Here is a 53,972-nt window from a genome sequence, read left to right as displayed (position 1 = left end):
ATACATATACTGAATTATTACATCTTATTGATAAATAATACAAAATAAATAATATATTAACAATACAAATATATATATATATATATATATGTATATATATATATATATATATATATATATATATATATATATATATATATATATATATATATATATATATATATATATATATATATATATATATATTTTGTTTTGTTTTGTTTTTCTCTTCTTTTCTGTAAACTTTGAAACAGGATAATGCTATGAAGCCAATGAATGAAAGCGGTTCAAGGTGCTTTAGAGTGGCTGAAAAACATAGTACAAGATAAGATAAGACAGGATAATGGAAAAACATATATAATGCAAAGATCTTTGAGAGAAGAAAAATGCACACCTATAAAAAATTAAAAGCTTAAAAGTAGGCTGACATGATTTTAAGTATTAAATTAACAATAAGATTATAAATGATTGAAATAAATAAAATTTAAAGATAAATAATCTAACTAAAGAAAGAAGAGAGTTAAAAAATAAATGATTCATTAAAATATTAAATTAAAATAACACTAGAGTAAATCTACAAAACTATTAAAAACCATACACAAAAGCCTGACAAGATAGGTGGCATAGGACTTTATGGCAAGGCAACAGTAGAGGAGGCTTCTAGAATTCTTAAGAAAATAGCGTCTGAGTTTGAGTCGACCAGAGTTTTAAAGGCATCAGAAAAACACATTCAGTTCTGGTAAATCATGTAAAGCTACTTCAAAGCTGTCAGAGGGACAGTTTCAAGCAGGAAAATGAGCACAATACGACTCTTCTTTGAAGTCTGAGATTCATTCCTCCAAGGGGACCATCAAGTCTATTGTATAGAATTACACTGTATAGCATCAAATTGGTATCATATCTTTTATTATAGTGTATAATGGTAGCACATCATGCTCTAATGATAAAATCTGGCAGATGGAATCTAACAGGGTTAGCTTCAGACACTAAGATAATGATAATATAAGAACAGTTGATAAGAATAATATTGAACAGGTTCGTGGCAGCAGGTGGTCCCCAACAAAATCCACAGGAGCTGAAAAGTCAAAGGAAGTTAGTCAGATGTATTAATGAGACACGAAAGCAGAAAGGAAAAGAGGAGCTTGTCCTTCGGCACTCAGCCTATGGCAACAGCAAAACATGAAGAAGAGAGAAGAAACAGATTTGTTTCAACAAATAGGAGGACAAGTAGGAAAAGAAACTCTCAGCAGTTGTTTTCCCTTTAATTTGCCTTGAAGGTTTAACCGTCTTTGTTCCACTCTGCAGGACGGTATTGAACATTTTGAGCTATGTGGTGTTCAACTGAGTGAGCTTTCCAAAGACTTTCTGTTTTCTGTTGCTGCACCATTACATCTAATAGAAATATTCTTGTCCGCGCAGTTTCTTGTTTTGTGGATCATTTCACCCACATCTCCCCCAAACTCAGTCACATTTTGAATCTTTGGACGGTTTCTGTGGGTTTTAACGACGTTGAGAGAAATAACGTGGCTTTCGTAATGACTTCTGGTGCGTTGTGGAACATTACAAGCAGATTACGAGGCAATAACAAGTGTATAAACTTTCATTCAATGTAATCACAGGAAAAAAAAATATTATCAGGGCGAGGCTGAGGAAATCTGAGGAGGGTCTCTATAGATGTCATCTGATGTCCAATAAAAGTGTGAATAGACTTTAACTGCATAGACTGGGTAGCCGTCTTGTGCTGTGCTCTGGTTGATATGTCTCTGTGTTCATTTAAATAACACTTTTATGCCACCACATTATAATTTACCACCAGTGATCACACATATTTGGAGATTTTGGCAGTCTCTTACTAGTGTTTGGGGATTTGTATTCTCTACTTGTGTTTTAGAGTTTGAAATTGGATCCTCACTCGTGTTTGAGCTATGTCAGCAGTAATGTGGGTCCAGTTAAGTCCAGTTGTCGTGGTTAAAAGGGGGTAAGGCTTTCGATTTACCTGTCGATCTATGTTCCAGCCTTCACCTGTGTCCAGGAGCTATGGGTAGTGACAGGAAGACTGTGATCCCAGATACAAGTGGCCGAAACCATTTTCTCCTCAGCCTCAGAGATAGGGTCAAGAGCCAGTTGAGGTGGTTCAGGCAGTTCATTAGGATGTCATTTGGACGCCTCCCTTTTAGAGGTTTTCAGGGCCTGTGCACCCCGAGCACTCTGGAGTGGTTATATATCCAATCTGTCATGGGAACCCCAAGAGGAGCAGGAAAGTTTCTGGGATGTCTGGGTCGACTTTCTCAGGCTGCTGCTACCATGACCAACCTGAGATGTTTTCAGATAACAAAAAACAAAGAGACTCTGCTTCGAGCCAAAATTCTGATTATCACATTCCTCTGTTTGTGATGTTTCCCCAAGTGTCTGAATCTCGGCATCACAAACACATATCAATCAAAGGAAAAGGAGACTTGTCAGATGTAGATGCTGTAAATCTGCCTCTGTTCAAACACTGATTTTTTCTCCATTTTCAGAGGCTGAAGTCATTATGTTTTTAAAAAACCTCTCCTCAAGAAAACCATTTCTTTCAGCCTTACTGGCAATGAGAACAAGGCTCCTCCACTGAAATAAAATCTAATTTAGCAGACACAGTCGCTGTTTTACAAGGTAAATTGAAAGCAGTGTTGACCAGCATGATGTAGAAGTAGACAAAAATTCATCCTGAATGAGATTTTCTTTCTCCCTCCTGCCTTATATCATCTTACAAACCTCGCTACAGCTGAATTGTCACTGAAGTATCGCAAGGGAAAACTATCAAGATGGGAAGGAGAGAACAGAAGAGACAGCCAAGTTCCCTGAGGAGGGGAAGCTGTATAATATTATGAATGAAAAATTAACTCAATAAAACAACAATAAAACAGACCCAAAGCACCAGGAGGATGTGTTTGTCTCACCAGAATAAAAGCATGCTAAAGTTCTCTCTCTTTTTAAAGCCAGAAGGTTATGAGACTAATTGTCTTCCTCGCTTCCAAGGCTTCTCTTTTCTTCCCTTTTCTTCCCTTTTTCTCCTCCACTCTCTGGTCTCTCAGCCTCCCTCGTTTGTCCTGCTCTCCAGGGAGCTGTGGTTTCTGAAAGGTTTCTCAGTGTCCTTAATCCCTCCATCTCTTTGTGTCCAGGCAAAAAATATATCCGCATGAAACTCAAGAGGCCGGCAGGAGACGTGTGAGAAAAAGAAGGGCTTCAATCCAACAATTTGTGGGAATTAAAACCAAGGGGCGATGCCACTCTTTCTACGAGATAAAAACTAATTAGGCTTTAGCATAAAGCTTGAAATAAGTGGTTAGAAAATTGGAGTCACCCAGGTTCAAAGAAAAGAGGAATGGTTTAGGTTCACTCATTTTAATAACAAGGATTTATCCCAATTAACGGAGTGGATGACGCCTTTAATATAAAGTCTCAGTTACAAATATTTCAGAGCCCACTCAAGAGACAGACAATATACTGAATACACAAACCTTTATAAGTCTGGGTTTCATGGTATGTATGGATTTGAGAAAGACTAGAAAATGATTTCAAAACAGAGACCCTTATATATACTCCTATATATATATATATATATATATATATATATATATATATATATATATATATATATATATATATATATATTGGTTAGAAAATTAGTATGAATTTAGTTTTTCATACACATTTGGACCAGTATTTCAGAGAGCTTGTTAACATCTTAACTTAAGGGCACAGTAGGCAGTTGCCCAGGGCCTGCCTGCCCCTACAAATTTAGGGGTCCCCACAGGAAGACTATAAAGGTTTTTATTTATAAATTTGTTTTTTTTTTTGGTTGTTGACAAAAGTCAGCATGTAAGGGGCCCCAAAGTCCTGACTTGCCCAGGGACCCCTGATATTGTTAAGACGGCCCTGGTACAGATAACGTGAATGGTAAAGGAATAATGTCATCATCTTATTACAGTGGGGAAAAAAAACTCAGAATAATAGCAAGAAAATGTAATAGCTTCAACTCTCAAACATGAATCAAAACCATAAAGAGAATAAAGAATATCAACTAAATCCAAACTACTTTTCTGGCTAAAGGGCCTTCTGAGAACAGGGCAGGTAGAGAAAAATAACAGCTCCCTGCTCAAAGTGCTAAAACAAAACTCTAAACTCTGATTTTACTGAAGGAAATAACATAATAATACCACCAAGTGATCCAAGATGTATAAGAGATAAAAAAAAAAAAAATGTCGTTTTATCTATCAGAAGTTGTACTACTGGTTAAAATGTAGAGCTAGCAAAAGTGGTGTGCTAAACCTTAGCCTGTAATGGCACAGTGTCTGTATGAAATGATTAGCTAAGCACAGCCAAAAGAGTAGAGTCCTAAACTAAAGTCAAATACTAAGCTAAAGAGTTAGCATTGAAAAGTTTCAGAGTGTTAGCCCAGCTTAAAGGTATGCATACTGAAACTAGGTTCTTTACAAAACTATTCAAGGTGTAACCCAAGTTAAAAATGTGGTTAGCTTATAGAATATCATTATGTTATATCGGTTAAACAGTGAGGACAGAATAAATGTCACAGTCCAAATGTAAATAGTCTTGAAATAGTTAGCTGAAAGCAATGAATAAATAGCTCAAACTACTAGCTAAAATATGTTGGTCAACTAAGAATAGTAGATATGAAATTAAACTAATGAGCCTAATCTAACTACAGCTGAATATTTCTGCAAGTACATCTAAAGTTAGCTAAAAGCTTATAAGCTAGCTCTTGTAAACACTGAATAAAATTTTGTCTAAGATAGTTAGCTAAAAGTAATGGATTTGGTTTAAATCGGTAGCTTAAATCCCGAACACTGCCGTGAGAGGAATCAGTGTTCAAACAATTCACTGAAACTCCTGAGAGTTAAAAGTTTAAATGGTAAGCTTAGTCACACACAACTCAAGTTAATTTAAAGTTTTATACATACCTTTTAGCATGCTGTGGTTGCTAGAAGTGAATTTAGTTCAGATAGCTAGCTTGCTGTTATAGCTAGCCAAAATCTAGCAGATAGTAAATGATGACTACATGTTAAAATAAGATACTGTACTGAAAGAAATAAAAAAGGGGTCAAACCTAATTACATCAGCAACTGTCAGATAAGAATAAATTAGTCTACTATGATCACTTTAAACTGCTGGACTGTGGTAGTTGGTCCAATTGGTGAATGTTAATTTCAGGATGGAATAGATGATTAACTAATGACTGAAATTAAATGAAATGGACAAGAGTGGAACAGTTTGTTTATATTTCAGTTTAAACTGAGCTACCCAGAAATAATTAGGAAAAATAAATTATTTTACAGGCTTGCTAACTGAATAGGACCAGCAGAAAGCAGTCCAAATAAAAATGGGTCAATCAGTGGGTGGGTGAAATTAACTAAATAGAATATATAAAGAAATTAACTTCATTCAAAGCAAATTGAGAGTAATTAATTAACTGAACAAAGGTATCATTTATTTCAGAGTAATTCAGCAACACTGCAATACTTTGCTTAAAGTAACAAGTTATCTATCAAGGGTCAAAACTTGGCGTTTCAGTTATGGATTCAGATGAAAACATGATAGCATAGAAAAAGGTTGGTACTTTGAGCTCCCTGGCACAGACGGGGGTCTAAAGTAGCATACAAAGTAAGGAAAAAGAGAAGTGCTCTTCACGCTTAATATCTCAAGCTCACTTATAATATTTATGATGCAACAGTTTGACCTTCAAGTTCTTCCCCAGCAGGCTTTGACTCAACATATTGCATCATGAAATTACAGGTTTTATACCATAAATATCTCAAGCTCTTCCTGATCCACCAAAGATCCTGTGATGGCAAATAAAAAAGCGACTCTCATTAGCTGTTTTGTACATCATCATGTCTTTATTTGTGTGTAAACAAACTCTGAAAAGAGCATCAGCCAGGTTCTTGATTATTGGCATTAACATGATTCATTTCATTTGCAGTCATGGATAAAACATGATCACTCAACTGCAGAAAAAAGGTCTACTTCTGGTGTATTGAGAAAAACATAAAGTAAGTTTTTGCGATGTGTTTGATCTCAAGTAGCCAACTGAATTTACTAACATTTGTCCAGAATAGCCACAGGTGGAAACCTGCTGAGACTGAGATACAACTAGAGGTGTCCACACAAGGTGGATGCATGTTTGATCTAAATTTCTGGATCCCACAACAGCCCTTGAAGTCCTGCAAAAGTGATACTTATTCTCATACTGTGAACATTTGCAAGATTTCAGGTGCTGCCTAAATTCACTTATCAAGAAATAATAGCTTATTTGGTCAAACTTTGTAACCTTAAATGGACACATAGTGTTTATCGGGTGAAAATCCGTTTAATTTCGTCCTTGATTTCTTTAGGCAAAAACTGTCTTTGTGTTAATTCTTAATACACCCAAAATAAGTCGTCCTACAATCTTTTCAAACTTGTTCTCATCAGAGGCTCAAAATTTAATACATCATCTATTACTTTTATCTAGCAGATCATTGAATTGATTTCAGTCATTGGGTAATAAAGGATTTTCTTTGGTCTAGTTCTGAAGTTAGGAAAACGATCTCACTCCATACCAGACTTTATTTTTAATTTCTAACAATAAATAAGATTTTAGGACTGAATGGATGACTTATTTTCTGTAGTGGCTTTTTTTCACAGCATGTATAATAAATAACATGACACGTCCATACTAACTGCATGTGACTTTAGTTCAGTCTAGTAAGGTAACTTCATCTCATCCTACTTGGTGTATGCAGTGTTTCTCACTACTGTATAAGGTGCTGAGTGTGTGTGTGTGTTTGTGTATGTGTTTCGGAGATGTTAATGTAGCTGCTTGGGAATGTGGTTATGTTGATGTGTCTGTGATTGTGGTTAAGATTTGGACGCCAATGCGGGTCCGGAGGCTTATTAGGTTAGTAGTTCAACAAATCATTAAATATGTAACAGGTGAAGATTTGCAAAAATAACCTTCTTAAAAACAAGAAATAAAACGTCTGTAGCGATCACAGCAGTAGTGTTAAGAACTGAGTGCAACATAATTCGCTTAGTCACTTCCATTGTACATAAACAACAAATATATTTACAATCAAAACAAAAAAATATGTAATTCATAAAAGAAATATAACCACATTCAGAACCACAGAGAAGTCATCGTGAGACTTTAGAGAATGTCAAGTGTAGTGTTTGTTTGTTACTGACCTATTCTGACTGGCATCAGGCTTTTCTCATTTACAAAAACTCCACTGGCCTTAAAGAGGAACGCTCCGTCTGCAGTCAAGCAATGAGAAAGTTCAGCCTCCATTTTCAACGACAAAAAAACAGACTATTTCCACCAAAAATGGTCCCCACTGCAAATAAAAACACCAAAAGATGAGCTATTGGTGCTTTAAAAGCTTTTAGCATGTACATCCCAAACTGTTATGGTTGCTCTCTGGGGTTGTAAAAGCCTCAAGTGCTGTATTTATACGCCTGCTGTATGATGAATTCACAGAATAAGCTGCAGTTGGCAAAACAGGCCTGGAAGTTCAACTCGGTCCTCCTCGGAGACGTGTTTGTAAAAAGTCTGTTTGATGAAAACTTACAACCAACACAACAAACAGCAACAAAAAACACCTTATACTCCGGATTTTGTGGGTATAAGAAGGTAAATATCAAAAAAGCTTTCGTGTTTCTGTTTGGTGTTTTGGTCTGTTTCAAAAAGCTGAGCAGAGGATGAACCGAGGTCAAAGCATATCGACGTTTCAGAATCATAAACCTGCTTTTTGAAACCAGGCTGGAAGATTATTCTACATGATTTTGAGGATTGCATTAAGGTATAATAGGAAAATCAATAAGAGAAAAAGTTTTAAAAGGTAAACCTGTTGGCCACAGTTTGGATCAAGGAAAAAGAAGATTACCATGTGGTTCTGCTCTCATCTGACCATTTCATTTATCCAGCTTTCATGCAAAGAAGCGTGCATGTCACTTCTTCCTCCACTGCACTAAGGACGAAAGTACGGAGAAAATCTGTTTGCAAGTTTGTCTTTGAAGAGAGAGGCTGAGTGCCTTTGACAAACTGGTTTCTGAGCTGTTGCAACTCTGGAAAAAAAAAAAAGCATCCTTCTTTTGTTGTGTGCCGGTATGCATTCATGTTGATGTGTATGTGTGTGTATGATTGGCTCTGTGTGCGTGTGTGTGTGTGTTGAATCCTTCTATCACACCTCCTTTTAAGGCTTTCAAGCTGCTTTGGATCAAAGTCAGTCCCAGGGGATAATTCAGCATAAACATTAAGTTCAGAGACATCATAGCCTACCTTCACGTAGTGCTGAATTCAATTTTTCAGACACATTCCAACACACATTTGATCTTTCGATTCACAAAAGGAAGCAGATGTCCCTCCAGCTGAGCTAATATTCTACTGGCATCAATTTTTAAATCTGACTTCGTTGCCACTGTCAAAAAATAATTTGTTTTTAAGTTTGAAAAAGTTTTAAATGCTTTTTACTAAACTTTAAGTCAAATTAGGATTGAAGAGTGTTGATAAAAATAAGGGTGGTATTCAAGTCTAAGACTTAACTTTCAGCCCTCGTCTCAGGAGTTATAAGAGTGCAATAGATGTGCCAAAGACCAAATAAAAAATATATGAAGAGCACAGGGGGAAAGAGAAGAAGACAATTTGTCATGGTGTTAAAATGAACCCCACACTGGCCATGAGATTAGAACAGATAAACAGTACATTAGGCTATACGCGTCGTCATAATTACCAATAGATATATAGCAGTCGCAGCCATCGGCGTCCAGTTTGAGAAACACGTTTGACTAAAAGGGAAGGGACAGGAGGAGGAGAACTTTTCTTTCTGGAGTTGGACTTCAATAAATATTCTGTTTGTTTTTTTTGTTGTTTTTCTTTAAAGCCATCTTTCCTCCTGCCTGGCGGATAAGGAACATGGTGCAGAGGAGTTTGAAAGGGGCTCTATGTGAAGTTCTGGAGGGGCTGGCTGACCCTCATGCAGGCCCAGTAGAAAGCCCGAGCCATGGTGACGACCACCAGGAGCAGCAGCACGGCCCAGGAGGCGTAGATCCCCTGGTAGGTCTGAGCCTGCACCCACGTTCCAGCCTGAAGAGAGACGACACAACAGACGAGGGTTTAGAGAATCAGATGCTGCTCAAAGAGTCGGATTTATGAACATCTTCTCAGAGCTGCAACGATTATAATGAGTCCAGGCGCTAAGGCTACAATTAGGCTGGGAAATGTTTTATGCATTCATGGTGTGACCCATTTAGATTGTCCAAAACTGCAAAATCCTACCAGCACCCAGAAATTCTTAACGATAGAAGATCAAGTAGTCTGATTTTCTACAAACACATCACATCACCTCTTTAATGCAACTTTGTTAAGAGACGTTCCACATCTGTAATCCATGATAAATCCACCTGCACCAGACAGATGCAGGGAAGCTGATTTTCACCATTTAAACTGCACGTATTTTCATAGACGCGTACTAGTTCAGTGTTAGAGAATGACTGAGGGGCAAGAGGGAAAATAGCTTCCCCATCAAGTATTGAGTGTGCAGCTGCTCAGAAGAAAATTATTTAATGGAGATGGTAAAAGTGACTTTGAGAGAACCCACAGGGATTTTTGGGAGAATATGGAAATAGGAATTTGTGTTTCAAAGTCATTTCAGTGGAGCGAAGATGATGTGGGTTTAAAAAGTCAAAGAGAAATTAGGAAAACTCATTAGGGAAGCATTTTTGTTTTGTTGTGATGCGATCATTCTTTTCTGTCTCTGCGCCCAGAGATCGTCTTGATGAGCCACACTTGGCTTGGGTGATTTATGTCTTCTATTATAAACCCCAAAGTTTAATAAACCTCGCTAACAGAAAAGTCTTTGTGTTTGTTAAAAGTAAGTTTTTGATTTGCCTCAAAAGAAAAGCATGACAAATCTGACCCCTTGAAAATAGGTCCAGCATAATGGAGGAAAAAAAAAACACTTAAAAGAAATGTGCACCTCGGTCTTAAATGAGACTCAGCCTTCTTCTTCAGTAAGCGATGTGTCGTTTTAATGACTCCGGCTGCTCACAGGGACCATTACGCTTTAACTGGCATCTTTTAGCTCCTGCTGCTAAGCTGGGGATGCACCACAGCTGCTGTAGTGATGAATGTGCAGCACTGCCCTCAATCCTTCACCACCTCTATGTTCTGTAAAACCACTGCTCCAGACTCCCATTACTTCCTACTTCTGCAGAAATACACCCCTTGGTTTGTCGCCAGTGGAGCTTATTGATGTGGCCTTGAGATTTAACAGTCAAAACCTGTGCTCTTGGGTCGTTCCTTTAATTAAAAACACAGTTTATATAAAACACGGCCAGCTCTTATGTTGAGACATTAATTGCCACCACACCAGCGTTATGCAATGTTGTCAACACTGCATATTTATTCTGAGCACATTGCTTACTGCTCTCCAAGCTGGCAGGCACGTAATCATCCTCCATCGTCCAGTGTGCAGATACTGTGAGGCGCCGTTTAGCGCTCATCTTGCACCCTCTGCTGTTTGTGGAGGAGATTGCAGCCACTCTTGGATGAACTCAGGTCTACTTTTAGACTTTTTTCTATTCCTATATGCAAACTTGTGATACTTATTTAGCTGTTTGACTTCTACTTCAACCATTAGAAATGAGACACAACTGAATTATCTAATGCACTCTGCTGTGAGCCCTGTAAAAATAGAATAAAGGAGACAAAAGGTCAAAACTTTACAGGGTTTATATAAGGCGTTGTGCTCTCCAGTGGGTGTTGAAGCCGCTGTAGCAGCCTGAACTCTGCTTCGAGTCAAAGAGGGTTCAGTTTGACGTGTTTCTCTCAGGCTGGGAGAAGCTGTGAGTTTCACACCCTTTCTGTGTTAAATAAGCGACAGCTATAAGAGAGATTGTATAGAATTACACCTCTCTCTTGTTGTTTCTTGACAACAGGTCTTTATCTCTGGGACCTGAGTGAGGTGTCTGAGGAGGTCAACTCACTATCAGCCCTGCAGTGGAGATGACGAATAGCAAGCAGAGTAGAAAACACCACAAACTCCGCCTCCTGGGATACCTCTGACCGATGGAGGACCTGCAAGAACAACAGAGAGCAGAAATTTATATTAATAGAAAAAAAGATACAACACTCAAGAATTTTTACCAACTCACTCATATGAGATGTCATCTTCTTGTTGCCTTTTTGTCTGATTCTTACTTTTTTATTATCTGTTTTTTTTTGTCACTTTATGTTACTTTAATGCCTTTAATGAGAGGAAAGGGAAGTGAATAGATCAGGAAACAGAGTGGGAAATGACATGCAGGAAAGAGGCCACAGGTTGGATTCAAACCCAGGCCACCTGCTTGAAGGGGAACCTCATGGGGGGCAACTCAAACCGCTCTGCCATCTGCGCCCCGACCTGATACTTTTATTCTCTTCAACATTTTCTGACTCTGTTTTATTTTATTGTTGTATCTATAAATATTGTCATTATTTCCAACTTTTATAGTAAAACTTTATATTACCATTGTTATTTCAACATTTATTAGAATAATCATAACTTTCATCTTTTTTTTTCTATTATTTCTATGATTTTTATCTTTGTTACCGTTTCTTTCTTTGCCTTACTTCTTTTACCTCTGGTTCTCGTAGTCTTAACCTTTTTGGGGGACTTTTCTTAACTAAAGGACAAGTTCGGTTCATACAGCTTTTACATTGTTTATAGAATGAAGTAGAACAAAATACTCACCCAGAAGGCTTTCCTGATCCAAGCAGTGCTTTGGGAGATATTTAGATCCAAAATTGTGCAGTGGACGTCCGTATAATGGGATCCATCTGGGCAGAGACAGCGCCGCTCCTAAAACTGCATTAATCGTCCAAAAACTCGTGTTTTTCACCAATATTCCATCATGGTCCACTCCAAGTTAGTCCTCTGCTGCAGTCTGTGTCACTCCAGACAGTGCTGTGTGGCTGTACTGACCTCTGAACTGACGAAGACTTTGTTTACGATTGCCCCTCTGCGCATGCGCAGTGCAGCTCATTGTTTCAGGGGAAGACGGCAGGCTACATGACGACGCGCAGAGGGGCAATCATAAACAAAGTCTTCGTCAGTTCAGAGGTCATTACAGCCACACAGCGCTGTCTGGACTGACACAGACTGTAGCAGAGGACTAACCCGGAGCGGACCATGATGGAATTTTGGTGAAAAACATGAGTTTTTGGACGATTAATGCAGTTTTAGGAGCGGCGCTGTCTATGCCCCGATGGATCCCATTATACGGACGTCTGCTGCACGATTTTGGATCTAAATATCTCCCGAAGCACTGCTTGGATCAGGAAAGCCTTCTGGGTGAGTATTTTGTTCTACTTCATTCTATAAACAATGTAAAAGCTGTATGAACCGAACTTATCCTTTAAGCACTTTGTAAATGATTTAAATTTCCTCAGTAAAGGACACGCAGACTTTGAGGTGAGCTCCTCTAGGTGTGAGTGCTTCACGCTGTCCCGCTGTCACAACATCAGGTACAAACTTTACCACACCTGATTATGCACTTTTTATGACTTTTCTGAAGGACACACGCAGGGTTCAGGGATGAAACTGTCCAGCCCTGCACTTCATTAAAAAAGGCTTGAAAATGAAGCAGTATTTTGTAACATTTAAGTTATGCAGCTAACTGTTTTCAATAGCGCCTTCGTAGAGTAGTTTTCTAACTATTTAAAGGTGCACTTTGTTCCCAAGCAACATGTGATGATCATGAAACTGCCACCATCTGAAGTGCTCATAGACTAATGCACTCATGCACTGAAAGTCTGATGCCATTAAAGTCTGTGTGTGTTCAGTTTAGGCTCTAGGGGGGAGATTGAGATTGGGCCCCCGAGTCATGCTGAAGTTTTTATCACAGCGGGTACTTTGTCATTTCATTTTACACACAGCTGTGATATTAATGATTAGCTTATCCAACAACCAGCCGACAGAATGAAAACCTGTGTGCTGGCGAATGTTTAAATAATTTTTCATTTTCTGCAGCCTTGTAAACAGTCAGCACTCCCATTACTAAAGCAGCTAAACAGACTCAGCCATCACAGATCTCCAACAGCGCACTTCCTACTACTATTTCTTAAATGAACTTTTAGTAGGAGCCCTGTTGCGTTATGGGAAGCGTGGTTAAAAATTATTTAAATATCTTGTAAAGTAACAAGAACCTATTGGTTATGCTTGCTGATGTACGATCCCTCAAAGTCTTGTGAATACAGCTAACGATGTTAAGCAGCTTATTGAGACAGTGACACAGGAACAAGTCATGGAAAATCCAGGAGTTAAAACCCAACTGATCAGAAACCTCATGATGTTATGAGACACATGTTAACACTCTTAGTCCCTAGAGAAAAATGTGTTGTAGCATTTGAGGTCAGAGGCAAAGTCACACGAACAGGCCACCTAAGTGTGAGTGTGTGTGTTTGTCCTCTGTCCTTTAGAAAGACCCTGAAGCCTTTACTGCTGACTTTCGGCAGGTTGCGCTGAGTGAAAGCTGCATCTTAAAGTCTGAGAATGTAAAACTACATTGTACATAAAAGTGAAGTGACAGTGAAGGGGTTTAATGGATGAAGTGTTTATAGCTACTTACACTTTCCTGCAGTGTGGGCACCTGGCCAGCGTCCGGTCTGTGAACTCTGTCCACTGAAATTACAAAGAGAGACACACGTGACCTTCAAGCTCAGCAAAAAACTCAACATGAGAGTTTTTATTCAGACAGCTGTACAAAATGAAATATCAATAAAGTTACATTCAAAATATCTCAATCTCTACTTAAAGATTAACATTTTGATGATGTTTGTTTTTTTTTATACTAGTTTCTTGAACATAGGGTCGTAACTTGTCAAACGCAGTATTTTCTTTCTTAATATTTCTGCAATGTTTTCCTTGTATATCTGTTACTGTTCAGGTCTACCACTCAAGTTTTTAATATATCCCAAACAGCAGCTATTTTAGTCACTGCAATACCTCATGTGAATATTTGTCAGCTAGCTCTTTGTATTAATTTTATACTTTTATATATATATACTGTCTACAGTTTTGAACATTGTCTGTTAAGATTCACGAAGTCTGACGCCTGAAGTACACCCGATACATCTGCAGTGCGACTGCGTTGCGCCGTGTAGCAAAACACCATACAGTGTAACACCATGTAGTGAAACACTACATAGCGTAGCACCACGTAATGAAACACTGACTCCGTTCTGTTGCGTAATGACTACATTTGTCAACTCACACCGGCTGCGTTTTCATTCCGACAAGCCGTATGACCGAAAGAAAGCTAGAGTCACAGACTGAGAAGTTCCCATGCTTCCCTCTCCATTAATAAGTCTCTGTTCATTCAAGTTGGGCTGTAAAACCTCAAACCTGTTGACTCCTGGTCTGGCTTTGGTTATTATGTCTGTTTAGCATCGTAGTCAAGCAAAATACGAACAGATTTTGACCTGGTCTGTTTTATTTTCAAAGTCATTGGGTGTTTTAAGGTAGTTTCTGGTCACGACTTCCTGTCCCTCTTGATCTTTCCCTTTGCTGAATCTATGCGTCACAGCTTCGTGTCCATCAAAAACAGGATGGCTGCGTATGACCTGCAGCATGATGGACCAGCCAGGCAGTCGTACTGCAACAGAATGGATCCAGTGTAAGTTGACACATTTGATTTGAGTGAAACTTTTTTGATCAGTTTGCCGTAACGAAACGGAGACGCACTGCAGATGCATCTGGTGTATTTCAGCCGCAAGTCTAAGTTACAGTTGTCAGAAAAGTCATGAACATCGTCACATCTCAGTAACACTAAAATACTGTAATCCTGCACTTTTGTAATGTTCAGTTTATCTGGTATTATAGTTAAAGGTTACATAATTGTTAAGCAATTCATTGACTGATACAGTATTGTTGTAACATGACATCAGAGGCCAAGAATCCCAGATTGAATCGTGTCATGAGTCACCCTTTGTTGTTGTTGTTAGAGTCAAATTGACATCTTCAGAAAAGTGAAAAAGCCCATTATGCTTCTTTTAAGGGAGATAAAGCATTTTTTTTCTTGTCAATCAGAATCATTGATCCAAATTCACAACACAACAATAATATGTTTATAGGACCGGAAACGAGTCAATGTATGGTAATCTTGCTCCATAAGAAACCCTAATTATCTGCTGTTGATACATTTTTCTTCTAAGCTCTGATGGATTTGTTGATAACTCATTACACACACTTGATACATATGTGAATCTGCACTCACTGAGCTGGTACTTCTAAATATCACATGGCGGCGGTGCATGACTAAACACTAAATTCTGCACTGAAAGACAAACGCTTTGCTGCTGCTGCTTGAATCGATCATATATTTTAAAAGAGTCCGCACAACCATTCTGCCCCTGCCAACAGACGCTGCACGCCATCCAAAAATTGAGAAAGAAAAATAGTTTTCTCTGAGGGAGTCGACATTTATTCCTTCTCTAACACAGCAGTGTGATATATTTGTATACTCCGCAGAGCAGAATACACTGCACGTTGTACATTCTTCATGTTCTGATAGGGACACTCTGTATGTGAAGCACAGAGGACATTATCACCAGATCTGCGACAAAAGGATCACTGCAACGCCACCCAGGGCACAGATTTGTATTTTCATTCAGCCTGTCTTCAAGCAGGTAGGAAAGGTCCGACTGAATGCTAAACAGCCCCAACCATCCATCTCGCCTCTTTTAGCACTCTATTCTCCTGTCTCTGACTCCGCCGCCCTCCTTTCTCTCACCATATATCCAAACCATCTTTACCTGTCCCACACATTGTTAAGAGGGCAGTAAGTTAAATTTCACTTCCCCTTTTGCACAAAATGGTTCCAATATATCAGCAGAGAGCTGATAGGGTTATTGATCTGCTCCAGTAACTCAACATTTTCTTGGCCTGGTGCTAAGAGGTTTTAGCTCCTCAATAACTCACTGCGCTGGCCATGTTACAGAACATTTCACAACAAAAACCTCAGGCCTACTGAAACTGTCACAAGATATTTCAGCCACAAATTACAAAAGCTTTGCTGCGAAGCCAAAAAAGATCAATGCCAGAGCAGTTTTATTTCAGCTGCTTTGCATAGGGAAACATAAACCATTCATAAACAGGGTTTTTGGGTCTCTTTCCTGGCACAGCAGAGTTAAATTCCACAATCTGTGCCAGAAACTCAAATAGATCTAAAGGAACCCAAACCATTTTTTAAATCACCAGCAGGGGGCGACCATACGTGTTTGGAATAAGAAGTGTAATTGCACAGAAGTCTATAAGAAAACCTGACTTTTTCTCCATTAAGTTGATCTTTTTAATCACTATTTAAAAGTCTTCTTCAAGGGTTGTGTCAATAAAAGAGTTGCCAAATCTTCTCTGCCAATGCCGAACATCTTATTGTGCCACTGATTTTTATTTGTATGATTGAAGTCTTAAAAAGACATACGGCTTACACAAACTGCCTTACTTTTGTGCTAAGTTCATAATGAGTTCATCACTGACTCTAAAAGTTTTGGTGTTTGTTTCTTTGGGACTGAGCTGGGCAAGCTGTTTCCTCTTGTTTCTAGTCTGTGCCTGGCTTCCCAGCAAACAGACATTGGCAGACAGAAGTGAAACTCATTGTTTAATCCAAGTCTCACAAAAAGAAACAAATTTCCCCAAAACCAGACAGTTGCTGAAAATTAAAACTGTGTAGATTCCAAATATTCTGCATGTGAAAATGAAATAAGAAGTTAAAGTGTTTGCTTTAGAAAGTTGGTGTTACCAGGAAGGTGTTGCTGCAGTGTCCACAGGAGACGCGGGCTCCGGCTGGCTGGGGGTCAGGACTGGCAGGACCAGGATGAACGGGGCCGAGATTAATTATCCTCTTACTGAAAGACACACAAGTCAGACACTTGGGGTCACTTTCAGATATTTATGACAAATTCAAGTGTGGATAGCCTCAGTTCGTCCAGTTCCTGAGTCGAACACAGTCATCTGGAATAACTGATCAGACAGCAGCAAAGAGAAGTGTCTGCTTTAGTCAGCATGTCTGGCTTTGATGCAAAACAGCGAGAGGGAACGTAAACTCTGGAGTATTTTAATTCAAGGAAATGTGCTTGGAGGAATGAATGGATAACCTTTGGTCAAGTTTAATAAAGCAGGGAAGGTCACCAGTTCCCACTGATGCAAAAATGCAGAACACAACAAGTGGGTGATGGACAAAAAAGTTCCTGCTACTTCTGCAGACACAGAGAATCTCCTCAAACTTTTTAGCACAAAAGAAGTTTGCAACACTTTTTTGAAGAGTCAAAAAGTATTTGATTTCAACTTTAAGTTAATCAAGTTATCCCATTTGCACTGAAACTGGCAGTGAGTTGTATGTTTCAAAACTTCATGTCATGAGATTTTGTGATCTTAGATTTCACACGTTTAGCATGTGTACTAGCAGAAAATTACCCCTCCCCCAAAAAAACATGATGGCTAAAAATGTTGCACTTGCAAATTTTTCGCCCTAGGCATAAACAAGGAGTCTTATCTGTCGCACCAATTCCACCAGGCTGCAGCAGCATGATGTTCAGATGAGCTGCCAAAGTCATTTTCTGTGACTGACATCAGCCTGTTTTTTTAAAGACACAAATTCAAACACTTTGGCATCAGCCTGACCTGTTAGTAGTCTTCCATGGATTTCTGTTTACTTCATTTTCTGACAGATGGACACTGAAACTTTACTTTCCAAACTGTATTTCAATATTTTTCAGTGATGTTTTCTTTCTGAACAGGAAGATTCAAAACGCTACACAAGAGACTTTTACAATGACTCCTGGAGCGCTTCCAGGTTTTACTTTTACTTCATTGCTCAGAAGCTCTTGTGCTCATTCAGCTGTCTGGTTTTTATATTACGCTTCAACCTGCAGGCGTGGATTTGGTTAGTATTTACTCCGCAGGGGTGTAGTGAACATTTGAAGCACTCACCTGCTAAATTTTCTTTCCATTTCAGTTTTTGAATACATTTCACTCAGCATAGAATACAAAACATACTGTACCATATATCATCACCCATACAGACTCTTATCTTCTTTATAGCCGAGGTGAAACGCATGATGTGGCTGCTTTAATGAGGCTGTTATTTCCTCATCTGGCTCGCTGAGCACTGCATGTAAACTGCACTGGGAGCACAGCCTTAATTGAGGAACTGCTGCTCCCATCGCACCTGGTTTCCTCTGCTTCATTTGACTCTCATGCAGACACACAGTGTTCTAGTTGTCTCACAGCGGATATACACACACACACACTTGGAGAAGTATTTCTTACCAATATGGCCGTGGACAGGCGATCCTCTGGGAAGTGACTTTGCAGATGAGCAGACAGTTGCAGGGGCAGCGAACGTACTTTTTCCCTGCTGGGGCGTTCTTAATGGGCTGCGGAGGGAGACAGAGAGACCCAGGAGGAGGGGAAAAGTAACAGGGTATTAGAATAGGAGGGCATAACAAGGCAACTATTCTTGATGGACATGAGTTTAACCAATGCTATGTTCAGTACCACCAATTTCCTTCCTGATCTGCAACTAAGTTAAATTCAGGCTGGTATCAGCGATTCCAATCTAATACCAATATTTTGTGTAAGTCCATGTAATATGTCTGGTAAATCTAAAAAAACAGTATATTTCAAGTTAGAGACACACCAATCCAACTTTTCTGGTCCCGATACAGATACTGATAACTGGGCTTTGGGTATTGACTGATTTACATTTTTCACCCTGTAGACTAAATCATAGTTTGGACCGATCCTTCCCCACTGATACCCGATCCAGCTTTAACGGGCTGTATCAGGGCCGATACCAGGATCGGATCGGTGCTTCCCTATTTCAAATCATATTACTAAATTGAAATCGCCAATACATATTTAATTGAATAAAAAATGCCACAGTATTTGCACAACTTTGTCAATGTCTACATTTTTAATTATTCATTCAACAGTTAAAGCAAATTAGACAGATTGTAAATTGTAACAGATATATTTCAAAGATCAATTGTCATTTTCATTCATCTTTTATAGCATGTATTTTTCTTAACTAAACATGACTGTTTTATTGCAATTGTTCTGTGTAATTCAATGACACCTGGTGTTTGTAATCCACTGTAAATGATAAATTCTTTAGGCAACCTTATCTGAATAAATCTAGGCTTTTCTGCCCATGTGAGATTATCTCTTTGATACACATATTATTACTCCAAACAAACTCATGCAGCTATTTATTGAAGCATGTATTTATTTTGTTACTCATTTCATAATCATTTCTTTTAATTAGAACTCCAACAGCTACAATGCTCTACAAATATCACAAACAGTGTCTTGGCTGTTTGGCACTTCGACATTATGTCCCATGCAAACTGCAGACTACGGGCTGAGACTGAGTGAATGCGCCAACGCATTATGCACTTGCCCAGGCGAAAGAAAAAGTAGGTCCCACCGAACGGCGTTTCATTTAGATAAGTTCTCAAAAGTTTGGTTACTTTTCACTGTGTTTCTGTTAATGATTTACATGACATCAAATGACGGAAGTATCAAAAGTATTGATATGTTAGAGCACAGAAAGCTGGCATCGGAAGTATCAATATTTCAGTTTCGATCCGCACATCACTAAGTGTGCAGGGAGTTTTAGAAGTGGCTCTGTTGCACTCTCTGGTGAAAAATCTCTAGACTTGATGATTGTATCTGCCAGTTCAGCTGCTTGTTGGTTGTGAATGGAAAAAAAAAATCAGACATCTAATTACATTTGTGGAGTAAAATTAATAGGTTTGGGTAATTAACGGCAGCATTAAGTGCTTACTCTTTGCAATCATTTAATAGGAAAGGAAATGAGAGCAGCATCCTTCCAGAGGCCTTCCTCCAACAGCAGCTCGTTTGTTCAGAAGTGTGTCAGAGGGAAACACAGAAAAAGGCTTTGAGGACAGCTGGCTGTAAAGTTTTAAGGTTGCTGATGAGATGGGGCCCTATGCTTCTGTGGTATACTTTGAGATTTCTATTGTTTTCTGTGTAAGGGTACACAAGCTACATAACATTTCTATAGAGCCAAAACAACCCTAAGCTGACAGGACATGGGCTCCACTAAACCTTTAAAGCTGAGCTGCGGTATCTGGAACCAAGACGGAGGCGATAGATCCTTTAAGTCCTGTAAGTTGTGAGGTGTGGGTGGAGCAGACCGCACAGATGCTGAGTTGGACTGAGATCTAAAGAGTTGTGAGACTCAGACAACTCCTTAAACTTTGTGTCTTGTACTGCAAGGATGCCCTCCTATTGCTTGGTGCTGCAGTTTTGATACTTGCACACACTGTTGGTGTCTTCTACAGTAAGCATGGGTCAGTATGGGTACCAAGGCCAGTCTGCGACTATTCAGCCCCACACACATCATTTGTGAGGCCCTGTAAGTTCTGACACCTTCCCATAAGAGCCAGGATTAACTTTTTCTTCAGAAGTTTAAGCTCCTGTGACTCTCATATTAGATCAGACCACAGCGGCTAGCCTTTGCTCCCCACATACATTAATGAGCCTTGGCTATCCATAACATCTTCACAGAAGCAATGATGCAAAGGCAGAAATGTGTGATGACATCTTTCCACGTATCAACATTAAAGATGGCTGTTCGGTTTTAACACAATGATAAAAAGTCTAAGACCAATAAAAAAAACGTGTATCAGTTTAATTGTAATTCCTTCACCGAAGAGGCTGTTCAGTCTATTTTGTATCCTCCCACTGAGTCACATGGTACAGAGACAGAATCAGTAGTCAGGGACATGATTAGAGCTCACAGAGAGAACAGAAACTTTAATCTGAGTTTCACACAAGCACACCTGCAGGAGTCAGACACCTTTCCTCTGGGCTTAAAAGCACATCCTGCCGCCTGTCCTGCTGATGGCTCTCTCCTCCGCATCATTAAACTCTGACTAACCAGATCAGATGGAGTCCTGTGAGTTTCCTGCTCCTTGATCAGTTTCACTTAAAGAAGCTGTGGGAGTCTTGTCTGTGTCTGCACCTCCAGGAAAAGTTGTTCATCAGGTAATCATTAAACTTGGAGTTCTCTACTTCTCTCCGTTGTTGTTTAAACGGAAATTCAAAATCCAACTGTCTCCAGAAAACAGTCAATATGAGCAAAATTTATTAAACATGGCTAGACATGGGATCAAACTGCCTCAAACTGGTTTCCTGAGTGTGGCTAACCGTAGCAGAGCTAGAACCACCAGCCTTCGGTTCCTTTTCAGTTTAACGTTAGCATGCCTGTGCTTGTTATACATTGCTCCAGTCAAGTTAACCAAATACAGCAATACTGGCATGTGGCTACCACTGATGAAAACATGACTGCCATGTCAAATCTAAAGTCATAAAAATATTATCAATTTTCTTTACTATTTCTGGTTCTGGCACTGACATTAATTGGTTTAGTCCAGTGGTTCACAAAGTGGGGGTCAGGACCCCCTGGGGAGTCATGAAACACTGATAGGAGGGTTGTGCCTTACAAGACCATGCAACAATTTACATTCCTCATCCATTCTTCTTAAGTTATATAAATTCTAGGGATGGTTGAGTACTAATACCAGATATCAGTATCGGGTTGATACCAGCCTTATTTCAAGGTATTGGTACCCAGAAAGCTGCCAATACCAGCTGCCAATACTCAAAGCAAAACAACCTTGTGTTGAGTAAGTCCTCCTTGCCAATAGTTGGCGCTAGATTGCTGTTGTTTGAAACCACTGCAAATGTGTGCCAGGTCCTGTTCAGACAATATGAATGAACCAGGAAGAGTTAACACAGAGTTAGCACTGGTATTGGTCTAAAAATAGTGATATCAAACATCTCAGATAAATTCTTTATGAATTCTACACAAAAACATGCAATCAGAAAACTGTTTTTTTTTGTTTATTTTTTTTACACTTTTTGTTGCCACATGATGCCTGAAGTGATTAAGGCTGTATTCAGACCAGAAAAATCCTTTGGTCCACTTGTTTGGTCTGGACCAAAAGCGAACTTTATTTTTTTCATTTGGTGCGGTTCGTATTCAGATTGTACTTCTTGCAAGTGGACTATATTCTGTAAACACCTCCACGTGTGTAATATCGGTGCTCTCATTTAACAGCACTGACAAAGGGCGGCACACAGAATACAGACCCGGAAATGGAGGTAAACATGTGTGTTTGTGCTCTTATTAGAGCTGCAAAATCATTTTCAGTTTCAAGAGCAGCTCCTTCAAAGAAGGCTTAACAACATGGTTTCAAATTTTGGAACAGCGAAGACGAATGCACGCAGCAAGGAGACGCTATGCTCTGCGTGTCCTGACCCACAACATGCTAAGAACAGCGTGGCTAAACAGAAGACGGAGGATCAGGTATGAACCAAAGACGGTTAGTTTATGGTGGCTTTATAGGCCCAAAAGGCGCATGTATCCTGTAGTAAGTTCGGATGGACCTTGGTTTGTATTCAGACCTGCACCGGAGAACCACGAACCGCACCAGAGTTCGCTTGGAAGCGGACCGAGACCACCTCAAAAAGTGGGCCTCGGTCCGGTTGTTTGGTCCGCACCTGGGTTCGTTTGTGTCTATTCACACCTGCATAAAAAGTCTGCAAAGTGGACGTTTAAAGTGGACCAAACAGTCCAGGTCTGGATACGCCCTAGGACAGGACAACATAATCAGTTGCAGTCGATTCATTTAAGGAAACACAGTATTATGTGTGCAAAAGTGGTCTGATTTCTTTTCAGTTAGGTGAATAAAATATCTTGGGCCTCATTTATTCGTTTTTGTCTCTTTTTGGATTGGCCTATCGTTGTATTCCCCTGGCAGGTCTAGCTTCCCCCTGGTACAGCTATTTTGCTGTTTGTGGGCTGAAAACCCCTGGTCTAATTGAATGAGAACAGGAACATCCTTAATTCATAATCAAATGCATGCACAGACCCAGCAGCTGGATTACTGCAGAGGGGGAAATAAGACTTAGGGAGCCTGACACAATAAACCAGCGCTTTAAAATCCCAGTGGCCCACATCCTTAAATAAACACATCAGTTTAAAATAAAACTTAAAGTAAAGAATTATGAAGACTTCTGCAAAATGTCTAATCCAAAGTAGCAAGTTAAATCTACACAGCAGGCTCGAGAACAGGATAAGACTGGCAAGAAAACAACAAATTCTGACCTACGGTCTGTTTTCAAGTAATTGCATAAATGGGCGCAGAATTACAGTCTGGCATAGAAGACAAGGAAAGGTAACAACACAATTTGCAGAATTTTCCTGTTTTTTTCAACAAGCTTAAGCTTCTTTGTTTGTTGTTTTGCAGCTAAACTCAAGCTCATGCAGGAGCAGACTATGTAGATACAGGTAAAAGGACACAGGCTGGCCCCCCAAATGCATTTTTTAAGTCTAAATTTCCAGTTAAAAGGATGGTATTTTTCCTATCATCCACCCTTATGTTATTTGAGATTAACAGAGTCATTCTGAAGTCTAACTACATCATCATTCCTTCAGCCCATCCTGTATTACTGCCATTAGCTCCTCTGCCTCATGATTGTAACCATCAACTGTGATTAAGACCGTCTCCTCTTTTTACTATTTCAATTAGTGGCAGGGAAATGAGCATTTAAATTGTTTATTTGCACCATCTCAATGGACTGTCATCCCTCTATGACTGTCAAATTAAAGCCGGGTGTGAAGAAACTGTTTTGTCACAATGTGTCTCATTCATCAGGCTAATTAACGAGTCGGGGTGACACAAACAAGAGTGGGCCATTAACACCTAAACAGGCCCAGAGCATCAGGCTAAATCACTTTAAAGAAATAATAAGAGCTGTCTCATAATATAGTTTGCATCCTGCCTATCTTCAACTATGGATCTATGGATCAGGGGCTCTTAAAATACATCTATCTGATAAAAGCCTCTGATGTGAAGGATGTGTGTTTATAGACTAACTCCGGTCCCACTGTAAACTCCTCTGTATCTTTTTATAGACGAGCAGTAACAGTTTTACTTCCTCACAGGACATCTTCCTGTGCATATGTTCCCTCCATCTGTAAATTGCTCACAACTCACATATGTACATCTGGGCATGTTTTTTTATTTCTCCCTCCATCTGTGCTCTGATCCACAGAGCTCATGATGCACTAATGGTGAGCCCCTGAAACCTGTAAATCTGTCAGTCCAGCAGCACAACTCTCCTCTTTCAAACTTGGATCCTTATCGCTGTTTCTCTGAGGGCCCATTTCTTCAAAGAGATAATTAAAATTAAACAACTGAATTTGACTCTTGTGATTTAAACATGATGCAGCTGAGCATCACATTATCTGTTATATCTTACTACACCTGATTAGTTACAAGAAACAATTTATTTAGAGGTAGCAATGGGAGACTTTGTTTGTTTCGCTTTCAAATGAGTTCAGTTACTTGTTTTATTACAGAGGAAAAATAACAATGAGGTGATTCATTTGATAACTTTTTGGCATCAGTTTTTCTTCAGGAGTTCACTTAGTCTGGACAGAGATGTTGGCCCTTTTGTTAAAACTTTAAGGCAATCTGATTTTGAAAAAAAATATTTAACACACTTACTTAATATCTAACTGAATGAGCACCATGTGGCGAAACCAACTTGGTTTCTGCAAATCAAATTGGCCTTCTTGATTGTTACAGTTAGTCAGCCTTCATGCCTCGCATGAATTGAACATTCACTTAATGTAGTTTCCTGTTTTTCTTGCATGTGCTTCTTATCTATGGTTACTTACTGTTTTGTTTTGTTTTTTTACCTCTAACTCTAAATAAAAAGTTTCTTGTAACTAATCAGGTGTAGTAAGATACAACAGATAATGTGATGCTCAGCTGCACTGAGTTCAAGTCAAGAGTCAAAGTCAGTTGTAATGTTTAACTTTGGGGTGTGATTTCTTTTCTAAAAACGGACTCCCCATACATTTTTGTGCTTTGTTTTATCTTATCTTGTGCTTTTTAGGTTGCCTACTTTAACATCTGGGTGGGGGACTACAGATGAAAACTAGCCCTTTGGCTAGCTCATCAATTGATATGCATTGTCATTGTAAATTAAACAAATAACATTAAAAAACTAAATAAAAAGAAAGTAAACAACTCTCAAAGTTTTCAAAAGATCATCAGGACTGTTAATGACCTTACTGTGAGTTTGGTGGATTATGCCAAGTAATATGGATAATAAAACTGTAAGCGTTTTGCTAAATTTTAACCTGCAACTAGAAGAAATGACAAAAAAATAAAAATAATAATTTAGAAAAAAAAATAAAAAAAACGAAACCTAGAATTTACTTTCTGACTCACTGATGCTGAACCAGCTGATTGAAACCTCCACCTAGCTACCAAACTTTTGAATCCCCAAATAAACAAAACTCCTTTGTCATTTCTCATGCAATCTTCATAGTCAGATACCAGGTGCACATTGCTCTGTATTAGTCAACAATGTGGGTGTGGATCTGCTGGTCAATTTTGTCATTTGTGTTTCATTAATTAAAAACAAAAAAACATGTATCCAGTAATATGCATCCTTTCTTGAATTAGCTGATTTCAATTCAAATGTGTGCAAGTTTGTGCCTGGTTCTGGAGCCTGTATCTTCACTGTATTGATTTCTTAAGTTTCCATAAATCTTTGAGACTTGTATCCTATAACTTGGTATTACTAATGTAACGTGAGTATAGATTCAGGGTTATTTTATTTCATTTTTTAAGTCTTTCAAATTTGTGTGACACATCCCCTAAACACAAGATACTGGTAAAGCAATAGAACACAGGTGTTACTGTATGTAAACGTTCTATATGTGTGTTAAATCTAGCAGCATTGATTCTACTAAAACCTACCGTAGCTTCATTGCAAACCCCACACTTCACCACATGCTGGTGGATCTTGCCCTCCACAGAGATCAGGCTCTGACACACTCTGCAGCTGATGACAGGAGCGCTGCCACTCTCTGGAGAAGTGAGAGGGGAGTAGGGTGGAGGGTCTTCCCCGAGGAGCACCGAGGGCTGGGTGGGGCTGGGGAAAGGAGGGAAGCCTGCACATGGGGGGGAGACAAGAAAAGAAAACACAGTGAATAAAATGTAACAGAAACCCAGTCACAAGAGTTGTGTAATGCTGGGCTGAGAAAAAAAAAACTCAATACCCATGACAAGTAACCTCAACATTGTGATTAACAAGATAATAAGATTTGGTCTCGAGTTCAACAGAAAGGAGCTTTGGTAGAAAAACTCTCCCGGAATGTGGAGCAGGGTTGGTCTCACCCAATAAGAGTCTTGTGAGAGAGGGAGAGAAATCAGAGTAAGAATGAGTTCATAAATGAGACAGATTAATCTAGAAATCTATTGCTAAATACAGAACACACTGCTCTACATTTCTCGTATGCAGGATGATTAACTATTTAGAACAAGTTGTGAGAACAGATCACAATGAGTAGCCTTTAACATCAATACATTAAAAGCAGTCCCTCCCAAAGTGGGTTGTCATTGGTCCAAGCTCTGTGTTGGCGGATCCCTCAGCAGCCTCCATAACGGATTTCCCATCAGTCAATCATATCAGGTGTTTCTCAGATGGTAGCTGGCTAAGCCTTACAAATCAGGACTGCTGGTGTGCAGCATTCAGTGCTTCAACACATAAATCAGCTCAAGCTAAAACCCAAAAGAAAACATCATCTAAATGCTGCTGGGCTTAGGTTTTGTAGGTTGTTAGCCGGTGTTATATCGAACAGTGCTTCCTTATCGATATGTACAACCAAGTACCTCTCCGCATGCGCACAGCCACTCTGCTCTAAATTTCATAGTTTGGCAGTCTACAGACAAATGTTTTTCGTGATATACTTGAAAAATGTTTTGTAATAGACCTTTTTCGATGTTTTGTAATCGAAAACGAAATTTCCGCATTCTGGAAACGCAAATCGAGTGATTTACGATGCAACATAGCATCTGTATTACAGCAATGACTGAATGAAGATTTTTCATTAATTAAGATTAGCTTCCACTGAATTTATAAACAACATATTACAAACAGATGCCAAAACCTACCTGCCCTTTTCTGACTTGACATTCATCTCGGTTTCTGATCAAAATGTATAGATAAAACGCGCGAACAGATAGCACCTGCTCCCGGTAGCATTTTGTGACGAAGCAGCCAAACTTGACAGAACACCGGTGCTAAGAAGAGCTAGCTACCAGGCTAATAAAGCGGTTGCTAGGTTAGCTTGACAGCACAACGCTAACTCCCCTCATTCTCTGCTTCACGACATGTCTCCAAACAGCATATTTTATTCAGCTGGAGAAGCTTAGAGATTGATTCTTTTGAGATTTACAGTTTACCCAAATAAAACAATCACGGCAGGCTAAAACACATCTTGCAACCAGGCTAACAAGAATGCCCAGTCAGTGGATGCTAATGTAAGCTAGGCTAAATCAGGCTGGAGTAAGGTGGAGGAGAGAGCTCCATGGTTACTCACTCTGTGGTTTGTTGGGCACACCGTAGGGTGCCGCACCCGGAGACACCCCGCCGGTTCCAAGAGTACCTTCTCCTAGATCTGATAGTAAGGGGGACCTCTCGCCGTCCGCCATACCGAGAGCGAGGCGTGGAGGGGGAGAGAGGGGAGAGTGAATGCAGACCGATACGGTGCTGTATTGTTGTGTCGGAAATGCAGGCGTCACATGATCGCACCACCAAGGCTGCTAATGCTGCTGCTGCTGCGGTAACGGGGCGTGGAGGTGTGGCTCTGCACACCCAGGGGTGCTCCCTGAAACTCTGGCTAGGTTGTGACCAAAGGAATCGAACACTAACATTTCTTGTAGCAAAAAATACTGCAAACTAGCTACTAGAAATAAGAATACAACGTTGCTTTTTGGATGACGTTACATCCAGTTGTTTCTGTATAGGTTTAACTGTTCCGACTTACAACTGATGTGAAAAGTTTTTACTTATCAAAAGACCACAAGGCTCAATACCTACTGCTCATATCTGTCTGCATTTATTTATTAAGCCCTTAAACTTTTGCTGTGGAGTAAAAGTTAGCAAGTGAATAACTACCATTTTAAAATTTATTTCATTTTCGTTTGTTTTCCATGTCCAAGGTTATCAAATAAGAGATTTTTAGACAGCAGATGTGCAAATAGAGTTTCCTATATGAAACACTACTTTCAGACAGTATATACTGTCTGAAAGTGATATCGCTTTGTCCATGAAGTTTGCCAAGATGCAAACCAAAATTTCCCCAAAGAAGTTTTGAAAATGTAAAAAATGTGAAACTAAATATGATGGAAAAAATGTGCATCATTGTGGGAAAATAAAGTATGTGGCTTTGACTGTTCTCTGACATTAGCACAAATGTCAATATCAACCAAATACAAAGGAGTAAATACAACACTAAAACACGTTAAAGCTAACTGATAGTGAATTAAAGTCTGTTCCTTTTGGTGCGTACTGTAGGCCTACTTTTTGAATCCAGAAAGAGAATGTGTGTAAACGGTTTGTTTAATGTTGAATAATCAGCTTCTCTCAAGTTACTCAACATACAAAGCATTTTTATTACAATTCAGTCTGTGTTGCCCATACAGGCCCTGAAACAAGCTTATTTCATAGGCTGCCTATGTTGTAAGAACAAAGTCAAAAACTGAAAAGTCCAAAGTCCGACCAAAGTCCAAGTTATTATGCCTCTAGATATTATATCAATAACTCTTTCAACAAACACATTTTTGCAGAGCTCACAAGAAGTTAGCTTTTTGTTATATTTGGTAATCCAGAAATAAATCAGCATAATCATGAGAAATATTCACCAGAAAGAAACACTTTTAAAAGCCATTAAATCTGTGAAGATCAAGGAAAATTTACCCTGAAACCAAATTTTCTCTGACAATCTCCTTTGGTCTTCATTAACAGTGTGTGTCTGTTTAAACTTTGTAAACATCCACTCAAATTTCACTTATTGGTTGTTGTCATATTTTCTCATTACATGAGGAGAATATCCATGGGGCGTTTTATTGGAAGAGTCACCTCCATTTCCTCCCTCTCACTGAAGAACTGAGCCTTTCCCATGGCACTGTGGGTGGGATGTGGGAGATGAAGACCCAGCTTGCTGAAAAGAGAAAACGTAAAAAGAGAGTAAGATGTTCGGAGTGGTGTTAGAAATCAAAGCTAGGGTTATGATGTGAACTCCGAATGAAAAGACACATCTGGGGATGGGAGCTTCTGCTCAGAAGTACTGATGTCTGCCTTTTCGAGGGGATTAGAAATCAAAGAGAGCATTTTCAAAGCATCACTCACTATTTTGGCGTTCGTAGATCAAGGAATTTTTCTTTGACATCTAAAGCCACATCCGTTGCTTTAGTCAGTGGGAGTTTGATTTTCACCTATAAACAGGTAAAATAGTGAATAATGTACAGTAAGCACATTCTGTTCTCTCTTTTTCCAAAATTAAAATGTTAACTGCTATGATTTTAATCATTACCAGCATAGCTTCACAACACATAGAGGAGGGGTCCTTTCCATTCAGGCCCAAGAACAGATCTTCTGTCCCTACACTCTGCTTCAGGATTATTTCATACCTGGACATAAGACAAAGGTGATTAAAACACATTTCAAACACTATCACTTACTTTATAGAAAAATGTGGTGCCCATTTGTAATAAATAGCTACTTTTGATTGATTTTTGATCTCTGATTTCTCTCTTACTCAGGCTGTGGTCGTGGGTCAGCAACATCATCATACTGGGAGCTCTCAGCCACCTCCTCCTCACTCCATATGTCTTTGCTGTTCTTCTTGAAGTAGACAGATGGCACTAAAAATCAATCAACACACAGACATCAATAGGCTTTCATGTTTCGGCAGACCACCTGAGTTATAGCAGGGACTTCAAGATTATGTGGAGTCGTTACCTTCTTCTTCTTTTTTGGGTGGGGGGCCAATGTGTCCAGGACCCAGTCGGGCATTGGATGGTGCATTCTGTCGAGATTAAGAGATAAAAGAGAGTTGACTGTTGTGGCTTTTATACATTACTAATAATAACTGAAGGATTAAAATGGATAAAAGTAAAAAAAAAAAAAACTGATCAGTTTAACTCTGGGTCTGCTTTTTCTTACACTGTAGTCATCATCGTCATCCTCTTGCTGAGTGGATAACAGGGCAGACAGAGCCTGTAGGTTCTGAGCAGATGATACCCCGAGACACTCCATTCAGTTGTGTAAATTAACGCTTTATGACCAAAAAGACGGTAAAATATGGCTCAGTTTTTTTTTTTCCTCGAAGGAGCAAACAGACTCGTAAATTAATCTAGAAAAACTATTTACCGTTCTAACCGTCACTGTTGACGCTTTCCGTTGCCCTGGAGACAACAGTGCTTCCTGGCTGCCTCAGATACCAGTGACGTCACACGCAAAAAGGAAACCCTCAAAAAAAAAAAAAAAAAAAAGAGAGAGAGAGGTTGAATATATTATCATTTCTTTTTGGTGCTGTTGTTTGAAATTGATGAGGGTAAATGCCCAGTAATAAAAAGACTCCATACAATTCTGTTTTGTTTTTTTTTTTTTTTTAATGTAAAAAAAGAATACAGCAAACTTTATTGTCATTACATATGTCACAAGACCAGCGAAGTGCAGATCACATCTAACCAAAAGTGCATTGGAGTGATATCAGCAGACACATATACAGGACTATGACTGCAATAAGGATAAATTATACAGCATATAGACAGGTGTCCAATTCGAGAGTGCATTAGTGCAAAGGTAATAAAATAACAACAACAACAACAACAACAACAACAACAACAACAACAACAACAACAACAACAACAAAATAACAATAATAATAATAATAATAATAATAATAATAATAATTATTATTATTATTATTATTATTATTATTATTATTATTATTATTATAATGCAGAAAATTTAATTTGTAAAAATTAAGAAGCCGAAATAAAAGATTAAAAAACTCAGTACAATTTTTAAGCAGTTTGCATCGATTTAACAATTCCTTTTATTACAAAAATCGATATTAACATGTTATAAAAGCCTGTAATGTACAGTTATAACATCCTTGCAGTAAAAAAAAACGTATCATTTCAGAAGATCATTTGTATCCATGTTTTATCCTCAGAGAAGGTACAAGATAGTTGATAGGATAAAAAAATAACCCAAATTCACCAATTAAACTATTATGAATTTAAAGGGATGGGCATATTGTAAGTAAGTAAATACCCATTCACTGCAGTTACCTTTCGATTTCAAAAAGAAAGTACTGTCTATACCCGATTACTCGTTTCGCAAGGTTACCAACCACTTGCCGTTCATTAATAAAACAGTGTCCAAGACAATTAGAGGGGGCTATTCTTGTTTGTTATATAAAGCGTAATTAATGTATCTAACGAGATTCAACTTATAAGCAGGTTGTCGCTTCGACTATTATGTCCCTCCCCGGACACCGTAGATCATGCATGGCCAGCGGGGATCAAATTGAAGGTGACAGGTAGCACAATGCCGGCTGCTCGGAGTTTGTTTCCGATGACCGTCTTTGCCGCACCGGGTGACGGGGAGAACGAGACAACCAGTCCCTTACATCGGGACCAGCTTTCTCTGTACACCGCTCCTCAGCCCAGGTCTCGGTATGTGGAGCCTGAAGCGGGTCAGCTGGAGGAGACTGTCGCCACCGTCAGGAAGTTTGTAGAGCCATACACGGACTGGTGGCAGGGAACTTACGGCAAAATTAAACCCAAAGTTCAGAGTGTGGTCCAATTCGGGCATGACACCTACAGCTTCCTGAAGAGCCCACCTAAGGACTTCTATCCCCGTGCAGGAGTCATAGCCTTCACCGGTGCCCTGGGGCTGTTTCTTGGTAGAGGCTCTAGGATTAAGAAGCTGATTTACCCTACGGGCCTGATGACCATAAGCGCCTCCATGTACTACCCTGAGAAGGCTGCGGCCATCGCAAAGTCAACCGGAGACTCAGCGTACGAGCGCGCCGTGCAGAGTTACGCTGCCGTGGAGAAGTTTGTGAATCCTGGGAAAACACCTGACAAGGGCAAAGACTCTGAAACCAAAGCCTGAAGATACTACCGTGATTTTAGATTGAACAAGCAATAAGAAACAGCAGCATTTCCTGAAATTGTAGATTGGCGTGCTTCTTAGACAAGCTGTGATGTGTGACTTCCTGATGCCTACTTTTTGCACTATGCTTCACATGTAACTCAGGCCGGGCACATGGGGTTTGTAACTTGACTGAATAATCTATGCTCTGATCTGAATCTATATTTATGTAGAGAATTAATTAAAAAAACAACTGTCTTACATAAAAAAGTATTGAAGACTTGTTTTTAAGTCTTTTGTGATTTAATTCAGCTTGAAACATGGTCAAATGAGTTCTTTTCATGTCTAGCAACTTTTAACTTTATTGGTTAATTATGATTCTAACCAAAATAAACTGTTTAGTTTTGCTTTATTAGGTAAAGTAGCATCTCGGTGTGAACTGCCAAAAACAAGCAACTTTAAGATTATATAAGACAACAACAACTTAGCTGACAATGAGATTAAAGATCAGGTAACCAAACACTTCCTGTTATGTTCAGCATGAGTTTTGAAGAAACCAAATTTCATTATCCATCAGTAATTATAAAACCAAGAACACTGTGTAGCACTGTGTGACTGTTTTACATCTTTATTCATCTCAGCCAAAAAAAATTATACAAAATTAAATATGAACCACCTTGAAGAGATGCTCTCAGAGCAGCACCAGCTTCTCATTTAGAGCAATCTGTGCTTGGGTGAGGTTAGACAGGTAGGTCACCATCAACAGGTCCTGTAACAACAAAACAGAGTTTACATTATAGTCTTGCAATCTTATTCCTTATGAGTATCATAATACCAAACACAAAGGCAGGCCAAAGGCGCTGGAAAAAATCAACCCTTTTCAGAATCACAAAAACAAATTCTCAGACAATGGTTGTGCATGCTGGACAAATGCTTAACAGGAAAGTATTAGACTGGTTGAGCCAGAGGAGCACTAAAAATAGGAAGGTAGGAAGTCTAATTAAATGCTTTCTGTAATGTGCTGAGAACAAGCCTGAGAGCAGCGAGTAAATCAACAGTAATAGACTGAATGAGCAGCAGTGAACAACGAGAAACCCTCAGGAGTGATTGGATTTACGCCAGTGTTTTTATGGGAAATTCAAATTCTTTTTTTCTGGCACTTACGTTGATGTTGGAATTGAGCATGTTCTCAAAGTCCTCAGGTGGGATGGTGGGTACCTTGTTGACCAGGTCCATCAGGAAGCGGCCCACGCTGTTGTCTGCTGCCACTTTGCCAGACTGAGAGAGACAGAGCTGAATTAACTTCACCGCCACTATTAGCTTGAGATGTAATTACTCTATAAATGTTCTCTGGAGGAAAAGTGGAAACAGGTATTGAATTATTTCATGCACATGGACACAATGGGCTGTCACTCACCAGCACATCCTCAATGTATGCAAGCACAGTGGTCAGCATGTCTTGTACTCTAGCTGCTGAGCTAGCCACCTGGGAGAGATCTGAGGTCAGCCCCTTGGTGCGGCTTGGAGTGAGTCGTGTCCTCATCAGAAGATCCACTGAAATAATAATTATTTAGCACCACAACTTTGGTAAAGACAGTAAGTACAAGATAAACTAGCAGGGGTAATAGAAATATACATTACTTCTAAAATCAATCCAAAGCTAGATTTCTACAATCAGATCTGTTGAACGTCTTTGTATTCTTACCTCCTATCCTCTCAGTGTCATAGTAGACATACTTGACTGAAAGTGGTGTGAACATCACACCAACCGTCTTTCCAGGCACGCCCATCTGAGCACTGTGAAAAAAGACACAAAGGTGTCAAAACACTCTCAGTGTACACATAAAGTGTTACCAGCTGGAAGTCCAGCTTACCTGACGTAGGCGCGGATGTTCATCTTGCCGCTCTGCAGAGCTGTGTCGATGGTCAGGTGAATGGGGTTGGTGGCCTCTCGGCTATAATACTCATGGATGAGAACAGAGTGTTCTGTGATGTCAAAGCCTGTGGCATACCTGTGAGAAGAGATAATGGTGTAGTGAGACACATTTAAGTCTTATAAATGGATCTTTGAAGCTCCAAATCTCATAGATTGACGCACCATCCAACGATGACCTCAGTGGGAGACACCCTCTTGTGGAGCTCGTACATGTTCTTTGCAAACTCCATGTCCACAGCAACCTGTTGGTAAAGCAAACAAAATCTGACTTGTGCTATCATATCTCATTTATTTGACAATGCAAAGATGGTACAAAACAGTCCAACTGAAATAGCAGTTTACATTGTTTAAGCTACGTAAGCACTCTGATCGTAGGGGACTCAACGTTATGGCTTGGGGTGTAAAAAAATTTCATGGCATGAAATGAGCTTCTACATTAAGTCATGACCTAGAGTTATTTTAAAAAGACAATCTCTGAAGTCTCAATTTGTGTGTTTTGTGGTTGCTTTTAGATTCAGTTTTACATTTCAGCGCACAAGGTAAGCAAATGTTAAGAAGATGAATACTGATTCCACCTTACATATGCCTGGTGAAATGGTAGTTTTCGTTGAGCCAATCATTATGATTTGACTTTTTTTGTTTCCAAATAGAATTAATTTGAATTTGATAGATGTCAAATTGCACAATAATCAAAATTGTCACTAAATTAGCTATAATGCAACATGAGTATTCTTAAAAATAAAACAATTGCAAAACTGTTAATGTATCGATATGAACTAGGGACATGTTTAATGTTAACTACATCAATTATAATCAATATATCATCATTCAGAATGACTGTGAATCATATTGCCTTTAATTTGTGAGCCAAGTTACTGGTTTGCACTCTTCCATATCTCTTAAATCACCACACTTTTTTTGATATCACAATACTGAACAATTTTATGGCACACTGCAATGTCTTTTTTACAATGGTTTAGTATTTACTGAAAATCAGGAGGAAAAAATGTGATTAAAAAAAACTTTTTTGTTGGAGGATTTTTTATTTAAAGCAACAAGTTATGGGCAGCACTTTTATGTGCTTATATACGTTCATCCAACTAAACTGGATTCAAATGGCTTAATTTCCTGTACAGAACATTCCATTAGATAGCCCAAGAAGGCAAAATGGTTCAAGACAACTTTATCAAACAAAAAGCAGCTCTAATTGTCGTGACTTTTGCGTTTTAACATTCCTGTTTTCCGATATGATTATCATAAAATCAATCTTATGATGTATCCCCGCTGAAGAATGGACGCTCTGTAATTGTTTCACAACAAGCGACCCGAACTGTTATACATCTCTGTGAAATGATAAATTTGAAGAATACCTCATCTTCAGACTCATTGTGAGGGACAGAGAAGCAGTTGGTCACTTCAATGGAGTGCTTGTCAGTGGTACCTGGGAGTGAAAAAGTTAAAAAGAGAGGCATTGTTATTCAACCACCCGCCTTAGCATAGGTTAGCCAGCTAAAAATGCTCAATGGGTAAAGATGAAAACGTATTAACAAGAACCAACTGTAGTAGCCATATTGTTCGATGGATATTTAAGATAACGGGTGATACTTAAAACCAGCTTTTCTATGTGATGCTGCAGGATGTTTCACCCGGTTGAAGCTAACCAGATGTAGGATAGTAAGCTGGACTGAACGGCACTAACATGCGTTGAGCTAGCCTAGAAGCTAACGTAAGCTAACTACCCATCACTTGTGTTATCATAGCGGAGTCGACTTCATGGATAAATATTATCAGGAATTTCTTCCTACCCAAAAGGGTCCCGATAACACGGCTTGCTCCCTCATTTCTCCGCTCGTAGGAGTCGCAGATAGAAGCGAGAACCACGGGGTGAATTTTCACCACTGGCCCGTACACCGACATCTTGGAAAAGGAGGGCTGTAGATTAGCGCGAGTGAACACATATACCACCACCTAGAGGCCGGCGGTGGAACAGCGCTTAATAACAATGACGCTAATTAAAATCAAGTGACTGATACTGTTGATGCCACAATGCAGCAGCTGTATCTGGTAATAGTGGAAGATGTATGATGATTCATAAGTGATTTTTAAATTATTTTTTTTATTTTTGTTTTTCACGAGCTTGAATTTTATTATGGAGGCATTTTGAGTTGCATAAAAAGAAACGCACTGAATATTTTTAGCTACCAAATAGATTTTTCAAAACATAAAAATGACAATGTTTTTACAATGTATTTGCGTTGAAAGTAAAGGCTCTTTCATTTTCTTTTTGTAATGCCTGAACTGTGTGCAGATGTTGAGGATCTGGCAGTGAGCAGAGAGGAGGGAGTTTGTGTCCCCTCTGTTGTGGAAATGAGGTTTGTATGGGGCAGGCTGGGTTTTGGGGGGCTGGGCTGATGACAGCATCCTCCGCCGCTCAGTGGCTCCACACCTGACTGTCTCCATCAGATGCACAGATGATGGAGCTCTCCGTGCTGCCGGGCTGTTATCCTGTTGCCACCATTTCGTACATCCACTGCCCTGCACATGTTCTTCTAAAGCCGTGACAATTTGTCTTGTGTTAATGAGAGATTTTCGCTTTCGTGCCTGATCGCTCACTGGATGGGGGTGTTCCCTTTTCTATTTGTAGTGAATGCTGAAGGCTCGGATCGAGGTGGTCTTTTGTTTTCCTGGAAAAAAAGCGAGCAGGAGTGGACTGATGCTGCGTCGCTGGTAAACACCAGAAATGGGTGTCATTGAGCCAAGACTGTCCATCGCGGCTCGTTCTTGGACCAGATTTTGTTTTTTCTCATGATCTCGATCCAAGTCTACACATCTACAAGTTGCTACACTGAGCAGGTAAGATTTTATTCATACCCAGCTGTGTTTATTGACACACAGGCTTGACATTGAGGGGTTTCTGGAGGCTGTGGGCTGGAAAAGGAGCTATTTCTGATCCATCTATCAAGCGTGATGCGTCATCTTGATTGTCACCATCAGTCTCCTCCTGCGTCCGTCCGCCAGTTGTCCAAATGGACTCACATCATCCAAGGCTACAAAAAGCTAGGACTCCATTTTACTGGACAAATCTAGCATAGACACACCATGCCTTATAATCCACATACATAATTTAACTTGGTTTCTTATAGATATATGGGACTTATGTAAGAAATCCTGGCAGGCCTGTAGCTAAAACCCACTACATTAAATATAGCTGTAAGTGCACTTATAAAACACAGCTTGGACAGCACACACACACACACACCTACCCCAAGGTACCTTATGAAACAAGCACATGATCAATGTTGCTCTGAGGTGCATAAGCTACGATGTGCTAAATTAGCCTAAATTTAAGATACTGCATATTTAATGTCAATTTAGATTAAAAAAAGTGTTTAGAGAAGCCTTAAGTTAAAACAAGTTGTGTTGAATTTGCTTGAATTTCACCATAAGGCACTATGATGAAAGAAAACAAGAGGCAATTCAGCTTTCACCCTTTTAAACCCCTTTATGTCTTTGTATTTATTTACAAAACTGTGTACCAACACTGTGAAAACCGCTTTCATCATGTGCTGTAAAAACAGCTTTGAAAATGCAGTTTGTGTTTGTTGTAAGTGAAGTGATAAGTGTCCTGAGATAAATTAAAGACGGAGATGCACTGAAGCTCCTGCAGAAGGTTCTTTTTCTTTTAAAACATCAATTGTCAGTAAATTAGTGAGACAGATCACTGTGTTCTTTTCCATTTTATTCCAGGCTTCAGTCAAGCAAACAAATGGTCCAATCAATAGCCACTGGACAGAGTGTGCCATAGGGAGGCCATCAATAACACACTAATACACCTGACACACTCACAGCAACACACACACACACACTCATTTACAAACTCACACACACAAACACAGGCCACATGGCGCTGGAGAACTCGGTCTTCCCGTCCCGCCCGGACTCCCTCTCTCTGCCCGTGGATGAGAAGAGAGAAGGGGAGGAAGTCGAAGTGGCCACCGAAGCCACTCCCTCCACCGGGGTCTTCAACCTCTCAGAGGAGCTGGGCCACGTCGTCACCACAGAGTCCGCGCCGTCCCCTCCGGCCCCAGCCAAGATTGGCAGGTCGTTCCAGGCCAAGCTGGCGGAGCGGGAGGCCAAAGCCAACCAGCAGAGGAAGAAGAATCAGGGGGCGGAGAAGGAGAGGGGACGATTCGGCTGGGGTGAGTGGCTTAAAAGTTTTATGTGCTACTTCATTCAAGCTCTGAGAATGTGAATGAAGGCTGCAGGTACATCATTAAAGACTCCTTTAACTCCTCCCGAGACTGGGAGCTATTGACTTACTCTCCAGTCTGGATTTTCACTCCTGCCAATCCTCACAAACATGAGACAGTAACTGAAAGCGAGCACCTCCTTCCTGTCTCTATCCCTCCTGTGATGTTTTTGAAGCGCCGTGCTGCAGAGCTCATGCCTCAGCAATTCTGACAGTTAGTGAACTTTTTTTTTTTAACATCGGGCTCCCCTGACTCTCGACTTTACTTGACATCTTCCAGAAAAAGAGTCCCAATAAAACCCTTAAACACTTTTCTTCCACCTTCCTATGGCCATGAATGTGGTTTGGCTTGAATGTACATTGATTGAAAAAGAAACACTCAAACTTTGCATGTTGCATTTGTCATAATCTCAGTTTTGATTTGGTTCACCCAAACTGAAAAACTCCCCACAAAAAGCAAACATCAGCAGCTGCCTTCCAGGTTTGTACAGGAACCAAAGTCCGACGTTGTAGCTTTTCTTCCCTGAGTGTTTGATGATGCTCTCCCGTCGTGCTTCATCTCCTCTCTGTTGCTCACCTGTCTGTTTTCATTCCTGTTATCCCTTCCTTACCAGCCTGACTTTCCTCTGAGCCTCCCGGCGTCTCTCTGAGCACTTCTGTCCCCTGGCACCTTCCTGTGTTTACTTTCCAATCTCTTGCTGTGCCTTCATTCAACTCACATCCTCCGGCTGCAGTCGGAGTTGTATCTTCAAACAGCAGAACTTTTCATAAATACTAAACGGAAGCCTTGTAGTTGTTGTGTTTTTGAAGTTTTCTGAAGGGTTTTGAAAGGATTTATCCAAACCTGGGGTTATGGGGCTGAGACATTTACAAAGGCTTGTCCTCTGCCTAGTGTAAAACAAAGAAAAACACCAAAAATCTTGCTGCAGGTATTTTCCACAAGGGCAAAGTTTTTCACTCAGTTAGGCATATCTAAACCTTTAACTGAGTCCTTTCCTGATCCGTCCTCTGTCCCTCCACAGCTCGGGCTCGTCGTAAGCGGCAGCGCTACGTGGAGAAGAACGGGCGCTGCAATGTGCAGCACGGTAACATGAGGGAGACTTACCGCTACCTGACCGACATCTTCACCACGCTGGTGGACCTCAACTGGCGCTGCTCACTCTTCGTCTTTGTCATGGCCTACGCCGTCACATGGCTCTTCTTTGGAGCCATCTGGTACCTCATAGCCTACTGCAGGTAAGATATCTGAGCAGAGAGATAGAAATAAGTCCGTTTATGCAGTTATCTTATCCAGGATTTATAAGTCGCATGAGTATTTGATTGATTTTGAAAATCAAGAAAAAATGTGACTCTTAATAACATCATCATAATGTTGATAAATGTCCTCATTTGCTGGATTTAGAAATACAGATACCATCCACACTCATACTTCGGTGTGCATGTAATTGTGCTGTAATAAAAAAGGATGAGTCCTCAGTGAAGAAATCCATCACACTCTTACTCTGATACTCTCTCCTGATAAGTCAAGTGGCCCTACACATGGCTCCTACTGTCCCCACAATGCGACACAGAAGAGCTAGTGGATCATGGGGGTTATCAAGTGAGCCTCTCTCTTCACTGGATGAAAAGAGGCTAAGCAGTTAACTCTGTTGTCCCAGAACCGCCCGCCTCCATGCCAGCTTCTGCCACCCATCACATCCACAAGAAGAACCAATTTGAGTTTTAACACAACCCACTCAGCAGACTTCTTTCATGCACACTCCAAGAAATGACAAAACCAATACTACCTATCCCACCACGTGGCATCCACAACCCAAAACAAAGCAAACAAAACAGTCGGTAGCAAGATGTTAAAGGTAGGGATGAGTCGTGATTTTCGAATATAACAATAATCTTTCAGTAATGAGAAAATTGAAAGTTGTCCATAGGTGTGAGTGTGTGTGTGGATGGTTCTCTGCGATTGGCTGGCGACCAGTCCAGGTTGCACCCTGCCTTTCGCCCAATCACAGCTGGGATAGGCTCCAGCCACCTGCGACCCTGAACAGGATAAGCTGTTCAGAAAATGAATAAAGAATGAATGCCCCTTTATGTTTAAAAGAAGGTAGGAAAGTGTAAGTACCAGTTGCTGGTAAAACATGCATCACTTTATGATTTAGAAAGGGGGAAAAGAAAATATAGTCTGCTGCCCCAAAGGGTTCCAGGAGGAACTTCTAGGAGAAACAAATAAAAAATGAGGCTAAGTGCAAACTTTGCTTTATAAAACTAGAATAAATATGTTAATCATATCTGTTCGTAAATCATATTTCCCTTACCTACAGCTATTTTGCACAGTCATTAAACAGATCTCCTTCTTCTTATGTCTGCAGAGTTGGTGGGGAAATATTCAGATAATGAGTGAATTGTTAGCAGGGACTATTCATTAGTTCTTATGCTTGAAATGCTCAACCCTAGTAAAAAGAGGAAGGGGAAGGCAGAGCAAGGAGACTCCTGTTTGGGATACAGCTCACCCCATATGCTCTACTTACCCCCACTCTCCCACTGTAATGAGACAAAAGAGGAGAGAAGGGAGGGTAAACAGAGGGAGGGGTCCTTCACCAGTCAAAGCTGTACGCTCTGAGCTGCAGCCAGGTGATGGTTCGCTGTACCAAAGCTAGGGTCAACATTAAAGATGTAAACATATTGTTTACAATCCAATGTTTATGGCTTGTTTTCTTGCTCTAGTAAATCTTTAACACTTTTTAATTAAAACACATTCTGCTTTAAACTAAAACGGATCAATTAGATTGCAAATATATGATAAAATTTTATGTTTCTACATCTGCCTGCGCATGCTACATCTTGAACCTTCACTTTACCAGTTGTCCTCCATGAAAAACAATAGACAGTGTTACATCTGGTCAGTGAGCCAGCGCTGGTGCAGACATGCAGTAGGAGCATCCAACAACTCACTCCCATTGGTTTTGGACAGCGCTTAATGCAGATGCTCCATGTAGGCTGGGCAAATGTGTAAGGAGTGGTTTAGGCCCTAAGTCCCGCCCCCTAAGTTTCTGTTGCTATGTTAGACAGAGCTACAGAAGAAGAAACATGGCAAGTCTGCAGCTGCATAATTTACGCACAGATATGAGAGTAATATTGATCCCCTCAATAAACTCTTTGTCCAGTAAGCGAAAAATCATTTCTCTTAAAATATCAAACTATCTAATTACTGAGACCATCAGCAGGCCGCGGCTTAGAGATGGATGATGATGCTCAGAGCGAGACATTTCTGCAAAGTAGGCAAAAAAATCCAGACGAAAAAAGCAGATGACAAAGCAGTATTGATATAGCAGGGTATTTCATCATGATGTGTTACCTCCTCATGGGAAGATGTGTCTGCTGGATCCCCGCTCTAATTAGCTAACGTATTCTTCTCATAAAATCCTGACCTCTTTATATCAATAACAGGCCACCTAAAAGTGTGCCAGGGAACTGTCGCTGTTGCTGCAATTCCTCGGTCACCAACACAGGTCAATAAAAGTCATAGATTATATGAATCACTTTACACCACTTTCATTAATTAGCTCTCCCTCCCTGGCTGAAGCCGTGTTAATCCCAGACATTAGCTGTGTACTGAGTGGCTTTAAAGGAAATCTGCAGATTTGCAAAAGTAGCAGACAGAGTGAAGACACTCTAAGTGATGATATACGATGGGATAAAAGAGGTTTTTGCGGCACTGCGCACACTGACATCATAAACATCAGCCTAATCAGCAACATTAATCCTCTTCATTATCAGAATCTGCTGACAGGACGACATAAATAAACACGGAGGGATGAGACGCCTTACATGTATTTCAGCACCTCTGTTCTAAAATTATAAATCTTCCCGCTCTCTGTCAATTTTTCCTTCTTGACACCCACTCCGTCACCCTCCCCTCCTTACTTTCCTCACACGTTCTCTGCCTTTTCTTCCACAGGGGTGATCTGGACCATCTGGAGGATGAGACGTGGACGCCTTGTGTCAACAACGTCAACGGCTTCATCTCGGCTTTCCTCTTCTCCATTGAGACAGAGACCACCATTGGTTACGGCCACCGTGTCATCACAGACCAGTGTCCAGTGGGCACCATGCTGCTGCTGCTGCAAGCTATACTGGGATCGATGGTCAACGCCTTCATGGTGAGCACCTGGGCTGAGAAACAAGAACAATCTGGAAAATTAATCAAAAATTGCTAGCAATGTGGTTTTTTTAATGCAAAACAGTATTTTGTCACCTCAAGGTAAATTCGTTTTCCAACACCTTTTTATCACACAGCATACTGTTGCTGTCAGACCATAAAAACAGATGAACACTTGAAGAATTCAACACCTCACATGTGGGGGATTGGTTAACAACCCAAATATTAAAATTATTAACAAAAATGCTCTTTTTTTACTTAACTAAAGAAAAATGTACAGTGGGTGAGTGAGTGGTTTATGTTTCATGACAGGGTGCTGCCGCTCACCCTGTCCTGATTCTAATGTGCATAACTGCCTAAATAGTACAAGATCCCACTTATGACCCAACCACTAACTCCAGACAAAAACAAATTGAAAGAAAATATTGATTTAAAGATTATTCTATTAATTAAAAATTATTTATATTCATAGCTAAAAGATAGTCAACCTAAATCAATGCTCAGTCAGGATTCTTTGTCAATGGATCTTTAAAAACTTACACTTCATTGTCACTTCAAGTCTTATGTTGAAATTTCTGTCCTCATTAAGTTCTCTTTTGGGCTTTGCAGCTTGAGCAACTTTGAAAAAATGAATAAGGCAAATGTTACAACTTGGAACATTGATGCTATGGTTTAAGGGGCGGTTTACACGACAACAGTTTTAGGGTGAAACGCAAAAGTTTTGCTGCGTTTCAACCGACCTAAAACGCAAACTTTTGAAAACGACCCCCAGAGTGGAATTTGTCTGAAATGCTGCCGACACCATTGCCGTGTAAACAGTAAGCTGGCGTAGTGGGAACACTGACGCCACACTCCGCTTTGTGCGAGCGCATACAACAGGACAACAGTACCTATCGTTGCGAACTACCTTGTTGAGCTTGTGCTGCTAAATCTGCTGTATCCGCTGACCGACTTCCAACAAAATGTGCATCTGTTGCTACACAGATGATCGGCTCACCTCTACTTTGGTGGAGATCTCCCAAAAGTGGCTTCTGGACAAGGCAGTTATAGCATCACCTACAGGCCTGGCATGCTTACTACAGCGTTTTCAGTCCCTCAGCTTTCTGTGTAAACACAGATCGTTTTTTCACTGCGTTTTAGCATTTTTAGATAAAATGTTGTTGTGTGAACGGGGCTAAAGTTACACCCATCCTTCAAGCAAGCAAGTGGAAAAGGGCAGCTGATTCAAATATATAAGTGTCCTTTATCAGCTTTGCAGCTTGTGTCTGGATTGCAGGACAGGATGTCGTTCCATTTTTCTCTGTCGAAGATGGTTGAGGTCCAGTAGCTCCTGAGGCTGTGCTCACATCTGTGCCCGCTAACTGTCATTATTTCTCTCCAGCCTGTGCTGGGGCGAACTTTATCAGGATTGATTTGATATGACATGTGTGGGCAGGTTGTCCCTAGTAAAGCTCTGCCGTTGAAAATCAATCATTGTTGTTATGGGATTTAGGCAGCGAGTCAAGTATTTAGAACAGCTGGACAATGATAATAATTAGTAATTCAATTCAGAAGTTTTGGGATACATTTTTCAAACAATTCTGTCAATTAAAAGTACAAAAAACATTCAAACAGCTTCAAGAAGATCAACAGTATTACAAAGATGCAAAAAAGGAAATACAAAAATAGAAATATCAGTAACAGTAAATCATTTGCTTTATTATATAAAGGCAAAATATTTGGCGGAGCATGCTGGCTGTTGGGCAAGCTCCAAAGAACAGCAATGTAAATACTGTCATAGTTGTGTCAGTTTGATTATAATCAGGCCACATGTTAGATCAACACATGAGAGTTTGTAAATATTAAACTGACAGAATGACTGTAATCCTGTGCAGATGTTGCACTTCCTGAGAAAGAATAGTCAAAGTGCTGATAAAGCTCTGTTTTTTTTTTCCATGAAGTAAGCACCCTTTGATGAAGATGAAGCCACACGCTGACGTCCGGGCAGATTCATGTTTATTCATGTCCGTGCGCTGGAAACATGCCACATTAATAGCAGCTGATGGAACTGTGGGCTGTTTACTTTGCATATTAAAAATGATTGAGAGCAAGGTTAATTTAAATGCCAATACTGTGTTCACAACGGAAACTGGGAATAACAAGGTCTATTGGAAATAAATGAATAAATTTGTTTGTTTTCAACACTCGCAATGAATTTTAACAGCTGTACTTTTTTTTTGTTAATTAGAAACGCCGCTCCAACAACTCCGGGAGTTATCACAGCTCTCCTTTGTGCTCCCTTCTCTCTGTGCAGGTCGGCTGTATGTTTGTGAAGATCTCACAGCCCAACAAACGGGCGGAGACGCTGGTGTTCTCCAAACATGCCGTCATCTCTCTGAGAGACGACAAGCTGTGTCTGATGTTCAGGGTGGGCGACCTGCGGAGCTCACACATCGTAGGGGCCAACATGAGGGCCAAGCTCATCAAGTCCAAACAGACTCAGGAGGGTAAGGGTAGAAAAACAGCTCCCCTGCTGCCAGGATAATTTGATTTGTAGTATTCTATTTATGCTTTCTTCTCCTTGGTAACAGAAGCATCTGCCTTTAAAATACAGTGTGACTGTCGGGCAATTTGCGAAAGCATATTGAAGCAGAACGCTCCAAAATTAACTCTTCCCCCTCCTTTTTCTCACCTCTGATGTCGCCGTCTCTTTCAGGCGAGTTCATCCCGCTGGACCAGACAGACATCAGCGTGGGCTTCGAGACAGGTGATGATCGCCTCTTCTTGGTCTCGCCGCTGGTGATCTCCCATGAGATTGATGCACACTCACCCTTCTGGGACATGTCTCAGGCTCAGCTGGAAAAGGACGACTTTGAGATCGTGGTCATCCTGGAGGGAATGGTGGAAGCCACAGGTCAGAAATAGTTTTTGTGTCATAACAACTCAAACCTTAAACTGCTTTTTCCCTCTATGCTATCGGCTGGCTGTATTATTTAAAAATAGAGATTGTGATGATTTTTATGTAAATTTACAGGTAACCTAAAAAAGTATTAAATCCTGTGTGGCAAAAAAGACAAAAAAAATCACAATACAATATGAAGATGACTGAGCCAGAATACATTTCCATGTTTGCACATGAAATGAAAGTGTGGGCGATGGGCGAAAGCATGTGCTGCTAAAAAAAACCCTGCAGTGAATAAAAGGATGGGCTACTCACTGGAAGTAGTGACGGAAATGAATGCAGCACAATGAGTGGATGATGGTTATAAAAAGTACAAGAGGTAGAGCTTTTATAAATAACACAACAAACACTGTAGGGTTTAAGGAATTGGTATTAAATTCAGGTCTGGAACTACCATCTTAGTATGAGTTAATGTTTACATTTACATTTTCTGTCAAGTGCACAATCAGATTAAAGTCTATCTAGAAACATCTCACAAAACTAAAGGTCTCTGTAGGCCTCTTACAGCTGATGTGTTTAAATGAATATATTTATAATGATGTGAAAATGTGCTTCATGAACATCCAGAGTTATAAAGAAACACAACAGAGGACACAAGACGGGAATAAAGTTTTGAAATAGTGCAGAAAAGACAGAAGAATGGTGCCAAAAAAAAAAAAGTTCAGAATGCAGAATAAGAAATATTTTGAGCTAAAATGTGACTTACGGGTCAAAATAGTCTGGATATAAAAAAAACAATCTTGATAAAATCCAGATTCAGATCCTGCCATAAGAAATCTAGAAATATTTTCCTCATATCGCCCCCTAATGGAGAACATGTTCTTTGAGAAGAAGCGGAGTTTGCTAATTTTACGCAGGACGTAACACTTCAGAAAACTGACCACTTACCATTTGGTATTAAGAGACACCTGAGGAACAGGTGAGAATCTGTAATGATGTGGCACAAGTATGCTTGACCACACTTACCACAATAACTAAAAAAAGTACAGGTGATCCTTGAGTTACGAACAAGTTCCGCAAAATTCTGCGTAAATCTGATTTTTACCCTAAATATCCCCTAAATCTCTAAATACTTATCCAAATACATGTATTATACCTCATAGTAATGGGAAAACAGTACAGACAATTAAAAGAGAAATTTCAATTCAAATAAAATAAATCTTTAATGTAATAGACAATCTACACTATGGCGCTACTCGAGACTAAGTAGATGATGCTGATGACGGTGTAGCACTGTCTAGCTGTGTATTCATACGCACTCAGCGTCAAAAACTAGTACGCGTCGTAGGAGCTTACCAACAGAGAGGCGTAACTTTGAAACCTTCTCTATCTTCTTACATACATATATTTATTGGCGTCATGAAGTCGAAACAGCGCAAGTCGAGAACCACGAAAGTCAAGGACCTCCTGTAGTTTTAAAATAAAGTAAGGGTGCACCGATACACCAATTTGGGTATCCGGTATTGTTGTATTGGTGCCCCTCAAAGCGGGATCAGTTTCAGTGGGAAGGGGTTGATCCATCATGCAAATTTAGGCAGCCGGCTCTATGCCTTTTTTTTCCCTTTTTTTTTTTTTTTACCAGCGCTCTTGGCTTCTTGATTTGAAATGTTACTTCTGATGCACTTTCTTTGTATTTTTTTTAGCTGCATTACAAGTCTACAGGGTATAAAAGTTTACAATTGAATAGAATTTCTGTACATTCGGAAGAAATGTTTCGATGGTAAACATTTGAATATTATATATTTTAAATAAATATTAACTTCAGTAATTCCATCTACTCATTTTTTGCCTTTTTACCAAAACATTACCAGTCTTATCCCACAGTAGGGCATGCAGGTTATTATTTAACACTGGTATCGGATATCAGGTATTGGTATTGGAACCAGAAAAGTTGGGTTGGTGCATACCTTAAATAAAACATTAATACTCCTGACCATTTTCACAAAATCCAATTTGATCATGAAAACTCCTCCCAAAAGGTTTTCCTGATAAGCATTTTAGGCCTTTGTTAAGATGAAAAACAGTGACATAGTTATAAAATAGAAAAACTCTTTCCTGTCCTGCTCTATGGGACAAAATCCTTCGCAATTCATCCGAGTGTGTTGTAAATGTATATTTGGCAGCAAAACCAAGAATAGAGCATTAGGAGATTAATCTTGTAGATGCATAAAACTGTCTGATATTACAGTAATAGTATCCTAGCTTTACAGAAAGCAGACACTGCCCAAAAGTGTCCATTAGAAAATGAAACCCCGCTTCCAGGATGTCAAGGTTTAGATGTGCATTTTTATCATCCTCTTTTATCAGTCTTCCTGGTCTTTGGTCTTTAGAGCCTCACGGTCCTGTGATTACGTGGGTAATATACATGTATATTTAGACACAGTGTGGAAGTGAATCTCTTATATAACAGGGACAAAAGTGGAGAGAAATCTCTGGATCTTTAGAGGACATGCTGGTGCTTTTGTTTTTTTTCTCTTGTATGTTTTCATTGTCTGTGGACTGAAGGAGCCTTTTCAAATCTTTGCAACAGGAAGGATTTCAACGTGATATGTTGTATAACAGAATTTCTAATCAGGCAAAGATCCATCAACAAGAATACCAAAAAAATAAGTGACGTATGTTATATTTATTAAAACATCACTCCCAGGACTCAAAACACATTTTCCAGGCGTTCAAAAGATCATCTGATGTCAGATGCAGAGAGAAGACAACACACTCTCTGAGTATATCAAAGCTCTTCGTGATGCGTCTCCGTGAGGTAAAGGTGGCCTCTCTGCCCACTCCAAATATTGATTCCCTGAGTCAGAGCGCTGCAGATTGTTACACAGAAGCAGCTTTTGGTCATCACATGGCTTCAGAGAGTATTCACATATAGACTGCTCTTCATTTAACTGATCTGAGAGGAAATGGAGGATAATTTACAAACTTCATTCTCTCCTGTTTGACACATAAATGTTTTGCTGCATGTTTAAAATGAGTGGTCTGTTTGTGCAGGGATGACGTGCCAGGCGAGGAGCTCCTACCTGGCAGAGGAGGTGCTGTGGGGTCACAGGTTCAGCCCGATGATGTCACTAGCAGAGGGCTTTTTTGACGTCGACTATGGAGCCTTTCATCACACATTTGAGGTCAGTAAATTATGTTGGGGCTACGATTATTGGCAAATTGGGCTGGGTGAGTTTTTCTTATATTTACAGAATTAAGCTGTGAAAATCAGGGGGACATGTTGTGTCAAAGTTTTTGCTTTGAGTCCTTTCTTAAGAGATAAATTAAATTAAAACACAATTAGGTGCAATGTTTTTGGGAAGGTTAACCTGAAATTTTCAGGTCTGGTTCCTCTAAAATCATTTTTAGACGCACTAACTGTGTGGCAGCAGTCTGAAGAGTTGTTGTAGTAAGTTAAGTCACAGAAAATGTTTAAATTATTAAAAAAATTGTCACAAACTTTGGTGTCAGTCCCTTTAAATGAAAGAGTAAAAGCCTCTTAATGAAATGTTTTAATCCATTAACAGTTTCTGTGTTTATGACTAAGTAAGAAAGTCTTGTTGTTCTTCCTATTCCTGTTTCCACCTACATGTAGCTGAAATCTCACATTTGCTCTCATGGGTTTGGTAAAATGCATGCTGGGAAATGTTGTAACTCTGAATTTAGATCCTTGCTTCATTTTTTTAAAGGGGAATCCTGAAATCAAGCCATATTGCAAAAACAAAAAAAAGCTAAAAAATGCTGATGTGGGCAGGAAAATGTAGCAGAATCTTAAATTAATGCTTTTTTCTTTTTTCAAGTCAGGTTATAATTTATGTTTTCGGCTATTTTCTCTGTCTTTATTTGGTATTATTCAGAGAGGACAGGTAGTGATTTGGTCAAATTGATTCGTCAACAATAAGTCTGATCTTATGAGTGAGTCCAGCCTGTTCTCATGGGTAGAAGTCTGTTGGCTGACCTCTTTGTTTTTTACATTTTCATTATTAAAGCTTTATTTAGTCAGGTTAGTCATGTATTGAGGTTATTGAGGTTATTGTTGAGATTTATGATTTCTTTTACATGGTATATCTGGCCAAGTATGGCTCAATGTTCCAATAACTAATCTATATAAACCATACAGACTTAAATTTCAGTGACAGATTACAGTTTTAACACATGCAAACAGAAAGCCTGAATACCAGAGTTTTCACTAAGGTTTAAAAACATTCCTGTTAACTAAGTTTTGCAATCTAAAGTAAGACTGTAGATGTTTTTTTTTCAGGTGCAAGATACCTCGAAGCCTTGTATTCTCTCTGATGTGGTTTTGTTTGAAATGACTGACTTGGTTTGCCTTTGCACTTTGGCACCAAGTAAACACAGCAGAATGAAAAACAAAGCCTCAGATATCACTGGAGTTTCACAAATCTGGCATCAATCAACTGTAGGAAACAACCCAGAAGCAACTCAAATGTAGAAAAATCAGCCCATTAAACTTAATGATGGGTGGATTTTGTTACCTAAAGACTGGACCAGGCTAGCAGTAAAAAGTTTCCTATCAAGGTGAGGTAACCCACAGATGTCAACAAATAAAATCAGCTGTGTATACATATGCTTTCTTATCTCTGTCTGTGGCTGAATTAATAAGTTTATGAACGAAAAGGAAAAAAAAGACACTTCTATACTGAAATATACCTGCAGTAACAGGACCTCTTCCCATGACCACATTTCCCCTCCCCTAGGTGGACACGCCCGCCTGCTCAGCCCGAGAGCTCTCATTGGCTGCAGCCAGGCTCGACGCTCACCTCTACTGGTCCATCTCCAGCAGGCTGGATGAAGAACCCACCCTGACCAACCAGGCGGCCAAGCAGCCGGACAGCGGCTCAGCCAACAGCAAAGGAGGGGAGCCCACCTTCATCGTCGGGGAGATGACTGACATCCAGGAGCAAACTGGACTGGGGGAGCTGAACGGCAGCGTCACCACTGACCAATCAGAATCAGAGGCCTAGGACAGAGAATGTTTACAAAGACGTTACGCACATCCTCACCACACCACAGTTAGTGTTTGCAGATGTTTTTCTTTGATGAGAAGTTTCATGAGGCTTGTTTCAGCACATCTAATGTTTCCACTGGAGGGAGTTTATTTTGTCTTACTTCATGTCGATCTTTGTTACAAGTGTTCTGTATGTGTGGAGTCTTTTCAACACGTTGTGTTAGCTCATATCACCCTTGCCTATATCTACATTTCAAAGACAATACTATGCTTTCGGTGGGGTCAGCTGTAGTGTATCCTGTGGACCAAGGCTGAAGTTTAACAGATGGTGGTGATCCGTCACATCGGACAAAACCATGGTTGTTTGTGCACATAGTGGGATTGTTCACACTTAAAGTAGGTACAGTGCATAGATGCTTTATTTTACCCATGATTGTCATTAGATTAATATTTAGAGACTAAAAAGGAGAAACTTTAACTTTCTTTAGATGCATTGTACTTCAGTGAGGTGTTAACAGGGTTGGATCTCAACATGTGACCATGTATCCTCTGCTCGGCTAGAACTTCACTTAGAAAAAATAAAAACAACGTGGTGCTAGAAAATGATGTTCAGAGACTCTGTTTGGCTGGTAAAATTGAAAAATGGCCACTAATCTTTTTTTTTTTGCCCTGGCTGTAAAATAATTCCTGGAGTGAAAATGTGAAAGTCCCCTCAAGGTGAGAAGTTGGACCACTAGAAGTCAAAATAATTAGGAAGTGTTTTGTCGCTCTTTATTGAACCCAAATGAAAATATTCCTCCCTGACTTCACTTTCACAGTGAACAGAGTATCCCCTGTATTACTGAGACAGGTAAACATTCGAGCGTGTTTGCAGCTTTGTTTCTCGTACGATGTGTGTAGCACAGGTTTTATCTCTCTTTTTGTCCCCAGCCAAGTAGAAACTCAAAGCACAACAGTGTCCTGCTAACTTCAGCCAAAACTCTTGCTTCTGCTGCTGCGTATGTTTGTGGCCATTTTTACTTGATGTTTTTATTATCTGATATAAAACATCTATTAGAAACAATAAACTATATATCCCTGACCGATCAGCTCTGACTGTGCTTTATTCTGTGTAGTGGATAAATTCATAAAAGTTTGCTGTGTTTATAGTAAGCACACGCTAAGGATCTAAAACAATGGTACAAAAACAGATTTGTGAATTTTATCCCAGAACAGAGACTAGGACTTTAATTTCACCCCTTGCTGCCTGAATTAATTTATAATTATGTGTACATTTTTTTTTGTGTGTGTGTTTTCACAATCTTACTGATGCCAAATTAAGTGCAAATTGTAAATTTGATTAAAGCACATACAATAGTTGTAAATAAATGATATAATAGGTGGGCTGGACGGTTAGCGCTGCGGCCTAACAGCAAGATGGATTCCGATTCCCAGCTTGTATCTCTCCGGGTACTCCAGCTTCCTCCCACAGTCCAAAAACATACTCATCAGGTTAATTGATCACTCTAAATTGTCCCTAGGTGTTAGTGTGTGCGTGAATAGTTGTCTGTCTGTCTGTGTCAGCCCTGTGATTGACTAGCGATCAGTCCAGGGTGTAACTCGCCTCTCGCCCAATGACAGCTGGGATAGGCTCCAGCCACCCACGACCCTGTACAGGATAAGCGGTTCAGAAAATGAATGAAAGATATAATAAGTTCACTTTCCGATCAATAAATTGCGAAAAAGTGCTTTTGATATGATCCTTGGTATGTGTAGAATATGAATAGTAGGATACAAGGTAATCTCAACTGCATCAAGATCTCTCAGGGTAAAATGCAAATTCATGACTACCGTCACCAAGAGCTTGACATTGAGGAAAACATCTTCTCCCTTTTTTATTTTCATTTTATTTATTTTTTTACGTCTAAATCGTAACAATTAGAATCAAACTGGAGCATTTCAAGTCACATATTCAACATTACAACATAATAACCCAACAGCGGAGGAGCCTATACAATGTGTTAAAACCCAAGCCAAAGAAGAATCCAACCAACATCATTTATCTCAGCAACACATGAACCCACATTGTCAAATACTAACACTATTTTACTATTTCCTACTGTAAAATTGTACAAAATCGAGTGTTTTATCATGTCACAGGCTTTAACTGTAATATTCACAATTAAATACCGTAATTTATTTATTACAGGGCCAGTACTTTTAACAACTATTTATAGCACCTAGAGCTGCCTCCTATCATTATGTACAAGAAGATGATTTGGGACTAAGGACAGACTGATTATCGTCCAGGCCGATTATTGGGGCCACTATTTGGTATTTCGAGTCATATTGGCATAAGCCTTTTTTTAATCCGACAGCCGATAAGAAACAAATTTAAAACTACGTTGTTGCGGCTCTTATTCAGCCAGTCTGCTGTCTACAGTCACTACTCAGTCCCCAGCACTGTCCCACCCACAGTACCATCTGATTGGTTACAAGCAGAGCCATGGCTTGGGAAACAGCCAATCAGCAGTGCAGTTACATTGAAGTTTTGGAAAACTTTATTTACTGGAGAAAACTTTAGCTATTCATTTTCTAAGTACTAATTTATAACATTTATAACTTTTTTTATAATAACCTTATAAAACATGCTGCTAAACCTGGGAGCCGTTAAATAAACTCATGCTTAAAGGCATTTGAATGAAGTTAAGTTTTGGAGTTAGTATTGTTCAAAATTTTGACACCAATATTTGCACTTTAACTGCAAAATAATATAAGCTTCAAATATTGGTTATCGGGCTCTTTAACTACAAATAATCGGTATTGGTATCAGCCCGGGAAAATCCATATCGGTCTATCTCTATTTAGGACACAGAACTTCACCTGATGCCAGGCAAAGGAGGAGAAGAAGTGCAACATGGAATATGTACAGAGGACAACCATGAAAGCTTTAATGTAAATTACTGAGGAATAACTGTTGGTTTTTTTTATTTGATATGATTTTATTTATCTCAAATATTTGCAAGTTGTAAGTAGAAAAACAGATTACACAATTTGTTGCCCAAGAGCAGCGATGTTACAACAGTCCAAAGTCATAAAACAATGAGAGCAACAATCAAGAAAAAATAAATACATAATAAATAAATAAACATACCTGCAATATTCAGGAAGAGACAGGAGGAAGCTAAAAGCTTGTATGAACCTGCCCCTACCCACTGAAGCACATTAATGTATGTTACAGAGAGTAACTCATACATAGAGTAAATACAATTGACAAACCGTGTAAGTAGAGTAGACGATATTTAACAGTAAATTTTCAGCCAAGAATTTTTTCTGGGTAAGAAGACCATAGATGCTAAATGGCATAAGCAATTAAACATGATAAAACAGTAGTGGAATAAGATAAAAAAATGAAGGGAAACGGATTAGATCCTTTCAGTCATACATTTGAATTTTGAGGGAAAACTACCGAGTCTGAGTTAGAGGAGGGCGGTTTGATACACATCACTGGGGTGCAGTCCAAATGAAAATGAGCCAGCACACTTCCTCAGGTTAGGGACTCATATTTTTGACAGTAAACCATATAGAAGTGGATTTTGCATAATATGTCCCCTCAGAAAAATTGCTTTGAGATCCACTACTACGTGATTCATCCAACTTTTATTGTCATCCAGGATGTATATGAGTTTTTTTAATGTTT

The 53,972-nt window shown here is 39.6% G+C and overlaps 5 protein-coding genes across 5 annotated transcripts; 2 read left to right on the top strand and 3 right to left on the bottom strand.

The window, feature by feature from the left end:
• Positions 1-5,856: 5,856 nt before the first annotated feature.
• On the bottom strand, positions 5,857-27,727 carry pip4p1a (phosphatidylinositol-4,5-bisphosphate 4-phosphatase 1a). Its single transcript, XM_074689275.1, has 7 exons — positions 27,490-27,727; positions 25,865-26,058; positions 18,324-18,430; positions 16,795-16,900; positions 13,624-13,676; positions 11,002-11,092; positions 5,857-9,100 (listed from the first exon to the last, which is right to left on the bottom strand). Exons 1-7 carry the CDS (start codon positions 27,599-27,601, stop codon positions 8,957-8,959), a joined length of 807 nt encoding a protein of 268 aa, XP_074545376.1. The 5' UTR covers positions 27,602-27,727; the 3' UTR covers positions 5,857-8,956.
• Positions 27,728-28,594: 867 nt separating this feature from the next.
• Positions 28,595-30,353, bottom strand: dnaaf6 (dynein axonemal assembly factor 6). The gene is made up of 6 exons (XM_074689327.1): positions 30,117-30,353; positions 29,913-29,979; positions 29,710-29,815; positions 29,485-29,581; positions 29,301-29,386; positions 28,595-29,112 (listed from the first exon to the last, which is right to left on the bottom strand). Exons 1-6 carry the CDS (start codon positions 30,207-30,209, stop codon positions 28,986-28,988), a joined length of 576 nt encoding a protein of 191 aa, XP_074545428.1. The 5' UTR covers positions 30,210-30,353; the 3' UTR covers positions 28,595-28,985.
• A 1,091-nt stretch (positions 30,354-31,444) lies between these two features.
• LOC141803980 (MICOS complex subunit MIC26-like) lies at positions 31,445-32,335 on the top strand. Its single transcript, XM_074688151.1, has one exon. The coding sequence runs from the start codon at positions 31,512-31,514 to the stop codon at positions 32,079-32,081; it is 570 nt and encodes a 189-aa protein (XP_074544252.1). The 5' UTR covers positions 31,445-31,511; the 3' UTR covers positions 32,082-32,335.
• A 241-nt stretch (positions 32,336-32,576) lies between these two features.
• eif3f (eukaryotic translation initiation factor 3, subunit F) lies at positions 32,577-35,946 on the bottom strand. The gene is made up of 8 exons (XM_074688150.1): positions 35,802-35,946; positions 35,367-35,437; positions 34,159-34,238; positions 33,935-34,072; positions 33,766-33,857; positions 33,478-33,614; positions 33,225-33,338; positions 32,577-32,829 (listed from the first exon to the last, which is right to left on the bottom strand). The coding sequence occupies exons 1-8, from the start codon at positions 35,911-35,913 to the stop codon at positions 32,752-32,754; spliced, it is 822 nt and encodes a 273-aa protein (XP_074544251.1). The 5' UTR covers positions 35,914-35,946; the 3' UTR covers positions 32,577-32,751.
• Positions 35,947-36,331: 385 nt separating this feature from the next.
• kcnj9 (potassium inwardly rectifying channel subfamily J member 9) lies at positions 36,332-51,397 on the top strand. The gene is made up of 8 exons (XM_074688148.1): positions 36,332-36,849; positions 37,744-38,195; positions 39,268-39,481; positions 42,201-42,402; positions 44,695-44,887; positions 45,097-45,294; positions 48,337-48,467; positions 50,043-51,397. Exons 2-8 carry the CDS (start codon positions 37,898-37,900, stop codon positions 50,307-50,309), a joined length of 1,503 nt encoding a protein of 500 aa, XP_074544249.1. The 5' UTR covers positions 36,332-36,849; positions 37,744-37,897; the 3' UTR covers positions 50,310-51,397.
• The last annotated feature ends 2,575 nt before the right edge of the window (positions 51,398-53,972 follow it).

This window comes from Halichoeres trimaculatus, unplaced genomic scaffold (assembly GCF_033239565.1).
Source record: "Halichoeres trimaculatus isolate MK-OKI-2021-1 unplaced genomic scaffold, fHalTri1.1 fHalTri1_scaffold_15, whole genome shotgun sequence".
Classification (NCBI taxonomy): domain Eukaryota; kingdom Metazoa; phylum Chordata; class Actinopteri; order Labriformes; family Labridae; genus Halichoeres; species Halichoeres trimaculatus.
The sequence above is the reverse complement of the archived record's forward strand: the minus strand, read 5'-3'. Positions and strand labels throughout refer to the sequence as shown.

Bases quoted from the DNA above. Each gene is read 5' to 3' on its own strand.
- pip4p1a (XM_074689275.1), bottom strand. From the start codon at position 27,601: ATGGCGGACGGCGAGAGGTCCCCCTTACTATCAGATCTAGGAGAAGGT. The intron at 16,901-18,323 runs GTAAGAAATACT...TGTGTCTTTCAG, and splicing joins GCCTGTCCACGGCCATATTG to TAAGAGGATAATTAATCTCG. The intron at 13,677-16,794 runs GTAACACCAACT...TTGTAATTTCAG, and splicing joins ACTGCAGCAACACCTTCCTG to TGGACAGAGTTCACAGACCG.
- dnaaf6 (XM_074689327.1), bottom strand. From the start codon at position 30,209: ATGGAGTGTCTCGGGGTATCATCTGCTCAGAACCTACAGGCTCTGTCT. The intron at 29,582-29,709 runs GTAAGAGAGAAA...TCTTATGTCCAG, and splicing joins GACCCACGACCACAGCCTGA to GTATGAAATAATCCTGAAGC. The intron at 29,387-29,484 runs GTAATGATTAAA...ACCTGTTTATAG, and splicing joins TGTGTTGTGAAGCTATGCTG to GTGAAAATCAAACTCCCACT.
- LOC141803980 (XM_074688151.1), top strand. From the start codon at position 31,512: ATGCCGGCTGCTCGGAGTTTGTTTCCGATGACCGTCTTTGCCGCACCG.
- eif3f (XM_074688150.1), bottom strand. From the start codon at position 35,913: ATGTCGGTGTACGGGCCAGTGGTGAAAATTCACCCCGTGGTTCTCGCT. The intron at 34,239-35,366 runs GTATTCTTCAAA...CTTTACCAACAG, and splicing joins ACAATGAGTCTGAAGATGAG to GTTGCTGTGGACATGGAGTT. The intron at 34,073-34,158 runs GTGCGTCAATCT...CTCTTCTCACAG, and splicing joins ACTGAGGTCATCGTTGGATG to GTATGCCACAGGCTTTGACA.
- kcnj9 (XM_074688148.1), top strand. From the start codon at position 37,898: ATGGCGCTGGAGAACTCGGTCTTCCCGTCCCGCCCGGACTCCCTCTCT. The intron at 42,403-44,694 runs GTGAGCACCTGG...CTCTCTGTGCAG, and splicing joins CGATGGTCAACGCCTTCATG to GTCGGCTGTATGTTTGTGAA. The intron at 48,468-50,042 runs GTCAGTAAATTA...CCCCTCCCCTAG, and splicing joins CCTTTCATCACACATTTGAG to GTGGACACGCCCGCCTGCTC.